The following is a 72,089-nucleotide window of genomic DNA, read 5'->3' as shown; positions in this document are numbered from 1 at the left end:
TTAACCCATAGCAAAGTGTTGCAAAAAAAACCATATTGGCAGAAGGGAATATTAAATGACCTAGGAAAGTGGAAAGACCCACTCGTTGTGCAAGTACGAACCACATAAACATTTCTGGGTTCAATTTGGTTGACATGGGGAAATACTAAACACAGCTCCTTTTAGAAGGGAAAACACTGAAGTAAAAATTATTTAAAGATGTTATTATGCGTCAAACATTCTGGGAGAATGTGTTCCGGGTCTATTCATTATGTAACAAGTTATCAGATTCAATTACTTCTCCACGTAAAGGATTGAATTTCAACACTAGGAAATCCACTGTGCCATCATTTCTCAGAAAAAATTATATTTAGTTTCTTCAAAGAATAGTCAGGGCTTAGGGGAAGGTCACTGGTGAAATTAATCCAATGAGCAAAAGGTCCAGTTTCAACTATTTGCGCCTTTTCTCTCCTAACTTGTGAAAGATGAACCAGGCCAGGGTGTGTGTGGACTCTATGGCCCAATCCTGCATATTGACCTCTGACCCCATTAGCTTCACTGGGTTCCACCCAGACATAACGGTACAGACACAGGGCCTTTCTCCATTGCAAATCACTTTTACATTTCCCTTCTCAACCGGAATGTTCTCAAGGTTCACAAATGCCATCATAAATGGCCAGTTCTCTAGTGAGACAAGGTGGGTGAGGGGATATCTTTTACTGGACCAACCTCTGATGGTGAAAGAGGCCAGCTTGTGAACATACAAAGAGTTCTTCTACAACACTGTTCAAATAACAGTTCTGTAGTGTCATCTTTGTGTGATGTGCGAATGCTGTGCTTTCATTTGACTCTCCATTTGCTCTAGTTTCTTTCACAAGGATGTATTTTCTTGGATTAAGATATCTTGCCCCAAATAACTGATCCCAAATCTCCTGAGTCTCAGTCCAGTGCCACGACCACAAAACTATCCCTCTGTGTGTTTCCAGGAGAATCTCCTTGGCAAGAAATGGTTGCACATCTAAAGTAATGTTTGTGAAAGCTTTTTTTTTTTTTTTTTTAATTATTCAGACAATTCAGCACATCAGCCTTTGGTCTCTGGTGTTTTATCATTTCACAGATCTTTTCTGTTTTAAGTACATGGCCAAATGTGGTGATTCGGACACCAACTGAGTGGTAACTGTTGACAAATTCTATAATGGTGACCACTGCGCATCATTTAATCTTGTTACTCACTGGTGTTAGCAGCATCACCAAATTGTGTGGGAAGCATTCTAGAAGAGATACTGAGTCCATAATGATCTGCGTTTGCCATGCACTACCCAATGTCAGTGATGGAGAAGCAGGTTGAAGGAACACTGCCCCTCTAATGGTGTTAACTGGTGAGCCTGACTAGCTTATCAGCAGCTACTGGTTTATTAGATGGTCCTCCAGAGACATAGGGCAGAACCCAATAATTATCAAGTTCAGTTACCAAGCAGTCTGGGCACCATTTCCTCAGGCCTCAGGCTAGCCAAAATAACAAGAAACATAAACTAGGTCATTTAACCCATTTCTTGGCATTGTGGCAGACCTTATTTCATTATTCTTTAACAGATGGCTGTCTAGCCTTGAATATCTGCATGGATGCTGGTTCACATCCTCCCTTGGCAGCTAGCTCCATTCCCTAATTTTTCTTATGAAGTTTTTCCTTTCTATTTAATTTAATTTCTCCCTTCTGTCTTGGAAACCCACTTCTAATTCTGCCCCTAAGAATGGGAGGGAATAATTGATTCCTGTCTCTTTTATAACATCTTTAACCATTTCCAGATAATTACCAGCTCAGTTTTTCTCCAGATGCACACACTCAGTTATTTTAGGCTTCACCTCACAGACCTTATGTTCCAAGGTCTTATTCTAGTCGCTTTCTCGTGAACTCTCTCCAATCTGCCTGTCTTATTTAACGGCAGACTGCAATGTCCCCACATCTCAACTGAACACTGATCAATACAAAGCCGGCAGAGCCATAACTAGGCATTTTAGTGCCCGTGGTGAGCAAGTATACTACACATGGGGATAGGTGTGTCAGCTGCACTCTCCTTCCTCCCTCCCTCCCTCCCGCCCTCCCGCCCGATTTCTGCCTTCCATCTAGCACAGAGGTTTTCACAGTTTGAAAACCGTCATCTCCTGCCAGGAGTTGGTGGATCAGAAGCTGGTGGGAGCCATCGGCCCACTCCCCACCACTTAAAAAACTCTGTGTGAAATGGAAGGCAGAAATCTGGGGGAGGGGCACATGATTCCCCCCCACCTGTCCCTGCATACCACCCCACATCTTCACCCCCGTGGCTTTGCACCCTGAACGACTGGCCTGCTCGCCCCACCCTGGTTACGGCCCTGATAGCTGGAATCAATCTGGCTCACCGGTGTGTTAGTATGGTTAAAATGAGTATTAGGATTATCAGAATGTATTTTGTGTTTAGACTTTATTGAATGCTTGTGAGTTGTTGAGTACATTAATGTCATGTGTAACATCTGTATCATATATTGTAAGGTAATATTTATGTATTTGTCTTTCGAGCTACTGTGACTGTATAAATCAACCGTCCAGGAGAGAGACTTTAATGACTGTGAAGTACTGGTTTCCAACAGAAGATGTTATGTTCTTCCCAACAAGGAAGGTCCATTGATACCAGATGGACTATTGTGAAACATTAAAGAGGACAAAGGACTTTGTTGTTCTGCTATTTCCCCTTCTTCCCTCAATGAAGAAGAGTCATGCAAGTGGATTCCTCCCATTATCTGAGTTTGCATCTCAGAGCACATAGGAAGAGGGGCTAAAGGCCTCTAAAAGGAAGGATCTCTATGCTCTTTCAACTCTGCCCGCAAGGGTTCTAGGCATACGCAAAGGTTCCAAGCTGCTTAGCTTGGTTTAGACCTAAAGGATCTTGCTTGCTATAAGAGCATCTATTACCTTCTGAAATTTCAGATTGTAACTATGTGTACTTGTTTTAACCTTGTAAATTACTCGTATTTTCTTGTCCTATTTAACAAATCCGTATGTACTTTATTACAGAATTAGCTACAAACATTGTCTTTGGTGTGTGATCTAAGGTGCAATTGATCTGGGATAAAGAAATTGGCCCTTGGAGACTGGGAGTAACCTGAATATTGCTGTGATTCCGGGTGTAAGAGACCATCTGTCACAAAAGGAGCTCACCTGGGTGGCGAGACAGATTAGAGTATCCAAGTGGACTATCTGCGACTCCATGGTCATAGAATCATAGGATCACAGAACCACAGATACTATCACCTCTTGTGACTTGCATGCTATGCCTCTGTTAATGCAACCTAAAATTGCATTTGCTTTCTTTGCAACAGCATCTCATTGCTGACTTGCGTGGAGGTTGTGATCTACCACAACACCCAGATCCTTCTCAGCAGTGCTGCTGTCAAGCCAATTATCCCCCATTCTGTTTTTCTACCCCAAGTGTAGCACCTTACATTTGTCTGTGTTGTCTGTCGCCCTGTTAAGGCTATTAAAGTGACTAAGGAGTTTGCACTTGACAATTGGTTGGTGAAATCTAAGCACAGAACTCACAACCAATTTGGGGTTTGTGCCCTGCTTCCTGACCATCTGCCCTGAGATTTGGTACCCACGATGTTGGGCCACTCGAGACAGCTTGACAGACTCCTCCCAGCAGAACCTGAGTACGTAGGCCTTGTATGGAAGAGCAGTGCAGTGCAGGGGCTGGAGGGAGGCACAGAGTTCTTTCACCGCAACCCAGAGGTGCTGCCCCCCCTCCCCCACCCTCACCCTCACAACACGGCTCGGAATTGGGCCAGTGGACACACTGCGTTTGCAGGCCAACTGGCCACACCTCTAGCACTCTTGCTGATCTCAGCATGCAGAGGGCTTTGAGGTCTCTCGGAACAGGCCCTCTGGCTTTTCTGTTCATTGGAACCATAGCAGTTCTGCCACACCGGGGGACTTTCAGAGAGAAGGCCGTGGCTGGGACGATGTAACCCTCAGGCCTGAAGGAAGGGAAGTGAGACTTGTGACTCCTGGGACTGAGTTTCTTTCACTGACCCAAGCCCAGCAGTGAAGTCGGAAGAGAATGAGGTTGCGGGAGTTATCCTGATTTTGTGGTTTCCCCCTTTGCAGCTTGCCGTGCTCTTCTTCTTCACAAAAACTAGAGGAGAGGAACGAGCGGTGCTGATGGGGCTTTTGCTGGGAAACGTAGCACAGGGAAGGGAAACAGGTGACAAACTGATAGGGGGAGTCAGAGAGGCAGTGGAACCGCTCAGTCATTCTCTTATCAGGAATGAGGAAAGGCAGGGGAAAAGGCCAAATCCCCTTGCCCCAGTCATCACTTAGTACATTAGGATGCAAGCACACTGCGGACCAGCAATACCATTCCAGGGTGGGGACAGAAACTAGCAGGGGGAAAAATAAAGTACAAACGAAGCAGCCCTCTCGCCTCATCGATCAAGGCCTGTCAGAGCAAGAAATCCTGCATGTTGATGGGAAGCTGGCATTATAAAACACAGAGATGGCAGCCATTGTGTGTCTTTTGGCCAGTCGTGGTTCTCTGCTTGCACATTCTTAGCGCAGGAGCCAATAGGCTGGAAAACAACACCCCTTATCTACCTCCTGCATAACACATTTTCAGATGGCATGTTTAGGAACTTACGATGTTCATAGTCAGCCTTGTATAATGGCAATAAACAGCATTTGGGATGGCTGAAAGCTGCAGCAGAGATGCGTTGCTTTGCATTGAACTATGTAGAGAAACTGATTTCTTGTGTCCTTGAATCCATAGGTAATACTAGAGGAGCAGGCTCTGCCATCCAAATCGATGCACCCACTTCTGGTAATGGCATTGTGTCAATTCCCCCTGGAGTTTCAGATAGTGAAATTGTTCTATACTTCCTGCTCAAAACACTACTGTAATATGATGAACTGAACTGGAAAAAGAGAGTCAGCTTTCAGGAGAGACCTAGTTTGGTGAGATACAGTTCATGGGGGCAGGCCTGTCGACTAGCAATTCTGGGCGCCAGGGCATAACCGTCCATGGTGCCCCAAAATGGGATGCTGAATAGCAGATACCATGGCCTCAACTGCCCGGGAACCTGCATGGCACATAATAAATAAGCTTGGCTCAGCAGAGGGGGGAGATCCCAAGCGGCAGGGACCTTGGGGGAAGGTGGGTGCAGGGGAAAGAAGGATACGTATCTATCCTCCCATCTGCCCAGGCCCTTTTAAATCACCAGGCCTCTGGGTAATTGCCCCCCTTTGCTCACCCGCCCCCATCGGTGGGCCTGCACAGGGGACTATGGGCAGCCTGCGCGTAAGTTCGCTCAGTGCTAAGACTCAAGGTGCTTGGGAGTGCAGGCTGGAGCAAGGCTGCTACAAAACTCCAGAGGTTCAGCATGGAAGACAGGCCTCTCAGCATGTGCAGTGAAGATCTGTTTCCTACCGCTCTGCCTGCTTGTCCCTTGTCGCTAACGAATAAGTGACCCCGTCTGAGTGGTGGGCCTGAAATGCACATATAGCGTGCAGAGCCTGCCAGGTGAAAGATTTGCTGGAATTGTAAGACATTTTCATTTTTTTTACTACGGTTTATTTGCGGGGAAATCACACATTTTCACTCAGCATTTCAAAAATGCCATCACGACATCGCTCGTGCTCTTTACAGGCATTGCCCCAAAGACCACAATAAATTCTCCCTGACTTCTCTGTGAGCCACCTACAACAAGAGATACTGGCTGCTGGGTCACTGGTGAATCATAGGTTGTAACTACAGAGATTCATTCAGATCAGACTGGTGCCAGTTCAGTGTGAAATGGATCCCCTCAGGTTAAACATTATATTTAAAAGAAGCAACGTCCTCACCGATGTTACTAGCAAATCCTGAGATTACTCTGAGCGACTGGATGTAAGGGTGGAACTTATTCTAAAAGCACAAAGAGGATTAAGTCTACCTACCCACACTGACTTTCAGTGGAAATCGGGCACCTAAATTATCCTTGCACCTTTGAAAAATCTCATTTACTTCCCACTGTTTCGTATGTTTATTTCCCTCGCACCTTCCTCTCAGTTTGGACACTGAAAATAACCTAATCAGTTTCATTTTTTCTTAATAGCGAGTTTCCGCTGCTTGCTCTCAGTACAGCTCACTGGTAAATGTACAAACCAGTGTGTCCCACTAGCGTGGGGCTGGGCATTTGCATTACAAGCACATGGGGAGATTTGTCTGTTTGGGGGCAGAGAGGGTTAAAACTGTTTCCACTGGGACTATTTGCAAACAAAAGCAATTGAAAAGAAGTTTTTACTTGTCTTAAATTCTGTAAAACCTTTAAAAAAACCAAACAACTCCCCTCCCCTAAAGTTGGGGCAACTTTGACCCAAGATTGTCCCTTTAGGATAAGCATAGTGTCAGATGATGTTGTAAACTTCCACAAAGATGTTGACCTGAACATCAACTCATAACATTAAAAACACCCTGTTAAAAAAAACAAGAAAAGGAAATCTGTAGATTAAAAATAAATTTTTAAGTAAACAGACAAAACCTAGTACACCAGGGACCTAATTTAAATCCACAAAAACGATGAGATCCAAAATGAAGATTGAAACTTCATCCTTAACTCCTTCCTGTGCTCCAGTAGCGTCACTGAAATATAATTAAAAAACCACACAGTTATAGCTCATAAGTCCTTTACCAACATTAACTAATTAATGCTCCCAGCACTCCTGTGATCTAGAAGAGTGATATTAAAGTACCACACCTGCTGGGATATCCTCGCTACTTCAGCCTGTGCTAAGCAGAGTATTTTGGCTTTCGCTCGGGATGACTCAGCTTTTGCTGTGTTTGAGTTAAACTCTTATCATAAACTAAATGTGGCGCTTGCCATCTCCTTTGCCACAGTATGATAACATTTGGTTTGACACCATTTGGGCGTTTTGCTCTGTGCTCTCTACCCTGCCAGGAAATGTCTTTATATACAATTTAAAACACTAAGATAAGGCATAAACCCTGGAGATGGAGAAGTGACTGGAAGGTGAACAAAAGAGGCACAAGAATCTGAGATGCACAAAGTCCCCTGACCCTATTACACTCTGAAACTATTTTAGGACACTGATCTGTTGTGGTGCATTCGTAACCCTGGCGTCAGGGTGGCTAGAATGAACCCATAAAATGAAGCGGTTCCATATATTATTAAATTAAATATATATATATATATATATACTTTTAAAATCCAGTTTCTTCCTCTTCCCAGCCACCCATGCCAGAAAAATGCCCTTCCTCCTCAGCATCTGCTGTTTGCCAAATGGATGCATCTCTGCTTCCCCTGGTCAGAATGGGGCTGGGGAAAGGAGGAAAAGTTTGGATACTGCAATTCATTTTAATATTCTGACAAGTCACCTGGGCGCCTCTCTTGCTCCTCATGCTGCCTTCTCCACTTATTTGTGAGGCCCTTTTAAAATGCAAGCGTGACCTTCTTCACTGATTAGTAAAGAGCAGCACATCTGAGCTGCAAAGGGAGGTCAAGGAGTGCTTCTGAAAACACGCAGGTTGGCTGCTGTTTTGGCTCAGGTGGGAGAAGGGCCAAACAGATGGCTCCATTTGGAGGGTGCTAAGGACATTCTGTGGATGAGTCGAGGGTGCGCAACGCCTCCCAGGATCAGGCTCTAAAAGAGGAAGGAGGGGGAGAACTGAAGCAGAATCTTTTGTTCTAAGAATCTCTGCGTCACACTAGGTGATTTAAAACTGCACTTTGCCCTCAGGAAAAGTCAGGGACCCAATTTCTCTGCAGGAGAAACTCCACTGACTTCAGTGGAGTTGTGCCAGCAGAGGATTCAGCCCAGGGTTGGGCGATTTTTCTTCAGCTTGGCATGGCTTACTGTTCGCTTTCCAAGCCTTAGGAACAGAGACAAATGTAACTGTTTATTTGGTTGTCTTAAAAGGGCATTTCTCCTGTGTCGGTGCACAGTGTGCTCGGCGTGTCTCCTGTCTCCCACATGGTAAATGGGACAGACTGCAGCCAGCGTGTAAGGGACTCGGATGTAGTGAAAACCCACTTGGAGTGAAGAAGAATGAAAGTCTCATGTTGCTTCGATGAACTGCAATTACCTCTGCCTAGAGCAAAGCCTCTCTGTGAAACGAATGATTAAACTATGTGGGCAAGTTATTCCCAATACCTTTCTGCTGGTTTCATTTTTCACAGCCTCCCTTTTATCCTACTGGGGGGCACATCCCACTGGCTGTCATTTCTATTGTCCCCATCTCTTAAGGCCCCAATTCAGCAAAGCACGTGTTTAACTTACTTGACGTTAATGAAGCTCTGTTGGGGCCTAATTAGCAATGCCTTGAAATGGTCAAATCCAAGAGAGAGGGGCATAGAGATTTCACTTCTGGAGCGATTTAGACTTCGTTTTAGAATTTCTGCTGGGTTTTCTTCTCTGAGGCGATAGGAGTAGGTAGCCTCCAAGTGAAATGGTGTTACCAGCAGGGAGCAGCATATTCAGCCACTGTCATCCCTTTCCTCTGATCACAGATTGTACGCCAGCAGTATGATTTCATGCAAGTTAGGCCTCATTCCGGTCACAGAGTTCCCCTTGCAGGATCAGGGCTTTCTTCTCTCTTTGACTTGAGCGGCAAATATGTTCTGCAGTCCTGTATCAATTTATGGATTATTCACAAGCCTTTCATTGCTACTATGCCACTGAGTGTTCACTGTTCACTAGTGGAGCTTTGCTATTGGACAGCTCAGCATATGTCATGCTCCCGTCTGTGTCTATGGTTCTGATTGTCAAAGGTGCTGAGCAAGGACAATTGTCACTGAGGTCCCTGGGAGCTGCTGATGACCAGCACCTCTGAAAAACAGGACACATGTCTACTTTTTAATGTACTGCGTGGAACCCAGTTGCCATGGCAATGGATGTCATAGCAATGCTTCAAATAAGTAATGATAAAGAAAAGAATGGGATATACAGCAGTCAAACGCCTCTTTTTCAAGTCAAACATAAAGCAAAATAAATGAATATACCAAAATAATAAAAAAAAAAATGGAGCCAGATTCTGATCTCAGCTACATTCAATTCCAATTGCTCTAATGTGAGCTTAGAGTAACTCTTCTGGAATTGAAAGCAGAGCAAGTGAAAGCAAAACCTCACCCATAACCAATAAATGAATATCTTAATTAAAAGTAGGATGGATTACATACCTTTAAACAGATCACAGCCAGCAAGAGTGCATGGTGTCTTTGTGCAATGTACTAAGCAGTACCGGGCACTGTGAGATATTTCTAAACATCACTTATCTTTAACCTCCTAAGGGAAGAAAGAGCATGATTCCAGGATTAGCAATGAAAATGGAGGTGCTGATAAAATATTTTGGTTGTTTGAAGAAAGACTGAGATGCAGACCAAGGCTGATGATTGAGAGGTGACTGGTCCTTTTCCCTCAGCAAATATTTTATTAAATAGCCACAAGAAAGATCATCCATGGCCTGATAGTTAAATAAGAACAGATTTTTCCAATGCCCTATTACTATTTTAAAGGGAAACTATTTAAAAGAACAGCAGTAATTCTCTGGGAGTGAAATTGATCCCTGTGAGATGAGCCAGCTTAAGACCTATGCATCACCTAAACCTTCAGAATAGGACTTTACTGGTGCACAGACATGGGGCGATTTTCCCTTTAATGAGAGCTCCACAACTTGGCAACACCAAGGATTTGAAAAACCAGCCAAGAAGAATTTAGGATCAATGCTGTGTCTCTGTCATTTGTAGGATAATTACTACTGTTTGTCAAATGCATTCAAAGGAAGGCATATGCCGTTATTTATATCAGACAGTTAATCAGTATATCGAGACGTTGACTGGATCCAAGACATTATTCTCACTGCCTCCTACTCCCAGCTGCTGCTTTTTTCACACCCCAACAGAATCCAACTGTAGATTCCCTCTTTCCCAGTTGCTGCTTCTCTCTTCTGCTGAAAGCTCAATTCCCCATTAACTTCCCATCCCCTGTTATTGCTTCCCTCCACATTTGTGATCAAGACTGGACTCCCAAATGCACCTTAATCCCAGGTTCAGGATCTCTACCAACGTTCTTAGGCCCATGCTTAAAGCAAAGCATATGCTCAAGCACTTCCCTGTCAAAGGATGGACTCAAGCACATGGCAGAATTAGGATCTGAGAGGAGGTAGGTGTAAGATGAGCGGAGGGAGTAGTGAGGAGGGCATTGAGATAAACAATGGCTTGTGATGAGGCTGGGAGTAAGTTTCTTAGATTTAAAAAAAACAAAGAAGATGGTTTTGAACTACAACCTCAAATGACTAGGAAGCCAGAGGAGGTGTCTGAAGAAGAGGGTTGAGTGATCACACTTTTCTGCATGTATGGAAGAGCAGAGGTGATACTCAGAACTTGCCCTGAGGAGACACTAGTGAAAAAAATGCAATAACAATTATTAGAGAGAAGTAAGGCATGGACAAGAGGGTGAAATCCTAGCCCCATTCAAGTCAGAAGGAGTTTTGCCATTGACTTTAGCAGAGTCAGGATTTCACCCAAAGATTTAAGCAGATGCGGGATCAGAGCAGCACCATTTACAAGTAAAGCAGCAGAGGTGGTTATAATGAAGTCTGGAGACAAAGAAAATATGGGAGGAGAAGGCAACTTAAAATCAGTGATGATACCTAGGTTCAGAGGGCAGAGGGAAACGAGGCTGGAAGGGAGGAGTTGGAGTTGTGATCAAGGATACTTCTTTTGTCCAGCAGAGACACTTCTGCCTTTGGATCATTCAGATGAAGGAAGATAAGAAATATGAGAAAAAAAGCAGAATAACCTTTCCACAGTATATAAAGGAATCAGAGAAGTCCAGCTCATTTTTCAATCCTTGATTCCTACACACCACAGCCGCCTTATTTCCCACAGTGCAGGGCTGACCTTAAAACCTTAGCTAGCTTTTTCTAAATGCAGCTCAGCTGCCTAATTCTATTTTAAAACCCCAGGTTGCTTGGTATTTTCTTTTACCAGCTTTCATCCAGCAAGAGCTTCAGACAGAGCTGCAGAAGCAACAGGGTCCCATTTAACATTCATTTTATTCTCTAAGAGTCTAAATTGCAGCCAACAAAGAGGTAGGATTGAGTTTCTGTGTAAATATGGATGATGGATGCAGAACCCACTGCCATGAAGTTCCAAACCATAGCTGGACTGGAAATCTTCAAGCAGCCTTTATTTTAGAAGAAGCTTAAAAAGAGAACATGTGTATTAAAAAGTTCGTTGCTTTCTATTTTCCTATTAGAGCTGGTTGCAAATTTCCACTGAAATTTTTTTCAATGGAAAATGGATTTTTGACAACAAGAAACCTTTGCCACTAAAAAATTATTTTTTTCTCGACATTTTTCATGGGTTGGAGGGAAATCATTTCCCTACTAGCTCCAGTTACTGTTGATCATTTGGTAGCTATTGGTGTGTTTGAGTAGGAGAGGTTTGTCTCTCACCAGCGAGGCTTCCTTGCCTGATTTTGCATGGAATCCGTTTCTTGGCATTTGACAATTATTGTGGCTCTGAATATTATTTTAGTTTTGGAAAGACAAAGGGAATTTTGGTATGTGAATTTACTAACCAAAGTTAGATTAAGCAATTAGGTCTAGCTCTCAGTATAAGGGGGCAGTGTTCAGCAACTCAGTTCTCACAATTGTATCATAAGTCTGATCATTTTTGTTGTTTTACTTAACATCCGAGCTCCTGGAGTCATGTGATTATACGTGACGCTCAACCCTTAATTTTTTAAAGACGTTCTAGCCCTCATGGTGGTGGGATAAAGCTTGAAAAGGTTGACACTCCTCTACTCTATCCCAAAAGGCTCTGAAGCTAGAAGGAAAATAATAAAAAGAATCCCACAATTATTAAATATTACAGATATCCAGAGAGATATCCAGAAGCTGTGTTACACACCAGATGTGGACCCAAGCTTAGGTGAGCCTTACTTGGCTGAGCAGGGGGATTGGAGTGAATTTGTTCCCGTCTGTACTGAGTTAGACAAGGGCACAATCTAGCCCTGATGCTCCAATTGCTAATTTAATGCAGCTCTGACCCAAACCGAAAGTTCTCAAACGTGTGTGTGCACACACCTATAGCTCCCCGCATCCCCCTCGAATTCAGTGCAAGTTCCACAGGCATCTGACCATGCAATTTGGACCTCCATGCACAACACTTTGAAAATGATAGGGTGTGTTTTCACCTTCTCTTGCATGCCACAACCAGTGGCTATTCACAGAAATTGCTCGTTCAGTTAAATGTTCCAGAAGTTGCAACATTTAGGTTCCGATCCCGTGTTCCTTACTCATGCAGAACTCCCACTGAAGGCAATGGAAGCTTTACTTGTGGCAGGGATTGGGCCGTTTGTGGCAAAATCATTTTACTTGGCTTACACTGGAAATAAATGTGTATTGTTGAATATCCTCAGCATTGAAATATAACAATGGTTTCAATATTTGAACTGAGACAGGAAACAACTATTATTATCATGAAACCAAAGTCAAGGCTCCCTAACAATATAAGACATAAATGATTAACAGGGCAAACAATTCTTTAGGCAAGAAAAGGTTATTGTTAATACAATGAAAAACCTATCACAATAATTAACCAGGGTAAAGATGTTGATTGAGATCTTTGAATTCCACTTCTTTCAGACCAGGTGTAGAATTCAGGAATGAAGCCACTGGAAGCTTTTTTTTTTGCCTCCTGGTTTTTTGATATTCACAATTTACTTGGAAACTCTTGGTTTGTTTCAATTAATGAGTTAAAACAATACTCCAATAGTACCCTGGATAGGATGAACTTAGAGGGGATATTACAGAATAACTAAATTAGACATTCAAGCAATTAGAAATATGCTGTGTTCAACAAATGAGGCTGTGACCCTTCCGTGCCTAGGGTAGCCACCTGAGAGTGCCAAGGTCAGGGAAGGCTGTGAAAAGAGAGCAGATTCTCCCAGCGCTGGTGGGTGGCACTGAAACCAGGCTTCCCAACCAGCCACAAATGGTGCTTATGAATCCCCACAGAAGCCAGTATACAAATACACACAGCCCCCTTTACTGCATTTCAGTTTCTGGCTCCCAATTAGCCACTGGGTCCAGTAAAGAGATCAGTTATTTAAACTCTATGCTGTTTACTAAAAAGGTTCCCTTTGACCCCAAAGGGTCAGCCACATCACCAGATCAATATAAGTTTGGATCTTACCTAAAAAAGCACGCTGCCAGCCAATCCTTTAGTAACTAAAACTAAAGGTTTATTGCAAAAAGAAAGAAATAAACCATAAGAGAAATGTTAAAGGATTAAAGCAATCAGATACTTACAAATGATTAAAAGTCCATATACATCAGGTTTCTAGAAGAACTGTGGAGTTTGCAGGCTTGTATAGTTCCTCTGGTGTGCACCTAGTCTATGGGTGGGTCTCAGTCCTTTGTTTCACAGCTTCAGTTCAGTTGTAGATGAGCTGATCCAGAGGTAAGTTGGTATCTGAAGCTGAATCCTGGCTGAAGACAAAATGGATTCCCCAGGCCTCTGCCTTATATACCCTCTAGTCCCAGCCATGCTGTTGGTAGAGTTTTACAGAAACTAAAATGGAGTTCAGAACCACATGGGCCAGTCCTGGTGCCTCATCAGGCATGCTGCCTGTGGAATTTTACAGAAACCAAAATGGAGTTCAGGGTCACATGGGCAAGTCCTGGTGACTCATCTGGTACCTCTCTGGTTTCTCCCCCTGATCCTCTTGCACCTGGGAATGTCTTAATGGGCCATTAAACAGGCTATTGTTCTACATCCACCTGTCTGAGTCATTACCCAGACAGGACAATACAGATATATCAAATATATCTATAACTTCCATTTCACATATCACACATGAACATAAGTATTATCATCTTACTTAGCATATTACACCCTTTCTAACAGTACCTGACATGGCATGTCTCACATGAATTATTATGATTTTGACATATTGATGTTAAACCATATGTTAAATGCCCCCCCAGTCTAACCAGCATGATAGAGGCATTGAGGGATTCAGAAACTGAATACATATTACTCATGACTTCCTTAGGAAAGATGTTCTACCTCTGATGGGGACTGCAGCAAAAAGACTTTGACTGACATGACAACCACTTGTTTTTATTTATGTATAGGATTTTCAGTGGTGTTCCTCCCTATAGTGTCTCAGCCCCTCACAATCATTATTGAATTTATTGTCACGACACCCTGGTGAAGTAGCACTATCCCTGATCTCGCAGCCTGGGAAATTAAGACAAGGTGTACCCTAAGTGACTTGCTTAGCACCACACACTAAATCTATGGCAACACTAAGTGTAGATTCCAGGTTCTGAACACCAGTCCAGTGCCCTACCCACAAGAATATCCTTGATCGATGGAAGTTTCTACTGGGATCTGTGTTATGTTGATTTTATTTTAAACCAGCAACAACCGAGTCTTTGAGACTTCACAGAGCTGGGCACTTTGGCTAGTCTTTGGCTAAAAACACTGTTAGAATCATAGAAGATTAAGGTTGGAGGGGACCTCAGGAGGTCATCTAGTCCAACACCCTGCTCAAAGCAGGTCCAACTCCAAGTAAATCATCCCAGCCAGGGCTCTGTTCCCCTATGACACAGTGAAATGATGAGTTTCTCACAAGACTGGACAATCACAAGACTAGACAAGGTCTCAAGTACAGCGGTTGCATTTAGAAGCACAACTTCTTTCTTTCTTACAATTCATACTTATAAAATGCATCTATCCGGGGTTCCTGAAGCATTTGCCGCTTTTAAAAATACAAAGGCATATACAAAAAGAAGCAAACCCTTCTGCCGCTCCACAACCATGAAAGAAAACAAAAACCAGTTCCAAAATACCAGACCTTGACACACAAATTCCAGACCTCAACGTATCCCTTCCTCTTCAAAAGCCTAGGTGAAGAGAGAAGCTTTGCAGCATGCCAGTCTACAGAACTGGAGTGCTTTGCACCAGTCTGAGGGAAGAATTCCAACATCTGAGGCCCTGTCACATCCTGGTGTGCAATGCAGACCAGTGGGCGAGTGTGTCACTGACTGCCCTATAACTCTAGGTGCCTTCAATGCTCTTCTACTGTGGTTCACAGCCTGGATCCTGGCAGCCAGCAGACAAGTATGCACTAAGTGTCTGTGTGTTCAGCAGTTCTGGCTGAATACGCTGATCCAGCAGCTTGTTTTTGCACACTGGTATCCCAGCCTTGAATACACACTCCCAGTCCAGTATGGTCCCTAAACGGCATGCTCCACAAAGTTCAGCCCTTTCCTGGACCATGCAGAGGAATAATACAGTTTGTTTGCTCCTCTACAGAGACAAAAAAACTCCACTTATCACTTTAACTGAAGTTCACCAATCACTTTAATACAAACACAGCACTGGGCTCATTTAGATTGAAAGTAAAGCAAGTCTAGTAACAAAAGGAGATAGGATTTTAAGGGGGTTCAAGTAAAAAGGATAGCATTAGAAGCAGTTACAAACCAAGAAAAGTGAAAACACTTTCTAGAGACTTAACAAAACTACAGTCTTGGTTTAAGGTAAGGTTCTTACCATATTTCCATCCAGCAAGATGGCTGACTCGCCTCCCCCACCAGGTCAGGATCTCCTTTTCCTTTGTCTTTTTAGGTGAAAAATAACTTGGGGTTCTTTGCCCCTCTCTTTCGTAATCCAGTGAACCTTTTATATGGATTCTTTTGACAATTACCCCACAGAATAAAGTGAATTCCAGCAGTGAGGAAGGTGACATGGACTCTGGAGGGGAAGGAAGTTCCATGCTGGTTTGTTCCTCCCCTTGAGATTTGCTAAAATGTAAATTGACCTGCTCCTGCCCCTCTTCCATACAAATGAGTGGCCACTTGCCATGTGATTGCCAATCAGGTCTGAGGACATCTGGCTGGAGGTATTGGTTCGTGCTTTGTCTGGTGTAGTTGGGTGAACCCAATCCCCAGACTTCTCTGGTAAACACATTTTAGTTCCCCATTTCCTTCATATGTGTATGATCTCTTGGGCATTTACCATACAGACACCATGTGAGAATATTGATTGTCAGCGTGTTACTAGTTTTCCAGTGATACGTTACACGACACATATCAGATGTAGTTTATGACATTAATGAATTGGGGTACACTGAACGGATCAGGCCAACAGAAGCTCACTAGCAGATGCCAGTGAGCCCATGCATTGGGTTGATGCTAGGGTCACAGCACCCCATGCAGTACGTGCTGCCAATGGTCCTACTCAAGCACCTCCACTGAGGGCAGTTGGGTGTGGCCTAGCATGGGGACCGAGACAGTCTCTCAAATAGGCACGTCCCAGACCATTTAGGGCCTTATGGATCAAAATCAATGCTTCAGGTTCCACCTGGAGCTCAACAGCCAACCAGCGCCCATAATACAGCACTGTTATCATGCTATCACAGCAGATATTAAAGAGCTAGGATCTGATTGGCTCTTTCACACCACTCCAGCAGTTCAAAGAGCCTTTATAATGGGCGTGGCTGTAATTTACTGTCACTTTAAGGCCCCTTTCAATTGCCAGAGCAGTGTTAAGGGGCCTTAATATAGGAATGAACCAGGCCTCGAGCAATAATATATTGGCATATTCCACACAGCGATGATACAAGGCTTCCCCAGCTTTGAATCAGGTACAAACAACTTTATATTCTTGCAACGTAAATGTCCCCCTGCCTTCCAGGGTGTTAAGAGATGGTGACATTCATGCCGTTCCCACCATACATTGAAATCTCACACGCAGCGTTAACAGGAGGTGCCTCTTGGGTACTAAGGGCTGGAGGATGGAGTTGGTGACCTCTCTGAATTGATCTTGGGCTGCTGTCTGATTAAAATAATAAAATAAAAGGGTGCAGCATTAAAAAGTCAGAGCTGCCCAAAGGTGAGCAGCCTGTTAATAGTATCATCCACCGGTGATCAGACTGCTACTAGCTAGGGCTCCGTATCATTTTCAGAAAAAAAGCATTAACACTTCCAGCAACTGGACGTAATGTAGTGATCCTCTTTGCCAAGTGCTGCTGCCTGCCTCCTTGATTCTGAGGATACATGTTTTCGTCTGTTTTCAATGCAAAAAACAAATGAATCAGTTCTCCAGCTCCTCCACCCTTCAGTCTGTGAGTATGCACACACACACACCCTGGCACAGAGAGTTTCTCACAGACAAGGGCGGGGCAATGTTGGTGGGAGACTCGTCTTTAAATGTTAGCTGCAGATCTTGGGACAGTAGCCATAAAGGAGGGAGTATGGAAAAAGAAGGGAAGGGGAAAAAAGGCCTGAGAAAGATCTGATACAAAGAGGATCGATGGGATTGCTATGCTGATCAGTTTTCATGTACCTCTTGATTCCTGCTTTCAGACAAGAATAGAAAAGAACAATGTAAATGGCACAATAAAACTCATTCCTGACATATTTCTTAATCTGATCAACCAGGAAATCTTACAAGAAAGTTGGTTTATTGTTGGGTTTTTTTCCTGATTTCTGGCATGATTTGGTCACCAAAGATCTCTCTAAACCATAGTGATAAAGCAAATATGCTCCCTATGTAGCTTAAATAAGAGACGTTTAAGGGGTGACAGGATCACAGTCTATAAGTACCTACACAGGGAACAAATATTTGATGAGGGGCTCTTCAATCTAGCAGACAAAGATATAACAAGATCCAATGGCTGAAGCTGAAACTAGACAAATTCAGACTGGAAATAAGGCACAGATTTTTGGCAGTGACGGTAACTGACCACTGGAACACTTTTGCAAAGGTCATGGAGGATTCTCCATCACTGGCAAGTTTTACATCAAGATGGGATGGTTTTCTAAAAGATCTGCTCTGGGAATTATTTTGGGGAAGTTCTCTGGCCTCTGTTACATGCAGGGTCAGACTAAATGATCACAGGGTCCCTTCCGGCCTTAGAATCTAGGAATCATAGTCCTTGAACCACATAACACAAGTTCTAATTCAAAGAGTCAAAATAGTCAATCACTCTGAGGTTTGATTCTTTCCTGATTTTCACTGACTCAGGAGCAGCTCCATCAAAGTCAATAGCATTAAACCCAGTCAAAGTGATATCAGTGCCATTGATATATTATCCAGTTGCCCTGGTTGTGTAGACCCGTGGTCGTCACTGTTTCATCTACCCTCTTAGTTACAGGACCAGATATTTAGTTGTTGTAAATGGGTGGTGCTCTGAGTTATATCCCTTTACACCCATTGAAGATTGGCCCCAGTATATTTAATGGAGGATTGGGTACAAAGAATCCATAAAAATCCTCCTGCCCTAAAAGGGGTATCCAACTCTGAAGAAAAAAATCCACTGAACTATGTCTAGTGACTCTTCAGAAAAGACACTGCCTTGTGCAGATAAGGCAGATTATTATATGGCATGGACTGTATCCTTCTGTGCTTCCCTTTGGTAAAGTAAACCTGGGACACAAGTTCAGCCCTTCTATTTATCACCAGAGAAAGTTTGTGGTTTACCTTCACCGACCAGTGTGGAAGTTGTAGTTTTCACTGACTGCGACTGGTCGGCTTTCATTTTACAGGAGAATGAACGATTGCTCTTCTGTTTGCCGTTGTCCGAGGTGATGGAAACGGCAGGGAATTCGTTTTTAATGCTGCCTATACCTGAAAGCTCTTGAAATCAACTATGCTGACTTTTTTGTGAACTCTGAATCTGAGCAATTCACCAAATGTTCCTGAACAATTTTAATTGTATCCTCTGAGGATAGGCCAAGAAACAATGGCTTTAAATTGCAGCTAGGGAGGTTTAGGTTGGACATTAGGAAAAAGATTCCACACGTCAGGCTAGTTAAGAACTTGGAACAAATTGCCTAGGGAGCTTGTGGAATCTCTGGCATTGGAGGTTTTTAAGAGCAGGTTTCCAACAACTGCCAGGAATGGTCTAGTTATTGCTTAGTCCTGCCTTGAGTGCAGGGGACTGGACTAGATGACCTACTGAGGTTTCTTCCAGTCCTACATTTCTATGATTCTATGAGGTTTTGTACACATAAATGGGAGGAGAAGGACTGTTTTCATACAAGTGCCCAAGTTCTTATGCAAACAAGTGCATTCCCTATTCTTTCTTTCTTGTTCATAATAAGTTATTCACTGTCTGTTGCTTGCTTTTCCTTATTCTCCTGCTTAAAAAGTGTCATTCCACCAGTCAAGAAGCATCAACAATTCTATGTGATTTAAGTATCAAATCATACGCCATGATAGTGAATAGCAAATAGTTGATGTGATCAGACAGCGAACATCCCATAGGTTGAAATTTGTTCAAATAACTTACTTGACTAATATCTTTGCAGAAATCAGGGTTAGTTCATGAATGATTCACAGTAAAACAAAAACAAAAAAAACTAAATTCAACGGGCCATCTTATCTAAAATAAACAAGAGCTCTGCTACATTTAATTTTCATAGATGCACACACACTTGTATCTCAGTCAACCATCTTTATTCAAATTACTGGACACCTTCTTCTACTCTCTAATATATAAACAGCAATAGACATCATGGGATTTGCAGAGCAAAAGAGAAGTTTGTATTGTGTAAAACAACTTAACTTGCTTCAGAGGAGTTAGTACATTTTGCACAAAGCTTGTGTTGAATTAAAATGGGCAATAATGCAAACCTTAGAGAAATTAGCCTGCCTGCATCCATTTTGTGGGTATGTGTCATGAGGATAGCAGTGCACATTACTATGGAATATTCTGTTGAGCACGATATTTACACGTGGTTGTGTGGGAGGCTGATAAGGTATTTCTGTGAAATAATACAAGAACCAGAAAGAAGAAAGGTAATACTGAAATACAAGTGAAACAAGAACATAACATTAGAACAATTGGCTATCGCATTCCTTTGGCAGAATTTCTGTCCAGGAACAAGAAGGGAGATTTCATTTACAAGTATCTTATACTTACCTACATGTGTTTGCGCTATATATAAAATGAGAGGCTGCTTTTTTATCCTTGATCTTTTTTAAAAGGAAAACAGAGCACCTCAGTAAGGCTTGACCCAAATTTAATTAAGTCAATGAGAGTATCCATTGGTTTCTATGATAGAAGTAGCCCCCAAAATCCCTAGAGGGTTGAGAATTTGTGTTTCAAATTTTTCTATATCGGCCATTACAAAAAGCCTACTTGACTTGAAGTTAAGACAAGTACTGTGAGAATACAAATAGTCACTCTCCTGGTTACATGTCTCATTCCAAAAAATATCACCTATAGCAGTTGCCATCATGCTGTGGTGCTGATCCAGAAGGGAAAGTACCACCAATTGAATCACCAACACCGTTTCCTGCAGCATGTTTAATTTCCTTGGATGTTTCTATCCAATATGATGCCTTGGTTTTTATTATTTGTATTATTGTAGGACCTACAGGGACCAACTGGTATCTGTGCCCCATTGTGCTAGATGCTGTATATACAGATAGAAACAGATGACAAACTGAGGCATGGAGCATGAAATCTTGGCCTCGGTGAAGTAAATGAACTCCCACAGGCTTCAGTTAGGCCAAGACTGCAGCCAGAGAGAGTAAGTGACTTGCCGAAGATCATGCAGGAAGTCTGCTACAGAGGCAAGACCTGAACCCACATCTCCTGATCTCTAGTCTACTGCCTTCACTACATGACAATCTTCCATAGCTTGAGAGCGTACAGCCTCAGGTGGTGTGATCCACACTGAGCTAATTTTCACATACCAATCAAGCTATTCAAATATAGGCTGCGATTTACAATTTGCCTTTTGAAATTCTGTCAGATACCTCATTCATCCCGACCAAGGAGGATTCAGATCTGGGGTGAATTCTTTCCATAACACAAATCAATTTATCAATAAATAGGGCTGGGACAACAAGTTCAGATGAAACACAACCCAACTCAAGTCTTCATATAAAACTTGAACGAAACCCAAACTTTTTTTAAATCCCAAAGTTTGGGCTTTTGTTGTCATTTTCCCATGTGTCTCTGTGGACTTCCCAATTTCAGCTGGGACCAGAAGTGAAAATGCCAAGACACTATGGGAGCTGATTACTAGCTTTGTTGTGTTATTTTACTTTAAAAAAATACTAAGCCATGAATTGTAGTTGGTGGACAGCTGGTGCAGCTTGTATATATGTAAACACAATGGCAACTTCCTGCCCTGTTGGCTGTCTTCACATTGTGTTTCAATCGCCTTTCTTTCCTTCTTGTCTATGTTTTAATGATATGGGAACCCAAATGAATAAGAATCTAAAATTAACTTGCCACAGGATTTAACAATGAGACACGGATGTGTAGGCAGTAAGGCACCATCTCACGGTCTGAGCAAAGAGCTGTGAACCTCAGTTCTTATCCCAACTATGGTAGAATGTGCCTGTAAGAGACCCAGTCCTAGTTCTCACCAGGAATCCGACCTGGGTGTGGTTCAGGCAGTATAATGTCTGAGCAGACTAGTGAAAGTCTGTTTATTGGAACCTTCTGAGTTGTGTCTGTGCAGGTGGCCATGTCTACACAGGAAAGTTGCAGCAGTTTAATTGGTCAGTTTTTAGTCTGATTTATTTAAATGGTGCAAACTCTTGCGTAGATGCTCAATTTTTTATTTACGTTGGATTAGTTTAAACCTTTTCCTCCACTGACTTAAGCTAAAATGCAAATGTTACTTTTAAACCAAAATAAGAATGTCCACACAGGGGATTGCACGGGTTTAACTAAACTGGTTTAAATTCACACCAACTTTCTTTTGCAGACAAGGCCCACATTAATTGTCTCTGTGTCCAATAGCAATCTGGGGATCTTACACAGGCTCTGATGCTTCTTTCCCCTCTAGCTTTAGCCAAGACAGTTAATGATGCTGTGCCTCTGTTTTACCATTTTATAAAATAAGCCTAATAATGTTTACCTCTGTGATAAGGGCGTTGTGTGGGTTAATTATTAAAGGTTTATAAAGCACTTTGAAGATAAGGAGATATAAAAGCCCTAGATTAGGAGACTTGTAATAAGAAGCACCTAGACTGCTCAGATCGGAAGAATGAATGACAGCTGTATTTCTCTAGTGGGTGAGTAAAAGACAGGCATAATTTTCTGAGAGAGAATGAACAGCTCACTAAAAATATCATACAGGGTCTTGAGTCTGATACAGTTATAACAATGGGAAAAAGGAGTAAAGGAGAATTCACCAAGGGTAGGCTGATAGTCTGATTCAGTGTTCCTTAACCAGTGGGTTATGACCTCCAGGGCTTGTGAAAGCCATTGGAGGGTTGTGAGGTGTTGAAAATGTTATTACAATGTAAAGCAAAGACAATCTCACTCCCCTACGCCTCACACCTTCCAAGTCCAATGTTCTCTGTGAACCGCTCGAAATGCACACATCAGTTACACAGGCTTTTTTAACTCTTGGGGCTGCCCTACACTGGGAATTTACATCAGCATAGCTACGTTGCTCAGGGGTGAGAAAAATCCACACACCTGAATGAAGTAATTAAGCCGACCTAACCTCCAGTGTAGACAGCACTAGGACAATGGAAGAATTATTCCATTGACCTACCTATTGCTTCTCCAGGAGATGGATTAACGGTAGCTGTTCTTCATAATCTTAGGCAATGTCTACTCTGAAGCACTGCTGCTGTAGAGTTTCAAGTGTAGACAGGTCGTTTTAGCATAAATGTAAGAGGGTTGACTTCAAATAAAGGGTCACCAACCTGAAAAGTTTGAGAAACACTGATTTAGTTGACTACCCAAGTGGGGGATAGACAGACACTCTTGAGGATCATGTATCCTCTACATTCCTAATCATTACTGGAGGTTTCTAAACTTGTCCAGTTTTTTCCCATTTGAGAGCTGTTACATGCAAATCAGAAGGTTGGTTTATAAACAGTGCTTCTTTTAGGATTTGATCCGCCACCAACCATGGAAGTCTTTCTATAGATTTCAATGGGCATTGATGCCTTCATGTCTGTGCATTTGTGTACTTGACATTTGTCCGTGTACTCAGGACCTACTACTGCATGTCAGACTTTGAATTTGTTTACTGTGCATCCTCCTAGTGTTTTGTTTTAATTGGCAACTGAGTATTATAAGGGCCTTTGTCCAGAACAGTCCAAACTACCTGTATTATGAACGGGAAATTATTAGTAATTATAGTCATGACTTGCATTGTTTAGAAACTGCCGTTCCCAGTGCGGGGTCCAAGTATTTTTGAATACATCATTAAGCTTTTCCGTTTAAGTAACATGGAACTCTGGTGCTTTATTTAGCTAGTTAGATCCACAAATAAACATTGGGCATGGCAGTGCTCAGCGTCACCACGCCTCACTTTTAGGCGCCTAGACAACCACAAAGTCTGAGTTCTGCACCTATGCTTCCTCTGCAATGAATGGGGAGAGAGAGGCACTTCAGAATGGGATTCACAAAAGCCAGCACACTAGGCAGCGCCTTGCCTAAGCTAGCCAATGGGAGATGCCAAGGAGAGGAGCGAGTCCTAAGCCCCGCCCTCCTCACAGAGCTAGGCGCCAAGCTCCAAGGAGGCACCTCCACTGTTTGGAATGTCCAGCTGCAAACACTCTCAAGTTAGGTCCCTATGCCATTTTTGCATGAGGAGAGGACGCAGCATCCTCGTAACTTTTAGCCCAGTGGTTAGGGTCCTCAGCTGGGATATGGGAGACCCCTGGTTCAAGTCCCCTCTCACATGGGTGGGGGGGAGAGAAGGGGTTTAAATAGGAGCCTGCCACTTTGCAGGTGCATGGTGGGGCAATGGAATACTCCACTATTGGGCTCTCTGATTCCCTCCTGTAGAAGCTGTTGCACTGGGAGTGAATCATTGGACCAGCGAGGGACAATCTAGAGCCCTCAGGTAGATCAGTGGCTCTCAGCTTTTCCAGGCTGCTCTATCCCTTTCCAGAGTCTGATCTGTCTTGCGTACCCCCAAGTTTCACTTCACTTAAAAACTACTTGCTTACAAAATCAGACATAAAAACACAAAAGGGTCACCGCACACTATTACTGAAAAATGGCTTGCTTTCTCATTTTTACCAGATAATTGTAAAATAAATCAATTGGAATATAAATATTAGACTTACATTTCAGTGTATAGTATGTAGAGCAATATAAACAAGCCATTGTCTGTATGAAATTTTAGTTTGTGCTAGTCCTTTTTATGTAGCCTGTTGTAAAAGTAGGCAAATATCCCAGATGAGCTGATGTATGCCCTGGAAGATCTCTATGTATCCCCCAGGGGTACAGGTACCCCTGGTTGAGAACCACTGAGCAAGAGCAGTCACCTGGGAACACCAGGCTCTGGTCCCCCTGCTCCAATGACTTTTAAAAAAGTATTTATCCACAAAGGAAGGGCTTCAACAGGAGAGACAGAGAGAGCCTCCCCACCCCCATCAGAATATCCCGCAGCCCAGTGTCAAGGGCACCCACCTGAGAGGTGGGGAGATCCCACCTCAAATCCCTTCACCTCTCCATGTGGAGGGGCGACTTGAACCAGGGATCTCCCACATCTGAGCTGAGTAGCTTAACCACGGGACTAAAAGTCATGAGGGAGGGCGTCGCCTGCTCGCCTTTTGTGTAAGGTTGCCTATCCAGTGTGCCCGTCGAGTAGGCGAGGTCCGATCACGCTTATTGGGTTGGACGCCATAGGCAAATGAGGAGAAGCAGAAAAAGCAGCCATTGCCCCACCAACACCACCACCAGACGCCTGACCCTTTTCTTCTCCATCAAGTGCTTGACCACCCCTCCAACACAGACAGAGGTGCACGGGTGGGGAGCTGGGCATGGTTCAAGGCCTCTTTCCTGCTCCGCCCCTTGCTGAACTCCGGGCCCCTGTCAAATTCACCAGCACCTGGCAACCGTCACTGACCCCGGAGCATGCCGGAAAGGCGGGGAAGGCAACCAAGTCTTCCAAAGTGGGCCAGACTCTTGAGTATTTCTCCCCCTACTTCACCCTCAGGGAAGCAGAGGGCAAAAAAAAAAATCCATTGCATGTTAAATCTTTTAACCAACAAGACAGTACAAAAACCAGCCAGGCGGTGACCCGCCAGTTTAGATGTTCTGCAGAGCCAGAATGACAGGTGCCTACAGTATTTTAGTGCAAAAATTTAGCTACTGAGCAAGTTTAGGTGCCTACAGGATTCGGGGGCATCTGAGCAGCAGTTTTGTGAATCCTAGTGGGACTTGATTCTGGGATTTAGGTGCCTAAAGGGGCAGTTAGACACCTAAGTCCTTTTGTGAATGTAGTCCATAATTTCCAAGGGGCTGGACTGGGGATTTGCAATAACTGTAAATTCTGTTGCCATGAATAAATATGTTCATAACAATAGTAATAATAATAAACAGTGCTGTAATTCATTCACGTTGATTTGCTAGCAATGAACCTTTGCAAGGAAACTCATCATGATAATGTGCCAAGATTTGCATTGGTGAAGTGGTTATTTTCCTATTTTTCCTTGTAAAAAATCTTTTATTAATAGGATTGTATTAAGAATCATTACCGACTTACAACACCCAATGTGTGTGAGGCACACTATACAACAAATAGACAAATAAAGTCCTTGACTCAAAGAGCAGAGGCCCAATGGAGTTAGGCACCTAAATATTTGTGAGAATCTGGGCTTCACAGCCTTGTTTTACATCTTCAGGGCTCGGGTGGCACTTCACATTCCATGCTGGGTAAGGGGCAGACCAGAGAACAAATTGTGACTCATGGAGTCAGAAATCCTCCTCTGCTCCCCCTTCCTTTGAGTGATGAGTAAGTTACTTCAACCCTGTTGGAGCAGTTTATCCTACATCTGTGCACCTACCCAGCTACTCTGTCCAGTCAGTCCTTGTGGATAAAGACAAACCTGCTCTTACTTCCTGCTTCTCTCTGCCCCGTTCCCCCCCAGATGCCTCTAGCAATTAATGCCTCTCTCCTTCTGACACGACATGTGCAACTTTGTAATATTTTACTCCGATATATGGTTATTAATTATTATTATTATTCAGTAGCACGTAAGGTCCCAATCAAATTCGGGGCTCCAATATGGTAGGTGTGGTACAAACTCAGCCTAAGAGACAGTCCCTTCCCCACAGAGCTTGCAATTTAAATAGGGCCTCCAAGATTAGGAGAATGGAATTATTATCATCCCCACATTACAGGGGGGGAACTGAATGATGCTATCGAAAATGAAGTTGCATCGTATTGGATGGCAGATTAAAGATCAAGAATCGTGATCAGTTAGTGTGTTAGTACAACTGATTTCATTTATTTCTAAACTGATCCAAAATCCAACCATGTTGTATTTACATAGATAATACATGGGATAATATACCAAATGTGAACGCAAGAAAGAAAAAATGTATTCCACATTTGCTTGGCTTTTTAGTTTTGTGTGCTGTACATGTACTGAACTGCCTGCAACTTTCATATCCATTTGAATCTTGTTTTGGCTACCTGATCAATGCTGTTTCATTAACATGAGAATGGATCAATAGCCATAGCGATTGATTGGCTGGGCAAATTGATAGAATGCAGAGGTACTCCAAGGCCTAATTTCTTATTTAAAGGTGATAGTCTAAGTGTAGAACGGGTATATTAGTATGTATCTGCTTACAATATATTCTGTGGTTAGTATACACAATCATCTACAACTGTGAATTACTTAGGCAATAAAAAGTGGCACAAAAATAAAACAGAAAACAGTCTTACATATTTTTGTGTTAGTTGTCGCTACATTTCCAGTGTCATTTATTTTGCCTAACATTTAAGAAAATCCTTTTCCTTTCTTTTCTTCTCCTGTTTTCTTACAAAACAGTTTAATAGTCTTTTAATATAAAACACATATATTAAAAAAATACAGGAAATGACCCCCAAAATGTGTTTAGGTTCAACAATTTATTTGTTTGTGCCCATTTAGAATATACTCATATACTGAGCATATATACTCTAATTTGAGTTAACATTGTCCCTGAATTTTCCAGTATTAGCTACTAAAACAAACTGGGTTGGGTTTATTTGCCATTTTGCTTTCAGATACACAGTTATATATGCAAGATTAAAAAAAGCAGATCAGACACAGGAATTGGCAAATCCTGTTTACACATTAGCAATTTGTTGTTCTCATTGCCATTGTTATAGTTGCTCTCCAATCTGACTTCTAGTTTTTAGTTCCCTGGAATCAGAAAATTCAGATTTTGTTTTATATCTGCTGGCTGCATCGGGGTTGTGCAGGGAGAATTAAAGACTGGAAGATGTAAACATCTCTGGCACTTGCAGATCTGATGCTTGCTGACAGCATTTACGGTGCAGTGTGTTGGGGATTGCATGCAGTCTAGCAAGCTCAGTCTTGTTCCTTATAACTAATAACCAGTTTAGATGCATTTTTTTCTAAATGATTCTTCTGAGCCAATAAATGGGCAGAATTTTTTCATGTGCTTATTATGCCTTGTATTTTATGTTAAAATTTTTTGTCTAGTAAAATCCCCATTACGGGCACAGATCATGTGTCATAGCATTCCACTGTCACAGCATTTACATGGGTCAGTTGAACATCTTTGTTATATCTGAGACATTGGGGGAACGATTCCTTTCAGTACAGTGCCATAAATCTGGGGTTTCAGAATTTTAACTTCGCCCATTAGCTCACACACAGGTGTCTAATGATTTTGGCATCAAGCCCTTTGTATTTAACAGCCAGATAGAAAAGGCTAGAGCAAAAGGGGGAAAGGAAATGGAAAACCCTAGTGAATTAAAATCCTTCCAGAAGTACTGCTTGTCTGTTTACGAAGAGTCTATAATAGTGATAACATCTTCAGAAATTGATGTGTTTCTTTCCCTGAATTCGTCTTTATTTTGGCTTCATCTCCACCCTTGTGTTAATGTCATCGCCATCCAGTTCATATTCTTCCACTTGGCCACTGGTCCACACCTTTATACGGTCAGTCAGGTCACTGCTTCTGGGAGCCAGGATGAAGTCGTAGATCAGGGCAGCAGCTGCACCTCCCAGCATCGGGCCCACCCAGAAGATCTGAAATACAACATCAAACGCAGGCGTTTCTTTCAGTGTTTTCCAATATGCTCATTCATTTTAGAGCCATTCTTGGAAACAACCTATGTTAGTCAGACATTTTCACTTTGGATTAGACCTAGAGGCAGTCGCCTGATTGATTATGCATAGGTCTGGGAGCCAGGAGCTCCGGAGTTCTAATCTTGGATCTGGTGCTCATTGGCTGCGCATTTTCGAGCAGATCACTTCGGCCAGTATTGCCAAAGTGGTTGGGTGTCTAAAGTTAGACACTTACAAGTCGAACATTACACATGGTCCTAAGCAAATGTGGTCTGATTTTCACTGAAATTATGGGACCTAAATATGCTCTGTGCCTCTGAAAATCAGTCCACATTCATTTTGGGATAAAATTTTCAAAAGTGCCTAAGACACTTAAACACCCACATCTCCTGGGATTTCAATGGGATTTAAATCACTTAGGTGGTTTTGAAAATTTTACCCTAAGTACCTGTTATGGATTTAGGTATGTGCCTTTAGCTACACAAGTTTGAAAATTTTAAAATAAACTAACTTTCCTTTTCTTGTAAATAGGAGATGGATGGCATGGTAGGCAGATTTCTACAAGTTTTCTCAACTGTGTCTTTTAGTCTTCAGTATGGAATTTATTACATGCCCCAAATGCTAAGAATAACCCCACTTGCTAATGTGTAGCATAGTGATCATTAGAGAGATGGGTGAATACTGCAGAAATTCATATTGCATGAGGATTTATGCAATCAAATTTTACTGGCATAAATATTCACTGAAAGTGATTTTCAAAGTCATGTGCAGTAGTACAAGCGGAAACCAAATTTTAATTTCTCATGCATAAGTATTCTTTTCAATAGTACTTGTACATTTATTTAATCAGGAAACAGACTATCATGTGACTTAAAATGGACACACTTAAAGACCTTATTCAAGTTCTAGACATAGTAGTAGTTCTAGTGGCATATCCTGTTTTAAGCATAGGGAACATCTCTGAAATCTGTAGTATCTCCATGAATAGTCCCACTGACTTCAAAGCAACTACTTATAGGCTTAAATGTATTCATGAGCTAAAGTGCTTTCCTGAATTGGGATTGTGACACTGTATGGTTAAAATGTGACATTGTATGATTAACATACAACCATGTATGTTATTGTTGCTACCACTGTTATATAATTGCAACAAATCTTATACGAAGTATGTCAGTATATCAATGGACAAGTTCTGATTTGCTGAGTATGATTATCCTGTTTATCATGTATCATCTTTGTATCTGAATTTATGAATATGACTTTCCATCTGGATTTCAAATGTGTTTGCTCCTGGGATAACACTTGTTTATGTCCAGGCTAGCTATTTTGTTCATGAACAGTACTAGTTGATGGCCCATCAAAGGGATATTTAGCTTTCACAATGGGCCATAAAAGGAGTTCCTTCCTGCCTGATGAGCCTTCCAGTGGATGCTTTAGCCAGTTAATAAGTAATGGCTGCTCCTATGACTCAACAAAGCATGCAAGCACATGTGACTTGGTCACGTGACCCTAGACTCCCTCTTGTTTCTGTGAATTTCCACAAGCTAAAACATGGACACCCACATGGCAGAAAGTATATAGAGCAACGTCATCATCTCCATTTTGTCTTCATTTCCTGCTTCATTATTTTGGACAGGATTTCTAACAAAGAAGCTCTGAAAAAGGACTGATGGCCCCCAGACTTTGGGGTAATTTCCAGAGACTTTTGCAAATTAAGAACTTTGCAACTCAGTTTATCATCTTTACTTTGAAACTGATATATAGATTTTATTCTCATCTGTATGTATATGATCTTTTAACCAATACTCTCTCTTTCTTTTTTAATAAATATTAGTTTAGTTAATAAGCGTTGGCTTTAAGTGTGTATTTGGGTAAGATCTGAACTATTCATTCATCTGTTTGGTAGTGTGCCCGATCCTTTGGAATTGGTAGAACTTTTTCTTACGTGTGATCGATAAAGATTTTCGTTAATCCCCATCATATATGACTTGGCTGTCTGCGTAGAGGCCAAAGGACTGGATGACTTTAAGGGAACTGTATTTTTAATCTTCTGAATAACCAGTGTCAGCAACCAAGCCAGCAACAAACAGCTTCTGATTATTCTGAATAACCAGTGAGGTTATTCAGAATAATCAGAAGCTGTTTGTTGCTGGTTATTCAGAATAATCTCACTGGTTATTCAGAATAATCAGAAGCTGTTTGTTGCTGGCTTGGTATATCTTATGGAAGAAAAACCACCAGTATTTAGGGCTTTGCTTGCCCCAATTTTTGCAGTTTTGCCCTGTTTAAGCTATCTCAGCATGGCTCCCTGGAGGCCAACGTCACAGGGGTCAAAGGCCCCAGACATTCAAAGGTATTTAGATGACTAATTCCCATTTATTTCAATGGGACTTAGGCGCATAAATATCTTGAAAGATCTAAGCCTATTTGATCCCACTGTAATTGACCAATCACAACGCACAAAACGCAGCTTGAATATCGAGTACTTGGACAGAACTCTGCAATACATCTGTTCAAAGTTAAAAGAACGTGCAAAATAAGATAAATGGGATAATATTGAATAAGGAATAAAGTTGAGGAGTTTGCGATCTGCATGCAGTTATTTTGTGGGCTGAAAAAATGCTGTGTTTACTGAATGAAATATTAAATTATTTGCTCAGCTCTGATGATAAAATATGTTTTAATGTTTGTATTTTTGTGCCGCAAAATATACTTTTATAATGCTTCTTATCCAAGGCTATTAAAATAGTAGGCATACACGAACAATGCTTAATAATTATCATGAATTTCATCTTAGGTTTTTGTCATTAAAATAAATTCTTGTGGACTGAATGATTTGAACTTACCCAGTGATTAGTGAAGTTACTAGCAACCAAAGCTGAACCCAAAGACCTGGCTGGATTAATTCCACAACCGGTGTAATCAATCTATGAGAAAGGAAGAGAACTGATATTAAGGAAACAATTCACAATGTAATGTTGCACAATGACAAAATATATGTGTCTGAAATACAGTAAATCCGTACTTGGTGATCACTTAGCAGGTTTGTGATTGACCAAATGTGATTCTAAATGGAATCATCTGTGGAGTCTTCTGGAGAATGGAATGAGAAAAATAAGAATGGAGACTTCTATGGAAGGTGGAGTAGAATTATACTTTGTGGGCCAGGGGTGAAATCTCAGCTCCACTGAAGTTAATGGGAGTTATGCCATTGACTTGAATGGGACCAAGATCTCACCTCAGGTTCACAGCTGTTGTGAATCTACATAGCTTCAATTTTAATGGAGCTATGCCAGTATCCATTTTTAAGGACCTGGCCCAGTACATCTGGATATTCTTTGGAATCATTTATTAAAACCTGAGGTTGTCTAGTTTGGATACTGTCTCTTACTGTCCTTACTGAATATTTGCATACTCCATAGGAGCCCATGCCAACTTACAAAGGTCACAAAGACATGGTTGACATCGCAATAGGTTTAACATTGAAGTTGTATGATGCAGGATATAACACATGAGAGATGACATCAGGCTAAGTTCGGGAGTGGGAGATGTTCACAAAACAATGTTGTGATGTTGCTTGTCTTCAAAAAAGCGAATTCCCTTTTTTATCTTATTTTGTTATAATTATTTTGTAAATGTAGAATATTGAGTGTTGATGACTCAAAGCAAGTCATTGCTGGAGAGGCTGTGGGGAAGGAGTGAGGTTTGGAGGAAGGGTTTGAAGGAGAAAAGGGCTGCATGGTGTACAGATCTGGGAAGATATTCCAGAAGCAGCAGGGGAGGAGTGCAGAGATGTTCATGGAAAAAGGAAAGAAATGAGTCATGGAGAGCAGCAGAGTTAATTTACTGCAGTTCTTGGTGGGCATACTGCATCTTTCACCTCTCCGGTTCTAGGCTCAATCCTTGGTGAAGCCTAAGTGATGGATGTTGCTTTTGGAAATGAAGGTATTGTTTGACCCATATCTTTAAATCTTTAAATGATTGTATAACAATGTCCCAAAGTATTGCATTAGGGAATAATGCCGTATAAGATGTAGAGTTCAGGACTGTACTTTATATTAACGTAGTATCTTTATAAGGGTGGGTTGCAAAGATGATACATTCAATCTTTAATTGGCAAAGCTGAGGAGCATTTCAGGGTGATATACCAGGAGGATAATAGATATTTAAGGGGAGGATAGGGACTGTGATTGTAGGCAAAGTGATCTTGATAGGCAGGTTGGAATGTATGGCCTTCTGGCCATGAACAGAGTAATCTAACCACTCCTAGAAAAATCCTTCCAAGTACCATTACATGGGAAATACAATGAGAGTTAAAACTTACAGCAAGAAGATGCCCTAAGGCAACAGAGAGCCCAATGGCCAGAGGTGCTGATCCCGAGACATCACTTCTTCTCCTGTCTGTGGTGGCAAGGACACACAGCACCAGCTGGAAGGTGGCAATGATTTCAATGCCCAGCCCTTGGCCTGAATTGATCCCATCTGCAAGCTGTGTGGAGACAAGAGGAATAATTTCATCTGACATTCTGAGCCACATTTAGGTGAGACTTGAGGTTAAAAGCTCATGCTGTATTAGTCCCTCAGTGAGAAACTCCAAGCCTGTCAGGCAATTTCATTCCTCGTGTTGCTTTCAATGGACCAAACAATCTAGAGTTGAAATACCAGCCGCCGTGCTCATCAAACACCCCTGGAACTGTTAATGGATGATAATATAAAACAATAAGCGCTGCCATTCACAAGTTAAAACTGAACTCCTAAAGACAGTGGCTTTTGATAACAATTAGCAAGTTTCTGCAATGAGAACATAATTTGTATGCATACGAGAGACAGAAAGAACCACACATCTGCCTTCTGTAAGTTTAAGGTTACATATATCCAGTCCATTGAACTGAGCTGTCAGTATTCAGTGTTCCTATTAATTTCTTCCCAAAATTCTTCCCTAGGCATTGTAGAGACAGATTGCACAGTGGTCTGTCATCATACAGCACCGAATGCCAAATAAATGTAAGGGGGAAAAATAAGGCAGTCTGACAGAGGTGGTGTCGTCCACTGGGTAAAGCACTGGTCTGGAAGGTAGGAAACCTGAGCTCTATTCTTGACTCTACCACTGGCTTACTGTCACATCATTTCTCTGTGCCTTTCTTTCCCCACCCTTTATCTCTCATCTGCTGAAATTGTAAGTTCCTCGGGACAAGGGCTATCTATTAATATGGGTTTGTACGATGCCTGGCACTCTGGAGGCTGCTGATCTCTGTTGGGGCCACTCTGTGCTACCTGAACAAAGAGAACCCTCGCGAGACAAAAATGCCACACAGTTGTAGGGATGGATCAGGAATGACAGGCACAGATACGGCCATCTTGCTTCCACTCCCGTAAATCAGAACTAATTATTGAAATCACCGGTGTTACATCCACACAAAGTTGGCATTCATTAGAGCAGGCCCACAATATATAGCACAACCCTGAGCAGCAAAATGAGTAGGTTTGCTTGGGGGGGAGGAGAAATTGAATTCGCTCATTTTTTGGATGATCTGTGGAAAGTTTGTGCTCAGCAAACAAGCATGGACCATGCAGAGTATAGCATTCTGTTTATACTAGTTCTGTTCATTGCTCACGAAACATAGGCCCATTTCTGATCTCAGCTACACTGGTTTAATTGAGGAGTAATTCCACTGAACTCCATGTGAAGTGACACTGTGAAATTGGAATCAGGCCAATGTAACTGAGAAACAAGCCTGCTCTGCAAAGATTAAACTCAATGTCACTGTTATCAGTAGGTTATCCTATCTGTCATAGTATCTGCGTTAAGAAGTGCAAGGCCATACATGACAATGTCATATTAAAATGATATTGTGACCCATCTGGAACAAGGAAAGTACAGGAAATCATGTTTGAAAATCTGTTCTCATGAATTTTCCAGATTAATTTCCTTAAGACAAACATTTGGATAACTTCAGAAAAGGACCCAAACTTTTGGACTCTTAACAAAATCCTTTGACTTTCACCCCTCATGAGTAACTTTCCTGTTTTTGTCTTTGCTATAAAAGAAAAGAACATTTAAACAAGTGAGTGTCTCTCCAGAGAAGCAGTAAACCAACCGGGCTGGAGCCTCAACTGGAATAAACCAGCACAACTCCATTAAAGTTAATGACGCTACATCTATTTGCACTAGTTGAGGATCTGGTTCATTAATAACACATCTTTTTTACATGTTACTCATGAAAAGAGCTGGATTGATAGACCTACAGTTAGAAGTCATCTGTCTATCCACAGAGGCTGAGTAGTGTCAATTGCAATGATGTTATTGTGTGTTGTGGACAGCCATTCTCTAGGAAGTGGACTGAGACAACCAAATATTCATCTGAATAGTAATAACATCTGGGAGCTACTAGTCTTCATAGGAATTGATGGCTCGGAGATGAAAACCTCCACTGCCCAGACATCCCTACTAAACCCTTGAGACACACAACCCCGCTCACCTATTGGTTATCACTCCATTGCATCTGCTGGTTCCCGCCGAGCAGTTCCAAAAAGGCAGTTTGTTGATCCCGTCCCACCTGACCCACCAGCCCCCCCTTTACAAAATAAATCACTTTATTTTTTGCAAATAAATGAGACTTGTGCTAGTACGTCACTCTGGGTAGGTCTACACTGCAGCTGGGTAGTGTAATTCCCAGCATGGGTAGGTGTACACGCAGGGCTGGATTTAGGGGCAGGCGACCCAAGCAACTACCTGGGGTGTCAGGATTGGGGTAGGGCGCTGGGGTGCTTTTTTTGTTGTTAGTGACAAAAAGGAAAATGGAATGTTTGAAGTTAAATGTTTCAGGTACTCCATATGTGGATTCATTTTTCACTAACCTCCTAGAATTTTCTGGACCTTTGTAGAATCTCATGGAACCTTCCAGACCTTCTGGAAAAGTTTAACAAATGGAGAGGTGGGGACACCAAAGATGTTCCTTGCCTGGATTGCCATTTGGTCTAGGGCCAGCCCTGGGTACATGCTTTAGTCCTACTGGAGCTAGCATACTAAAAATAGCCAAGTGGCCATAGGAGGACAGCCAGTGGCTCGGACTAACTCTATGAGTACAATCCAAGGATCTTGTACAGGGTTACACACAACTGTGGTCACACTGCTATTATTAGATGCTATCTTGAGCAGAGGCAGCATGTGTATGTCTACCAGAGCTGGGAATTACCCCTTCCTCGTGCAGTGGAGACCTACCCTTAGGTGTTTTTGAATATCCCACCTATATATTGAATTTGGAAGGCCAAATTTTGAAATTTAGAAGCCAGTTGCTGGTGCAGGTGCAGAGCACCTATGAAAATCAGACAATGGCACATAGGTCCCCAAATACAGCTATGGGGTCAAATTCTCTGCTGGTGTAACACCACTGAAGTCATTAATAGCTGAGCGACAACTAGGTTTTCCCTTCAAGTCAAAACAATTTTTTTTTAAATAAATTGCAACTTGAAAAACAGCTTTAATCCTTATCTGTGGGAGGCGGAAATCATATTCTTCCTCTTTCCCCCCCAACAAAAGTGGCCTCATGTTCAAAGTGTTCCTGAGGTCATTCTCCGTATTATTCAACACCTATTGATGGGCTCTGTGGAATCAAAGAAAACCTGGAAATGTCATAGGAAACCTTTTGCTTTTCCTTTTAGCATGGGTTTGTCAGATGTAATTTCATGTGGTTGGACAGGGACATACATTTTCAATGAAACAGCGAGGAGTGTGGGCCATGTTCCAAAACTCTACAAACCAGGACCAAACATTGGATGGTCTGCCCTGTTTTTAATGTGTTCTGTTGGTCATATGTCAGTAAATATGGTGTTGTGGAGGTCTGTCTGTCATCTACTAGAGAGTCACCACAGTAATATACAAAGATGGATTAAGGCTAAGTGGGGCCTTGTGCACACCACAACATGGGGTACTCCGTGTTTCCATCCCCATGTCCACATTTGCAGTGGAGACAGAAGGTAGCCCACTTTTCCCCCACAAAGTGGAGCAGGGTAACCTCTCCCCACACTTATCTCAACAGCTAGGGTGTATCTGCTGAGATGGGTAGGCTAGGCCTGCTGCAATCCTTTACCCCTTCTGAATACATAGTCCCCTTGCCAGGGTGATGCTGGTGGAACTAATCTATTAACACGCTTTTGAGATGCATGAGGCAGTTCACACCTCTCAGAGCTGTTGTATCAGGCTCTCCACAGACTCAGGCAGACATAGCTATATTGGTTACACTTGAGTCATGTTTGCAAGGTTTTCTTCACAACCATAAGGCTAAAAACTTCTCTTTTTTTAAATTAAAGCTTATTTTTTATCTAATCACCCGACTCCAGGCTCTGTGGCCCTCGGCCTGGATTGAGAATGCTCATGTCTTAATCTAAACCTAGTAGCATACAGTATTATAGTATGACAAAAATTCTCCTGGATTTAACTATCAGAATGTATGTAATCAGAAACATCATTGTTTTCATAGAAAACATAGGGTTGTGGTGTTAAATTATTCCGTTGGTCCCTCAAGTCCAGTATCCCACATCAAGCACCATCCACAACACACCTGACCAAGGTTCCGTTCCTGCAACTGGATCTTCATGGGACTTCTACAGGATCGGAGCTCAGATATGCAATGTTTTTATTAGGAAGCGTTCTTTCCTGGCCTTTGTGATGGTCAGTTTATACTCTGAAACATGAGATTTGATCACCGCTGTAGTGGGGTGAGCAGCAGCCCAGGTGTCCCCTTTAACTGTGAATCTCCTTGTGTTAGTGGTTTCAACTAAGACCCTTGACAGTTTTTGGCAGGTGAGATTCTTTTGATCTTTTTTTTTTTTTTTAAGATAATATGCTAAAAAGAAAATTAGGAAGAAAGGGGGACGGATGGTTCTGGGAAGGTGATAACAAAGTGCAGGGCCTTTCACCCATACACTTTTAATTCAAATGTAGAACTATTTGGCATTCAGCAAAAGTCAATACCACCTGCCAGCTGTTTGGTGGCTTATGTCAAAGGAGGAGGTGGCCCTGGGCCAGTGCCTAATGTCCACACAGCAGAACCCACCAGCACCAGCAGAACCCACCATCTCTAGATTGGCAGTTTCAGCAGAGAGGCCAAGGAGTGACACTGGAAGGAAATGCAACTAACCCTTTATGTTTACAGGTAGATCCTCAGAGTTGGGGTAAGCCAGATGGAGGCTTGTGTGCCATTATCTATGCGGTATCTGACAGGAAGCCTCTGGCCCGCATGGAAGCCAGGCCTACAGCCATGCTGAGTACCAAATTTTAGAGTATGCTTGTTAAAACAACGGACTCAATCTGCTAAGCGGGTGGGGAGCAGCAAAGGTTGCTCTAAGCCCCCTTTACACCTCATGTTGCTGGGCCCTGAATTGGCCTCTGGCAGAAGTTTGCTCTAACTTACAGTGACTAGAACAGTCTGATCGGGGCCCCATCCACGTCCCAGGGTGGCTCCAACACACTCTTTGGGGGTGGGGGGATTCCCCCGCGTTCAAGGAATCTTCCATTGCCTCTTTAGGCAGCTTTAAGGTCACTCGGTGCCATTCCAGCAGCACAAATTGACCTTTCTGGGGACCAGGATTATTCTCAATATACATACAGTATAATTTTAGTAATTGCAGCTTTTTGACACCAGAGTTATACAGTGACAGTGATGGCCTCCCACTGAGGTCCTCTTGATTTTCTGATGGAGTGATTTCCCAGGGAAAGGGCAGTGTTTCTCAGACACAGCACAGCTACCTCTTCCCAGAATAACCTTCATCTGTTCAAGCTCGCGATGGCCCATTTCCACCATGGCATTGTTGAACACCCTGAGCTTCGTTACTGGAGCATTGTTATGCATTGCTCAGGGACACCACTCCTCTCCCTTTCTGGGGTTATTCTTAGCTATATAATACTGATAACCATTCATTTACTCCATGGCTGTGTGGGAGCGTGTGGTCTCTAAGTAAATCAGTCTTGGCATCAGCATGCAGAACTACAGGCAGCTCTGCCACTGCACACCCTTGACTTAATGTCCAGAAACGTTTGTTTATTTTTGCAGATCTATTTTAATGGACACTTGGGATTACATCACCCACAGTTCAGCTCGCAAGGTCCATATCAAGTCTTGGTAAAGGCCAGCAGGTGATGTAATCTGATGGGATGGTTAAGCAGTCTGCAAAATAGTGATAGTTGGAGCTGGGTACAGTGAGCAGAATTCCCTCTCTGTGCAGTCATGGGAAATGTATGGCAACCACATTGCAAATAACTATTAGAGGTGACAAAATGCTTCGCTCTTTGATTTGTCCGTGAGTGGAGCTATTGGAACTGCCTTCCTGCCATTGCTCTTGACTGAAATGTTTAGTTGTCCCATTCCCCACACTTTGAGCAGGAATGTGGGCAATTCATGGCATGTTTTCTTTCCTTTTGTTTTATCCGAGCAGGATATTTGTTACTAGTCTGACTTCAAAACAGAAAAAGGGAACAGGAAATTAAACTGGCCCAAGGTAACCCTGACTATGTAGTTTTCTGAGTGCTTCATATTTTTTGCATTAGGAACAAAAGTACAGCAAGTGAAAACATGGTTCCAGTTACACGGACAAGGCAATAGAAAGGCCATTATCGTTGGTAACCCGAGGTGGTTTTGTCATGTGGAATATGTCCCATATCATCCAGCACCCTTCTAGCTACGTAACATATTTTCTAGGGTTCAATTCATTTTTATGTAACAGGAGATTGATTAGTTTCTCATCATTCCATAAAAATATGGAACTTTTTGCAAATATGTAAGTCTTCCTTGCATAGAAGGCATATTAATCTTCTCTGTATCTTGCAAACACTTCTCTACATGCCACACTGATGTATTTTTTACTAGAGTGAAAATTAAGCAGTATGGAAAGTAGAATTTAATTGATAATTACCTTCAGTTACTTTTAGCATCATTAAATTCTAGAAATTACAGGTGGAAAAGATCTGTTAGATCTTCCCTTAGCAGTACTGGAATTTTTCATACAGTATGATTTATCTAGTCTGGTTTTAATGAATTGGATTTTCATCACTTCCTCTTGGGAATCTATTGCATAGTTTCATAGAGGTTAAAGCTAGAATGTGCCATGAGATCATGCTGTCTGACCTCCTGTGTATCACAGGTAATTAATTTTTATCCAGATACCCCTATATTAAGCCCAAAGGCTCTAGTTAAGCCAAAGCATTGTAGTCCTAAAAGACTAAACTGTGTGCTGCAATTTAATTTCCTGTTCTCCCATCTCCACTGCTTGTTATTCCCCCTAGACCATCCTAAACAATTATTCTCCCTTCCTCCACTAACAGGTATTGTGTATTCATGCATTAACCCTTAAGAACCCCACGTATGCCATAGCTTGCAAAATAACACTAAAGGACTGGGAGAGGTAAAAGTTTCTTCCATTGTGCGGGGCTCACTAAAATCCTTAATTCCCCCATACTTTATTTTAGTATTTTTTTAGATTGTAAATGTATGTGTGCACTGAACCTAGCATCTTTGGGGCAGTACTGTAATACTGCTACTATTAATAATAATAGTATCTCTGCCCTACAATGAATTCATTCTTTAGTATGTTCAGTTCAAAATTCTTCTGTTAACTAGCACTAGACTTCCCCATGTTTGCAACCACAGACATTAGCTCACCCATTCCATCTTCCTGCCAGTGCAGGGAAAAAGAACAGTTTCTGCTGCTTTCTCCATCCCAGTTTGAAATAACCCAAGTGATGCATCTTTCCTCACTTCTCTCAGGCTTAGATATAGTTATATATCTAACTATCCGAAAGTATTCCCTACTATTTAGCAAAACACTGCCTTCCTTAACCTTACCTTATTCTTTCTAATGACAAGTCTTTGTACAACCTTAAATGATTCATCTCCCTCCTTTTTATTCATACCCTATAAATATCAATACACTGTTAATGACTAACACGGATTAACGTCTAGCCAAACTACAGTGCATATGTATCTATAAGACTCTATGACTCTCATCTCAGAAATCAATATCTGCAATCCCCCACACAACCATTTCTGTTTCTCTACTCCAAAGTCCCTCCGTTTTTTTCTTGAGACAGGATAATTTTCCTCAGACTGGCTCGTCTGTTTTCTCCATTAACTCAAGCACCTATGTCCTGCCTACCAAAATTCACTCTTCAGTTCCAATTGGATATGGACAGCATCACTTCCTGTCCTAGACTGTACCTAGTGTTTCTATGCACTGTGGAACTCTGGCAGTATTTTATCCCACTGGTGGTTACAGTTCAGTGGTGGGCCAAAACAATCCCTCTATGTCAAACTGCTATTTTTTAAAGAACTTTCAGATACTTCAGGATTAAAGCACTTAAGTCAATGGGACTGTTCCCATGACTGAAGATAAGGATGTGCTTAAGTGCTTTCTTGGGTCAGGATTAAAACGCACTATGGCCCAGATCCAGCAAAGCACTTAAGTATGTGCCTAATTTCTATCCTATTGAAGTCAATGGGATTTACTCGCATGTTTAAAATTACACATGCTTGAGTGCTTTGTCAAATCAAGGTCTAGAAACAGAGTTATTATAAAGTTATTCAGATTATGATGAAGTTGTCCTTTACCTAACTTTTAAAGGCTTTGACTATTCATGTTTAGCTTTGTTTGTTACACAACAGGTAAAGCAGTGAGCATTCTCCATGAGTTGAGTATTTAATTATGTTAAATCCCAAGTAACTGGGTAATTTAGTAATAATAACATGTTCATAATTGTGCTTCTGTATGGCCTTTTGGGAAGAGCTCAAACCACTTGACAAGCATTAATTAATTTAGAGCATCCCTGTGAGACAGGAGCTATTACACCCATTAATTAGCTGGTTTTGGTTTATATAGTGCAATTTGTCACACATCGCTGGGTAAAATGAGACATAGAGAGGCTTGAGTGTTTTTTATCTAAGGCCACACAACAGGGGCATGCTCCAAAACCCATTGAAGTCAATGAAAATGTCTTTGGAAAGACTCCTTTGGGCTTAGGATCAGGCTGTCAAACAGTGATAGAACCTGCAGGAGAATCTGGGGACATAATTTTCTGTCCTCTTCCAGACCCTCCCTCCCACAAATATAGATGAGAGAATTCTAGATGCCAGTCCATGCAGTTCTCTAAGCCCAACAGACATCTTCCATTCTTTGGACAGTAGACATCCTCAGATAATAAGACCAAAACACCATCCTCTTCACTGCATGGTAAGAAACTAGTCGTTCCTTTTATGTTACAGGACCTGGTGTACTATACAGAAAAGAATGATGGCTTCATTTATATTAAACCAAAGTAGATAAATCTAACATATGTGGCCAGTGACGGCAGTAAATGTCAATATATCTACAGGGATTTCATTAAACATTGCCAGCGGGAGGCAAAGCATTTGCTGAAGAGTCTCCTTTACACTTTATCTTTGGGTATTCTCTGTGGGAAAGTTTCCTTGGGAAACGATTTTTTATTTTGCTGTTTGGGAATAAACTAGGAGAGGTTGTTTTTTTTTTTTTTACTGAATAAAAACTGAATAAACAAATCCTTTTTGGAAGCACATTTGGAGCACTTAATTATACAGATAAACTATTTGTTACCTCTTTCATTAGCAGTTAGGGGGGAGATTGACTTGTAGTAGAATTGGGTGCCTAACTGCTCTTTGTCCCTGTGACTATGTCCTCCTGTATTTAGACACTGGAATAATTCTCTGGCTTTGTACAGTGTGGTCACTTGCTGATTGCCTTGAAATAGCATTAGTTGTATATTTCTAAACCCAAACTCCAATGAAACTGTGAAATCCTCCTTGGAATTAAGGGGATATTCAGGGACTTCATAAGCCTGATGTTGTATATACATTTAAACTCCCCTTTCTCCAGGTAAAATTTAGCCATTATTATTATTATTTAAAATAGGCTTCTGGAGTGAAGGCAGCAACTCCTATTCTCTCATTTCTCTGCCCTGATATTCAAAAAAGAATCAACATCAGAGAAAGGGCTAAGGGGCTAAATCTGTCTCCATTACCTCCAGGTGGTCCCTGCTTACTCTATTCAGGTTCTTATATGGCCCTCATCACCATATATTATATTTACATTCTTCAGAAGGGGTTCAGGGAGAGAACATGGGAGTGAGAGCAAATAACAGCAGTAATAAGGGAGCTACGCACTAGTCGGGAGGGCCCAAGGATCTAGGAAAGACTGGCTGTCTGAGGTGTAACCCAGTGATTCAGGGGGCATAGTTTTTTTCTTGGTGGAACCTAGGATGCAGAAGGATTTCTAGGTCTCATCCCTTAACCCATGAGGTGGATTAGTGACCACTGCCTCTTTAGGGAAGAATAACTTGTAGAGTTCTCAGCAGACATTTTTTCCCTCCCAGTCACTTTATTTGTCTATTTATTTTCCCTTCCAGAAGAAACGACAGGCCCTGCATATTTGGCTTAATGAAATTATCTTCTTTACTAAACTCAAACTTCATGATCTTCAGTGTAGCTGTATCCATTTGCCATCCGCTCTGAATTCGGTTCTGAATTTCAATGTCATTATTTATTTTTCATTCAGATTTTCTTTTTAAAACAGGCTCAGCTCCCATTCCCACTTGTGTAAATCCAGAGGGGATCCACGGAGTTCTTGTTGTTATATTATTATTCCTATTTGTATTGTGACAACATCTAGGAGCCTTCATCATAGACCCAGGCCCCCACTGTGCTAGGTGCTGTAAAAACACAGAACAAAAACTATGAAAACAGAAAGGCAATCTCTGCCCCAGAGAACTTGCAATCAAAATATAAGACAAGAGACAACAGATAGAGACAGACCAACAGAGGAGCAAAAGGAAACAATGAGACCATTTGGATGTACAAAATAAATGTCATCTATCAAAAATGAAATTGGCATCACGATACCTATTTTCTTAAATCCTTGCCCGAAGGATTCCTGAAATAGCTAAGTAATATCACTTTTACATTTTGAATTTTAATCAGCCTTTGTCTGTTAGTGCGGCCTCTTGTTTATCTATTGTTTCCAGTTAAACTAGAGAGTGGGAAAGCAAACACTCATTTACTATAAATCACTGTGAAAAAAGCAGGAAACTTCTAGATGGGAACAGGAAATTTTCTAGAGCTGTTTTTTCCTCCTTTAAAATTTGTGAAGTAATTTAGTGCTCAGGGGGCAAAGGGTTGTCAGATTTGTCTTTATAAACTCTGAAGAAGAGAAGAATGAGGGGGGATTTGATAGCAGCCATCAACTATTTGCAGGGGGCGCTAGGCAGTTCTCAGTGATGGCAGATGACAGAACAAGGAGCAATGGTCTCAAGTTGCAGTGGAGGAGGTCTAGGCTGGATATTAGGAAAAACGTTTATCAAAAGGGGTTCCCAAATACATATGTTGGGTATGACTCGCCCATCGCAGAGAGCACAGGACATTTCTAGGGTGGGAGGAAGCAGCTATGCTGCATCAGAAACACTAATCAATCATTTTTATGTGAGGATGGAAAGAATAACTTCTCCAAGTGAAACTGCATCAGCACTCTAAAGAGGTAACATAGCCAGGAAATTAGTGTTAACTCTCCTGTTCTTCCAAAATTAACTATATGAATTTACCCCAGGGCATCAGTTGTATGTCTCATCCAAAAGATGGATCTTCTCTCACTATGCAAACAAGTTACTAACATAGCAACACCACTGCAGTTTTCAAATAACTGATTTTTTTGTGCTCTGTATCTTATCAAAGTCACCCATCTCCCTAGCCGAATGCTGTTAGCTACTACTCTGCTAGGAAGTTCAGCTCATAGACTGAAATAGGATAATAAGGATAATTCTACAGTTCTCTTCATCCCCCAAAAAATCTCAAAGAGGTCTACAAGTATATACTGTATTCAGGGATCATTTTGCCCACCACTAAATGCAGCCACCTCTGAAGTGCAATACAGCAGCTATAGCGTGTGCTTAATAGTACAGAACATAACTATACAAGAGGCTAGGCCACAGGAGAAGAGGAATAGTGTGTTTAATTGAAACCACAAAAGGAATTTAGGTAGGCATAATGTAATTACTTATGTTGAAATTTGACCAGGGTGCAAGGATTTAACTCTTAGTCTTGTAAAGAGTGCCATGCCCTCTATAATGACTATAAGAAGTCAAGGCCTCAGATTTATATCTCATCTGTCCAGTGGCACCTCTAGGAGTACAATACTCCATAACACTAAGCTGGCTCAGAAGAAAAAATGCTGCCTACTCAATCACCATCATCTACTTTCTAAAACACTGGGGTTTTCTTTGGAAGTCCCACCATGCAACTCCTGACCCAATCTGATTTTGTTTAGTTTAAGATTGGACGAGATCACAGTCTGAGGGTGTGGATCTTAATGAAAGAGAGAAACAGGAAAAACTGAATCCCCATATCAAAGCATAGGAATCCTACTCCCATACACGGAAGCCACTCCCAGAACATTGGTCTGGTCTTTCTGAAATCTGTGATTAGAGTTGTGTAAATAATTAATTTTTTGGTTTGGTGACAGAGCCAAAAAAAAATTCAGGTCCACCTAAAACAATTTTTCAGTGAACAAAATATTTGACAAAAGTTTGACCCAAAACCAAAACATTTCATTTCATTTTCAAGGATTTTTTTTTTAAACTTTTAAAGTCACTTTAAATTGAAAAATTAAAACGATTCATTTAGAAAATGTCAAAACGACTGTCAGCCTGAGAAAATCAGTACTGGTGTTGAAAAACACCTAGAGACCACTGCTTGTTCTCTGAGAGTTACCTGCATTTAGCACATGTGAATGGATTTGTGTTGCAGTGGCAAAGTTCTGGGCACAGAAGTGATATGAATAGAGTGGTTACAGACAAGCACTATTCGTGCTGTGGTGAAGAACTAATGGTGTGGTGAGGCACCCTCCTTCCTCTTTTGGCCAAGACTTTTGAGTCATCTCCAAACCTGGTTAACCCGAAGATACAAAACCAGTTTGCATCCCAGCTTGTCCATTTTTGCTTCTGCCCTGCTGATCCATCTATGGAACATGGCCTACTTGACTATGGATGTGGCAGCGGGACTATCCATTAGAGAGAAAATCCAAAGCCTGCTCGAGGGACAACACCCAGTGAAAACCATACAACGTGACATCTTTATTAGGGCGCTCTCTTAAAAGGCTGCTCCAAAATGTCTCCAAACGTACTGAACCCAGTTCTGTTCTGGCTTTGTTAGAAAGACTCCACCTTCATGTAACCAATTTCTATCAATCCACTGTATGCTTCCTTGAAACAGAGTTGATTGGATTTATTGTTCTTGTTTTTCCTCCTCTATCTGGACTAATCTCTTATATGCATGTTTATTTTCCTTGCCTTAAATTCTTTTTCATTTATTTTAAGGCAGAGTTATGACTAGGTCCCCAAACTTGAAGAAAGTTCTTTTAGAACAAGCAAACAGCTTGCTTGTGAAGCTTAGGAGTGGGCTCTCAACAGCTTTAATAACTTTACAAAGTCAGTAAATTATAAATTCACAAAACAGTGCCTACCTTTTTCACGATCGTATCATTTCAGCAATAGGTGAAATTGACCTAAAATGTATTTAACATATTTTACTGCAATCTGATATAAGTGTTGAGATAATCATTGATGAGCAGCAAATATCTTTGCTATAACAGTTACCTTACCACTTATCAGTTGCCTCTTGCCTGCTTTTCATTAACTTAAGCATGTTGGTGACCATTAATAGCCTGTTTAGTAACTAAGTTACACTTTAACAATCCATACCTTACAGATCTGTCTCAAATATAGAATTACCAGCTTTATTCAAAAGCCAGTGGCTTGGATTTTTCTGCTCTTACCATTCTACCATGTGAAAACTTGTATGGGGTAAGAATCTGAAATTATCCAAAAATAGATGATGAAAAATAACACCGTCTCTGAACAGCAAACAGGTATCTTTCCTGTGTTAACACTGTAAAGACTGCAAGAGAAAGCCAGATTTTTAGAATTGCACACACCCAACTTGTCTCTTATCATCTTTCAGCATTTAGTGTCTGATTCAAATAAATGTATTTTCTTTTATTTCAATTGCTTTTGAATCAGGCCCTTTTAATGTAATCATTATGCTGGTTATCTTAGCATCATATAGTAAGTAAAAGTAACCCCTTTAAAGGAGTTCCATACCTTTCCCTTCCCCCGCCACCGTCTTTCTCTCTATCCCTGTATCTCTCTTGGTATGGTTTGTTATAGTTGCTGTCATTTTGCTTAGGTTGCTTGGATTTCTCTTTTCGGATTGGTTTGCTGTTGGGAGGCAGTGAGGGACATAAGTACCATGATGCATACAAGCAGGTCTGCGACTGCATGTGCACAGCGGGTTCCCTAACCATTCACACTGATCATGTACAAATGTGGCTGCCCGTTTTGTTTTGTTTTGTTTTGTTTTTTTTGGGGGGGGGGGAGATGAACCTAAAAGCCCCTTCTTTTTTTCCACACATTCAGATTAATGTGCCTTCTCATTCCCATTGAAAGCACAAGCAGCTGAAGCAATAATGTGACCTCTGTCCTTTCCCTATCATACTCCAGTTAAAGGGAGTGGCACTGTACCCAGGCAAATCTATCTTGCTTCTGCTTATCTTCTGTTTAAGGACAGAGCCACCATGCTCTGAGGCATGACATATGTTTTTTCCATGTGCCCTCTCATGACAGGTTCTGAAAACCTTTCAGTCAGGGCAGCTGCTGTGTTGTTTTCTCCTGTACTGAATGTAGCCACCCAGCCAATCTGGGCTTGCCAGTGGGAAGTGAATAAACTTGTTTTCCTCTCTATTTCTCTCACAGGGAAAACAACAGCTGCTGCTCTCCCCATCTCCAAGGAGATCCCCCCACCACTACTCGAGCCAGAACAGTTAGACTTGAAAGAAAAATAATTTCTTCTTGAATATTTGGCAGGGAAGACCATTGATACCCATACTCTGGATGATACTCAGGAGTCACCTTAGACAGCTTCATTAACTGCCTGATAAAGGTGCTGACCAGAGTCCTGGACAAATTCCAACCTGGGGACATGGTCACATATGGTCCTAGAGCTGTAAAATAACATTTTTTCCCAGCAGGGGATTCTCTTCCCCTAAAAGCACAAATGCCATTGAATTCCACTGAGTTCCTGTAAAGACAAAGAGGCTTCCTTCCTGCAGGGTAGGTAGAATTTTGACAGTTCCAGGGGTAAAATCTGACTCCCATTGAAGCCAATGGCAAAACTAGCATTGACTTCAATCCGACTCGGATTCCACCCTGGGACTTCACATATACAATTAGATTTATTGCAAACATTGGCTGGCTGAGAGGGCAATACGATTACAATACTGGCTCATCAGAGGAAAAATATAGTCCCTGATTTTGTGGAATATTGCCTAAAGGCTGAGGACCACATTCCCAAGTGGAGGGAACATTTTCTTTCAAAGGATGGTTCTTTTCTTTCCACTGCCAGACTATATTTGCTTTATTAACCCTGTAGGTTTTTCTCCCTGCCTTCTTGTCATTCCAGCCCAATCTTCCCTATCTTTCCCCCTACCTCCCAGACCTTTTTCTTTGAGGTTCCCATCTCCTAGCTCCCCTGCCTGTGCAGTCAGGATAGGCAGTGTGTATAGCATCCTCGGAACTTGTGGGGTAGTCCAAGGAACAAAAGGAGTGTGTTTAGCATCAGGTACCCACTCTACAATAGGACGCTGTGATTTAGGGAGAATCAGTGCACGAGGGTTTTGTGATTGGCAAGCTTGCAGACGTAGAAATCCAAATGTCAACACTCCGTAAAACAGACCACCCACATTTAATGGCAGCTGACAGTTAGATGTTTGCAGGACACCTCTTTGGTTACATCGTGTCCCATGTGCTTCTCTCTTGCATGGTGTTCCCTCTGGCACTGGTTTCAGAGGGAAAAAGTACATAGCATTTTTAGACCCTGATCCAAAGCCTATTGAAGTCAATGGAAAGGCTCTCATTGACTCCCATAGGCTTTGTGTCTGGCCCATAATTATTATCAAAATTTGGATGGGTGGATAGATGGATCATCAAATCCTCTGTATCCACAGAGTCCAGAGAAGTAAACAAATGGAGCATGAAGACCAATGATACCCACTGGTTACTGCTATTTTTCTCATAATTTGCATTGTAACTGCCTACGATGCCACAGCATGTTAAACCACATCACATTATTTGTTCATTTAATACTCTTTGACTTGTTTTCTTTATTTGTTTGTTTTCTCTTGCCTATAAAGGGGTTACCTGTAGCAAAGGGGACATTCTGATCAAAACCTTAGCTTGCAAATATTCCCCATGAATTAAACTGGGTGTTGAATATTAATGTCAACAAACTGCAACCTTGAATTCTTTATAGGGGAGGGAACATCCTGAAGATTTGAAATAAGTGCACTTTACAGAATCAGGTGGAGTAACTAGCCATAAGGGAAAGCCCAGTTTGAATATTCCTATAGGTAGCACTAACAAGATGTCCATGGCTATGTGACTGACATTGAAAATAGGCTCATTTTAAGCCAAACAAATGCTTAAAGATAAGTGTATCGATTTAGTTGCCACTCTGGTTAGATGCCAGCATTTTAAGGTGGAATGGTTGCACTGAAATGATCTGAGCAGCTTTAATGAAATTACTGTCCACAGTTGTACAGCCACAAACATCTGGTTGTAAAAGTATTGAGACCAGGGTTCCTATTTTAGACAGTTGCATCACCTTCTCTTGGACAGTGCAATTCAGAATTCAACATTTCCATAAGTCTATTTAACAAACAAACAAAAACATAAGAAGTTGTGGCTGTGACTCAGTGTCAGAGAGAAATTCAGCTCTCAGTGTAATGCAACAGGCACATTTCATTGTAGAGCTTTGATCACAGGATTTCCTTTGTGACAGATCTCTCTCTCTCTCTCTCTCTCTCTCTCTGTTTACCTAGGTACCTTATTCTTACACAGCATCCATCCAGGGGCTATCTGAGCCCCTAATTAGGTAGCCTAACAGAGTAACCTGCAAAGAATAAAAATATATATCCGTCTATGCACATTAAATGACATCACCAGAACAAGACACGTAGATTAAGTTTTTCAAAGTCACCTAAGAGACTTGGACGCCCAATTGCCAATAATTTTAATGGGCATTGGGTAATCTAGATCCTTCAGGCAACTTTGAATATCTCAGCCTTGACATACAAAAGACACAAAAGACAAACACAGACACAATGTGATTCCAGTAACCACCAACATATGACCTGGTTTCAGGAAAAAGAGGACCTTCTCTTTGATCTCTGTCTTATAGAAGATGTTTCATATACATATTTATTTCTATATCCTAAGCCTACATTAGGAGCTCTAAATCCTAAAGCCTTCAAGGCAAAGGCTCCCGTTGACTTCAGTGGTCTTTGGATTAAGCCCTACGTTAAACACAATTTCTTTCATTATGACTGGCTGCCTCAATCACCACACCCCAGACTGCCCTCCTCCGTAGGTGATTGGTCTTACATTAAAACTTCTGCTTGAAAGTGGAAAAGGAAAGTTTATCTGCTTACCGCATTGAGCCCAAGAGAGTTGTTCGGAAGAGATGAAGTGACTCCAGAAAGAATCGCCGTGGCTACCACAGCCCCTAGGCACTGCGCCACAATGTACATGAAAGCCTTAAAGAGACTGATCTGGCAGCTCAACAGAAGACCCAGGGTCACAGCTGGGTTCAGGTGGGCACCGCTGATGTGTCCCACGCTTTGGGCCATGGTGGCAATAGCTATCCCAAAGGCCAGAGAGACCTTCACGTTGTCTTGAGTGGCTGTTGCTGTTTTGTTGCCGACTACAGGAAAATTGTAGCCCAGCGCTGAGCCGATGCTGATAAAAATAAAGAGGCTCATAGCTAAGAACTCAGCCACTACTGCCCTCCAAAACATTTTCTTTTTGAATTCACTAGCCATGTTTTCTCTCTCTCTTGCCCTCCCTCCCTTCCCCTGCTTGATATTTTTCTTTTGAGGTCTGAGGAGAAAGCTGAAGAAAAAACAGAGTTCTTGGATTATTTATAGGGCTTTGGGTGGTCTGTAGGAGGAAAGGGGTGTTACACAAAAGGAGGAAAGAATATCTACATAGATGCTGACTGTTAGATTGATGTAAGGCACCACATGCGTGCCAAAGTTTTTTCTTCTTTTTTTTTTCCTCTCTTCCCCTCCCCTCAGAGACTCTGATCTCTGCTGCCTTTTTTAGAGGCTTTTTAAAATCCTTATGAAAGAGTGCTGAGGAGTGCCTCAGGAATTTTACCGTCACTCGGTTACCCTCTATATGGTCATTCAGCATGCAAACTGGGCTGAAAGGTTCTACAGGATTTCTTTCTCTCTTTGGACTCAACCAAAAAACAAGGTATCTGTGCAGGCTTCTGTTTTAATTGGTCTCAATTTCAGCGGAGGCTGGTGGTGACAACTGAAAGTGGGTAAAATGAAACTGACAGCTAAAGTGTTCTCCAGAGACTGTAAAGATCATATTGTATTCCATTTTAAACCAAGCAGGCAGTGTCAATTTGTAAAGATTCTAGGGTTAGTTTTAGATGCTGGGGTTTTATATATATTAGGGATAGATTCTTATTTCCAGCTGCCCCAGTGTCAATGTGGAATAACTCCACTGAAGTAATTAGGAAGCTTTATACATAAGTAATTATGGTCAGAAACAATTCTATTGCAGACAGTGGAATTATTCTGGTTTTCATTGGTGTAACTGAGATCAGACTCTAGCCCAAAATGTGTGTGTGTGTATTGTTGCACTTGTCACTTATGTGCACGTACTATATATATATATATATATATAGTACAGGCACACACACACACACACACACACACACACATATACACTTGCAAATAGCCTACATTCTATTCACCCTTTTTATTATGTTCTTGTAAAACCTCTTCATAACTTCATGAGGGAGCTGCCACCCCACCACCATTTTTTTGACATTTCATTTATATTGTTTCTTTTTTTTTTTTTTTCCTTCCACGTAGACTGTTAGGGACTCTCAAACACTTCCCCTGTGGACACCGCTATTAGCAGGAAATAAGCCATTCTGTAATCTATTAGCCCCAGTCCTGCAGTGAAAGTAGTACACAAACTTTTCTTTATCCCTCCTCGTCCAGAGAGCAGCTGTCCTGACTGTCAACAGGGAGACTGGCTTCTATTGCTGCAGATAAACCGTCCTGGCCAGAGAGGGAGATGAAAACGACATGCTTTATTTTGCATACAAAATTTATCTTCCGGTGGTGCCAAAACATCTTTAAGTATAAAAGGTCTAAGTGCCTTGGCTGTTACCGCATTAAGACCCGTGTAATTACATTGGTTTAACTCCCTGCGTTATCTGATCTATGTGCACCTTAAACTCTGACAATTCGTTGTTCTCTAAGTCAAAGTCTCCTCATTTTTCAAATACTGGCTTCAAAGTTCTTATTTAAGCTGATCCAGATTTGGGGAGTGAGGGAACATTTCTTAAAGCTTGAATACATTTAAAATCAGCCTGATTTTTTTCTTCTTCTTAAAAAAGAAGGAAAAGCTTACTGCTAATATTACATATTACTGTTAACTTCTAAATTATACCAACACTCCATTTGAGACTTTTGAACTGGTACAGCATGTACTATGTATATGAAATAAAAAAGAGAAAAAACATGTCTGACAGATACACACACAGATAACATTATACAGTCAAGGAGATTTTTATAAAGATGTTCAGCTCTTTTAAATCTTATTTTGTGTAAAATGCTGAAGATTTTTTTAAAATCAAAATCCAGACGCTAAACTCTGTGCAGTCTATTGTCCTTCTGTTCAGCACATGTTCTTGGTTTTCTTTATGACAGGCTTTATTTCATAGTATTATATAACATGCTTATACAATATACCTACACCAGTGAAACAAAACAAAAACAAATCAAAGAAACAGGGACAAATTAATCCTTGATATCATCTCTCTGATCGCAATAAGGGTTAATAGAAAGAAAGAAAGAAGAAAGTCAGCAAAGAACAAAGATAACAGAAGTCAAATTAAGCCACCACATGCAACAAGAGCAATACAGTACAGAAAATAAATTCAGCATTAGTTACAACTTAAACAGTGGACTTTCTCACGTACAGAACCTATCTGACAAAGTGCATCTCAACCCTCTTTAAAGTTAGTTATTGCCTCATTGTTTCCTTGGGCTCCCCACATGTCTACTTTTATCCACCTACCTCTTGTCTTTTATTTAGATTGTAAGCTCTTTGAGCCTGTTTTTGTTCTGTGTTCGTACAATGCTTAGCACTGTGGCCAATAACTGGAGTTCCTACATGCTATCGCAGTGCAAATAAATAAAATATTCATAATAATATAATACAGAGTTAGAGGACCAAATCCGGTAGCAGTCAGAGACAGATTTTATGCACTACAAGCAGGGGCAGAAATCTATATTTTTGATGATACCTCTGGAATATTATGATCTACCATACAAAGCTATGCTCCTATTTTATCTGCCTCAAATCCCACATGCATAAAAGTCAGAGAGCTTAAGGCTAGAAGGGACCAGCACGTCAGCCTGACTTCCTGTACACAATAGGCCACTAAACCTCATCCACCACCCCTGCAGCAACCTGAATCAGATCAAAGTATTACAACCTCAAAAGACTAATCTGTTGTGTGCCACAAGCAGAGAACAGAAAGGACTGAGGTGCACTGATGCCCAAGGCCCCTGGAATGGCAGGGAATTGATTTGCTGAGATATACACAGATCATCCTAGCAAGCAACCCCATGCCTCATGCGAAATGATTAATGCGGTAGCGTGTTACAGCGCACGAGGGATCTTTCGGTGCGCACCAGCAGGGCCTGCACAGACCAATTAATGCCAACACGTTAGTGTGCTTTGGAAATCACAGCCCATAGTGTGCATTACTCCTCCACGTAGACAAACTCCCAGAAAACAAACTAGTTCATTTGCTTCATGCCAGAGTCCGTTCTACTATCTACTATCCCTAATTGCTCAGATTTCCATGCCACTTGAAGGAGAAACATGAAACTGGGCTCTCATTTGAAATTTGCTTTCTGCTGTCAAAGCGAACGTTGCTGCTCAATTTTCCACTTATGTGAAGGGAGTGTCAAAATCAAAGGGGGGAAATGCACATGGTCCCTGAGGCCCCGGTGATCAATGTGAAAGGCTAAGCTTGGTTCAGCAAGCTACAGTTATTCTTTACAAGGATCAGAATGGTCCCGTGACCTTACCAGCCCAATATTTGCATGGGTGTCGCAGTGTGACTGGCCTGTCAATGGGAGATAGCACATTTAACTCACCTCCCCAGATGGAGGTGGAGAGAATGAGCAATATCACGGCAGCTCATGTGGCTACAACTGGCCTCCAGGGTGTAGATAAGAGAATCCTGTATAAAGTCAGAGAGAGAGAAGGGAGAGTCCAGATAGGAAGCCCTGGAAGTGGCTGTTTGATAGAGAGCAAATCTGCTAGTGGAAAGTGTCAGCGGGGACAAGACTAATAACCCTACACCAAGGGAAGTGGCTGGGAGTGATTCTGTTTCCTTGTGAACTTTGTTAATAAACCCAGATCCCAGGAAGGGGTGTTTCTTGACAAATGAATGCCTATGTTTAAATTACTGGGGAGCTCAAGAACGAGAAACTGAGGCAGTGAGTAGCCCTTCCCCCGAAGCCAGACCTCGAAGATGGTGCTGCTACAGTGATTAATTGGCAATTGCTCCGGCGATTTTACTACACAAAACTTTGGAGTCACTGGCAACCCTTCCCCTCTGTCCAAAGTCAGTGGCAGCAGAGCTGGGCCTTCAGCATGCGAGTTCACTATGTGCTTTTTATATAAATCCAAGCTGTGCTTCGGAGTGGATGCTTCGGCCCAGATTCTGCTCTGTTACATCGGTGTTTAGCTAGAGTAAATCCCCTGATTTCAGTGTTACCAGTGACTGAAATCAGGTGGCTAGCCCTTTATTGGCTTTGTTGCTTTCTAGCTAGCAGGCATCCCCCTCCTACCTATTAACATAGCAAATATAGGCAATAATTAACTCCATTTATACATGCCCAGCAAGTTCTGCACAAGAGAGGTCCGTGGGCCTTTATTGTCATATTATTACACACAGAAAGCCTAATCTTTCCTACACCTTCTTGTTCATTCTACCTGGGTGCTACCGAAGAGGGTATTAAATGCTCAGGGGAGACAGTTACCATGATTCCCAAGAAGAACAATTGCAGGGACTTTCCTGCTCAGCTCCTGATGCCCAGGATGGAGCATATCCAGTACACACAGACTTTTAAGTGTTTAGCTGCCAGACTCTCTCTACTGAACAGATGCAAACTGTGATTTTTCAAAGGCTTATAGCTTAGCCAGATTTGGGTGTTTTTTCACAGGGATGGCAAAAGGCATATCAGTGAATTAGGGAGCTGATCCACCCCCCTGCCAAATGTCAAGTCACTGCTCCAAAGCATAGAGATGTAGAGATCCTATGTGAAACAGCTGTGAGATTTTTATTAAAGATGGGCAAAATGATGTAGAATCATAGGGACCACAGGGGTCATCTGGTCTAACCCTCTGCCAAAATGCAGGGCCATCCAGGACAAGTGGCTATCCAGCCTCCTTTTGAAAACCTCCTGTGAAAAAGCTTCCGCAACCTCCCTAGGCAACCTGGTCCACTGTCCTACTGTTCTTACAGTTAGGAAGTTTTTCCTGAGATTTAATCTAAATGTGCTGTGCTGTAGTTTGAACCCATTGCATCTTGTCCTGCCTTCTATGGACAAAGAGAACAACTTTTCTCCATCTTTTTTATGGCAGCCTTTCAAGTATCTGAAGACTGCTATCATATCCCCTCCTTAATCTCCTCTTTTCCAAACTAAACATACCCTGTTCCTTCAGCCTTTGCTCATCTGGCTTGCATTCCATCCCTTGGATCATCTTTGTCTCTCACCTCTGGATGCTTTCCAGTTTCTCTACATTTTTTCTATACATCAGTGACCAAAATTGGATACAGTATTCCAGCTGAGGCCTAACCAGCACCAAATATCACCTCCCAAGACTTGAATGCTATGCCTCTATTAATGTAACTGTAGCCGGGAGAGGTAGTCTCCCTCTGAGAGGAACCCAGAGGGAGAGCCAAACCCACCCTGGTTGTTAGAGCCCAGAAGGAGATTACCTGTCTGGAAGCAGGTGGGTGGGCCCAGGCCTTTAGAAGCCACATGGACACCACCTGACCGGAAGCAGGGGGGCGGAGCCAGGCCTTTAAAACCCCCGGCCTGTGAGCTCAGTCAGGTGGGGATGGCTGAGGGAGAAGGATGTCTCTCCCTGTAAGGCTCCCAGCTAGAACCTGGCTAGAGGCCCACACTGATAGGGACTGGCTGGGCCTACTCATGGCTTGGGGACTGGCAGAGGGCCTATCTGAGTCACCTGCTGCCTAGGAGATGGAGGAGGGCCTATCTGAGCCACCTGCTGCCTGGGTGCTGGAGGAAGGCTGCCCTGAGCAGTACTGAGCCTGGGACCTGGAGAACTTACTAGCCCTGCCTGCAGCCTGGGGGCCGGAGGACCTGGTGGAGCTGCCCTCTTTGGAGGAACCCATGGAGCTGCCAGAGCTGCTGCCCATTGATGAAGAGGGCCTGGTGGGACTACCACACCCCAGTGACCTGGAGGACTCAGGTACCTGGGGGTACAGGGAGGAAAAAGCCCAGGGACAGCCATAGACAGTGGCTGAGTCAGGGGCAACCCTGTTGGTGTGTTGTGGCAGGAGCCCTGCCAACTCAGTGACAAGTGCCTTTTCCACTGCTAGGGCCCTGGGCTGGGACGCAGTGGAGATGGGTGGGCCTGTATCCCCCTCCTCCCTTCCCTAGCCACCCTAGGAGAGCCTCACCCTCCATACCACTCCAGAGAGTGGACCTGCTTGTTTGCCCACCCTGCCTAAGGGCCGGTTGCCAGACTGCCTGTTTGCCTGCCCTGCCAAGGGCCGGGGTGAAATACTAGGCTGCTTCCCGGCAGGGGATAGCCAAGAGAGGTGGTCCCCCTCTGAGAAGGACCCAGAGGGAGAACCCTGGATGCTGCCCCCCCTCACAAGGGCACGTCCACAGTAACCTAAAATTGCATTTGCTTTTTTTGCAACAGCATCACATTGCTGACTTACATTGAGGTTGTGATCCATCAAAACTCCCAGATCCGTCTCAGCAGTACTGCTGCCAAGCCAGGTTTCCTCCATTCTGTATTTATGCATTTGTTCTTTTTTTTTTCCTAAGTGCAGTACCTTACTTTTGTCTTTTTTGAATTGCATTTTGTTGTCTATAGCTGAATTCTGCAATTTATCAAGATCCCTCTGAATTTGAGCTGTATCCTCCAAAGCATTGGCAACCCCCACAGCTTTGTGTCTTCTGCAAACTTCATCAGCATGCTCACTGTACCTACATCCAGATCATTAATAAGATGTTAAACAACACCAGACCCAGAACCGATCCCTGTGGAATCTCACTTGAGACATCCCTCCAATCTGACATCATTCCATCAATAGTTAGAAAATAGACATTTTTCCCTAGTCTTGTTCTTGGATATGGCTGAACCATTTCAACATTCTCAAAGTAATGCACATTGGTTACCACTCAAGAAAGAGATCTTGGAGTCATTGTGGATAGTTCTCTGAAAACGTCCACTCAATGTGCAGAGACAGTTAAAAAAACTAACAGAATGTGAATCCTTAGGAAAGGGATAGATGATAAGACAGAAAATATCATATTGCCTCTTTATAAATCCATGATATGCCCACATAATGAATACTGCATGCAGATCTGGTTATCCCCATTTTTAAAAAGGTATATTGGACTTGGAAAAGGTACAGAAAAGGGCAACTAAAATGATTAGGGGTATGGAAAAGTTTTCATATGAGGAGAGATTAATAAGACTTGGACTTTTCAGTTTGGAAAAGAGACGACTAAGGGGGGATATGATAGAGGTCTATAAAATCATGACACGTGTGGAGAAAGTAAATAAGGCATGTTATTTACTCCTCATAACAGAAAAAACTAGGGGTGATCAAATGAAATTAATAGGCAGCAGGTTTAAAATGAACAAAAGGAAGTGTTTCTTCACACAATGCACAGTCGACCTGTGGAACTCCTTGCCAGAGGATGTTGTAAAGGCCAAGACTATAAAAGGATTCAAAAAAGAGCTAAATAAGTTCATGGCAGATGGGTCCATCAATGGCTATTAGCCAGGATAGGCAGGGATTGCTGTTTGCCAGAAGCTGGGAATGGGAGATGAGATGGATCACTCGATGATTACCTGTTCTATTCATTCCCTCTGAATAGCACTGGCCACTGTCAGAAGACAGGATACTGGGCTAGATGGACCATTGGTTTGACCCAGTATGGCCATTCTTATGTTCTTCTTTTTGCTGAAACTTCTCCCCCTCCCCTCCCAAAAAAAAACTCTGCCTGAGGCAGACACCCAGAATGGAGCATTGCAGACCAAACGGTTAAAGTTGGCAAAGTCTGAGAATGAGGTATTATGCCAGGCAATCCTAACCATAGGTGGTGCTAATAGTTCTGCTTATAATAATTTTTTGTTAGCATTGGCACTGGCTAGTGCTATATATGGAGGCATAAAAGACATGGTCTCTGCCTCAGTGAGATTACAGTCATAATGGGAAAACTGTAGAGGACAGGGGCAGTCTAGAGGTTGCCAATGTTCACCAGGGGTAGTAGTTTTTGTGATGTGAACATCTGGACAGAGAGCATCTGCATATAGACCTCTGGACAGTCATTTGCAAACAACAGTTTCTGAGTAATAAAAAAACAGAACTGAAGCAGAGAATACACATTGGGCCAAATTGCGTGTAGCTGTAAGGGGGTGAAACTCAACTGAAATTGACATAGCTGAGCCTTTTTACATCAGTGGAGAATCTGAGCCAATAAACGGCCAGAATGATTGCATAATAGATTGCTCCCCACACGGCATCTGATGGACTTAAAGCCAAATTCACTGGGGGATTGTAGCAGAGACTTTGGTTCTGGTTTGCTTTGCAAGTTGTATCTCTGCAGTCCTGGAAATATGGCCACAGCGTATATCCTGGTGAAGTATAAAATACAGTCAGACACAATAACACGGAAAATGTCTTAGTCCAAAATGTCTTCTCATGACTAGCCTGACATAGCCACGGGAATCCTGATGTAGCAGCAGCTAAGAGCTGCAAAGCAGGGCTGTAACATAGCCGGAAGTACTATATGAGCCCTTCATTTTTCTCCTCATGTGACATGAAATAGCAGGTGTTGTTGTCTTCAGACTGATACAGAGATGGCAATCGCACAAGAGCCTTGTGAATCAGTCCACACTAGGCATGGACACTGACTTGCACCCTCAGTCAAGAGCCACCTTCACTGGCCCTGTGGCATTTCTCTTGGACCCTCAAACCCAGGAAGGGGCTGGTGCTGGAACTGGTATTGGCCATGAGATCTTCAGCACTCAGCCAGCTCTCCTGACAGACACCTCTCCAGCCGAGGGAGTGGAGCAGATTGCAGCAGAGAAAGGGCACAGCTGCACCTGGATATCTGTCCTTTGTCTGGGGGCAGATCCCTGCCTCCAGTCAGGAAAATCCAGGAAGTGGAAGAGCCCAGAGAAGAAATGAGATCCACAAATGCACCCCCCCCCCCCTGCTTCTTGCAGTGAGGAAAGTGGATCCCATGAATTGCTGCCTGTCTGTAGACTACAGGGAACTGACAGGAACGCCAACATCCTGACCAATATCCATTGGTACATCAGCTGCCAGGATTAACAAAACAAACGGTGGCAGGCTTCAGTGGTAAGCAATCCTGGTGAGAGACAGAGAGTGGGAACAAGAAACTCGTAGCATCATCCATGAGAAAAGTTAGGAAACAGCCTGATTCTTCTCCCCAATATTATTTATTATTCATATTATGGTAGCACCTAGGAGTCCCAATCATGGTCCAAGACCCCTCTGTGCTAGGTGCTGTACAAACAGAACAAAAAGACAGTCCCTGAATGTAAGTATATTATTTATACAGAGATATCTTCTGAAGCATTCCGCTTCTCTGGCAATCGAAAATACCAGCATTCTAAGGGTTAAATGCTTTTTTTTTTTTAAAGCCATTGTATTTTGCAACAGTTATCCTTGTGAATTTCCTGTTTGTAGTGTATTGTTGGAAGTCTGACCAATTTCTCCAGTATATTGTGCTGTGTAAGATGACACTACTCTACCAGGAATGCCAGGCATGATGCACCAGTGACCACACTAATGAAACCCTAGTTTGTAACAAACCTGGGAAGTGAATAAGCCATTGTTATTTTCTTTAGAAGAGTTTTAAATAGGGATTAATTTTTTTTACTCACGCCACCCACTAACAGATGAAGGGCCAGTCCTCGCCCATTGTAAATCCTCAATATCTCCATTGAGGTCATTAGAGCTATGCTGATTTGTACAGGTTTTGTCACCCAGATTTCACATGACCCTGACTTGGAGCACCTATTTGCAGCAGCCTCAGTGCGAAACTCTAGCACTGTCCAAGAGGTCAATTGGATCTCATCTGCCTGGAGTTTCTTTCTCAGGACAGCGAGTTTCTTCTAAAATGTAAGTTATTGGTTGATGCTGGAATTCATACTGATATCAAAATAAAATCGATGCCACAAGATTACCATTGCCTCGGTTTCCATTTTCCCCTCCAGCTTCTGTGTGGTGATAGAATGAGGCAGCGTTCTTTGAAGCATCAATTTGACACGTCAGGTACATGGACATTTTGACCCACCAACTTAATCCATGCAGCAGTAATGAGGCAGTTAAATGGTAAAAGAAAACAAATCATCCCTGTGCAGTGATTTTTTATGCAGTGTGGACAGTTGTAATAACTGGGCCTACAAATTTACCCTCATTGTGAGCTCAACTGTACAAAGTAAGTGAAAGCTCATAAGATGTCGCAATAACCTACAATAACAAATGTAGATGGAAAAAGGTGCAAAAGCGTGACAAAAAGAGTGAATTAGTCCAAACAAAAAGGCCTCCTGATATAAGTCAAGGAGTGTGTGAAGATCAAACTTGGTGAACAAGAGAAAAGTGTGGAACCAGAAATCAGTGAACCAGCACTAGTCTGTCAGAAACTAGGCCTAATTGATGGAGAAAATAATTAAAGGACAGGCTTTTTCACCTATCACTCCTATTTGGGGTCCTTAAAGAAAGATACTTCAGGGAGAAAAATTGACGACTGGACTGAGGTTCACCATCATGGCTGCCCATCCCAACATCTCCTGTGATCCTAGGCCTTCGTCAGCCTAATCCTGATAAGATGACCTGGCCATACTGGGCCAGAGTGAGGCAGCTAAAAGCAATGCCCTGAACAACCCAATGCTGGTGCAAGGTTGCCAAACCTCAGAGTGGCTGATAAGACCTTGTGTTGTGCCATGGCTCTTCAGCAATGAGATTGCCAGTGAGAGTCAACACCAAAGACAGAAGTTGCATTGTCTATCTGTGCTGTTATTTCCTTTCCCTGTGTGTGTGTGTGTGTGTCTTCTAGACAATGGGATCAGACTTTAAACAACAACAGCAACAATGACAACTCCAGCCTATCTTATGTAACTTCTTTTCTTTTCCCCCCCCCCCAAAAAAGGATAGGTATTGCCATCTTCGGTACCATCTAAATCAGTAGTTCTCAACCCACGGGCCACTTGTGGCCCAATCAACACACAGCTGCAGCACCCATTTGACATCCTCAGGGCCATACTGGTAGTCTATATATTGTGTGGATGCAGCCCACATCACATAGCAGCCAACAATGGTAAAGAGGTTGAGAACCACTGATCTAAATGACTGTCAAACAAGGGTTCCTTTCCTTCTAAAAACACTCTACAGCTACAGGGAAAGGGAAGTTGTTAAAATGAAAGTCTTATGTAATAGGTTACATTTCAAATGCTTTCATTGTTTTCCCTTCTTTTCTGTATCTTTACTACAAATGTTAAAAAGGTGTGTTTGCCATGGTAATAAGCAGGCGGAAGTGTCTGTATATCAAACCCCGAACCTTGTTTAAAATTGGACAGTGACTAGGTTACGTTAACTCCTTTTACGCTTTGCACCCATTTATTCCATCTAAATTAACACACCAGGGCCCAATCTTCAGCTGGCATTAATCAGCATAGCTCCACTAAGGGCTATGGAGTTGTTGATTTACACCAGCTACAGCTTTGTATCCTTAGGTAGAGTAATGGCACATTTCTGACCACTCTTAAATCATGCTCTTGTACTCATCTGTGGTTTGAAAGACTAGTAAAACCTCGTCATATTTCCCGTGGAACTGGGGGGGGGGGGGGGTGAGGGGAAATGGTAACAGGGCGAGCCAGCACTGCACTCTCCGGATGTGACAAAGGCATATATTGAGACTAAGCATCGGTTACTGTCTTGTGGGTATGCGGCAATTGCCTGGTTGAATCAGTTTCCTGGCAACTGCACATCAATAGCAAACAGTATGCTTAGCCACAGGATTAACCAACACACGAATGCACGTGCATGCACACACACATCTGATGCACTGGGTGGACCTGATTGTTCCATCAGTTGCACAAGCAAGGATGAATGCAACCCAAAGGTGCTTGTATTTGGACGAAGACAGGCAAGAAATATCTGTGATTGCCTTTGGTTCCAAGGATGCAGGCTGAGCTGCACACCGGCAAGCATGCCTGGCCACAGAAAAACGGGATATGGCCATCTGCCAAAAGTCTTCCACCCTGTGATTTCCTTAAATTGTGCCTATGTGCAACAGTACACTGAGGGTTCAGATGCCATGGTGATGACTGTACTAGAACAGGCTTGATTAGATTACAGTAAGACAAGCATCTTGTAACGCAGATCTGCATGGAGCCGTGTGGCTCCAAGTAACACATCAGCACAGAGGATTTGTGCAGGAGATGCCAGCTGCAGATTCTCAGTAGCACATTCCTTTAGGACAAGTGGCAGGGAAATGTAGTGATCTCCAAGGGAAAAGGGTGGAGTGGGTAGGGATAATAAAGAATGTGAAGTAATGATAAGGATGAGAGACCTATAGTGTGGTTAATGTTGCCTTTGGGCAGAGGTCAGAATGGGACTAAAGAGGTAGTCCTACTATCCCAAGCTCTGCCCACAAAATAAACTCCACCCACCCGGCGCACCACTCAGAGTGGACGGTGCAGATGTCCAAAACATGACCACATGTGCTCTCTGGGCTCTTTGGGCTCTGAATATATGCACGAGGATCTGAATACCCACATGGGCTCTGCTGGGATCTTTAGGTCGGCCTCCCCTTGATAGGGCTTGTCACACTCGCTGGATTGTGCGGGGGAGGGGGGGGTCTTTTATTATATTTAACATCAATATGTCAAAATCATAATAATTCATATGAGATATGCCATGTCAGGTACTGTTAGAAAGGCTATAATGTGCTAAGTAAGATGATGATGTTTATGTTCATGTGTTATGTGTAATGGAAGTTATGGATATGGTTGATATATCTATATTTCAAATTGTGCTGTGTCTGGGCGACACCCCAGACAGGATGGCTGCAGAACAAGCGCCTGTTTAATGGTCCATTAAGGAAACTCACAGGTACAATGGGCCTGGGGGAGAAGCCAGGGATATACCTGATGAGTCACCAGTCACTTGTGTGACCCTGGACTCCATCTTATTCCTGTAAAATTCCACAAGCAGCATGGCAAAGACCAAAGGACATAAAAGGCAGTTGCCCGAGATCCATTTTGTCTTTAGTCTTTGTCTTTAGTCTGTCTTCAGTCTTCACCTACCTCTGGATCAACTCATCTACAACAGAACTGAACTGAAGCTGTGAAACAAAGGACTGAGACCCATCCAGGTATGTGTACCAGAGGGAATATACAAGTCTGCAAACACCACAATTCTACTGATATATATGGACTTTCAAATCAATTGTATGTATCTGATTGCTTTAATCCTTTAACATTTCTCTTATAGTTTGTTTTTCTTTTTATAATAAACCTTTAGTTTTATCTACTAAAGGATTGGCTGGCAGCGTGGTATTGTGGGTAAGATCTAAACTTACATTGATCTGGTACTGTGGGGTCAGTAAAAACATTTTTTGTAAAGAGCACAGAGTTTTAAATAACTGGTCTCTTTACTGGACCTAGTGGCTGATTGGGAGACAGAGACTGAAATGCAGTAAAGGGGGCTGTGTATATTTTTATTTAGCTTCTTGATAATCAGTGTGGGGAATCAGAAGCAGTGTTTGTGGCTGGTTGGGAAGTCTGACTTCAGTGTCACCCACCAGTGTTGGGAGAATCTGCTCTCCTTTTGCAGTCTGCCCTGACCTTGGCATTTTCAGGTGGCTACCCTAGTCATGGATGGGTCACAGGACTCATATGTCCAGTTGGGCTTCTTGATCTTGGTTCCCCCATGGGTGTTCAGATGTGCAGCTGGACTCTGCTGGGCTCCTTAAGTTTGTCTGTCTTAACTGGGCAGGTGAGAAAAAAGTGGCAGTTCACACTGAAGTTCACTCACTTTTTCTCTCTCAGAGTAGGTTGTGGAGATGTTCATGACACCATCTCCTCTCTCCTTTCCGCTGTGTTTAGATGGGCAGTGAAATAGTGGAAACCATGTGGATATTAAAGTATTGTGATTGAGTCTCTGAGCTAGCCCTCACTGAGATAAATGAAGCAGTTCACACCTCTCAGAGCTATTGTTTCAGGGTTCTGCATTACTTACATTTGGTGCATGTCTTCAGGGCCATCGCCACAGCCAAGTGAGGTAGAGATTGCCTTTTTGTTTTGTTTTCTTTTTAAACAAAAGCGGAAATACTGTAGAACAAGAAGGCAGCATGAATGAGGCGCTGATGTGCTGCACCCATGCTTACTGGCTGACTCTGAGCCCTTCTGAGATACCACTCTGTTAGGCTACATGGACAACTTTTATTTGTTATTTATTATTTCTATTAAAATGGAATCCCCAACCAAGAGCAGGCTGTACAAATGGAATCCCCAACCAAGATAAGAGCTGTACAAATGCATAATACGGAAAAGCTTTGCCTGAAGGAGCTTGCAATCTAAATGGATACAACAGACAAAGGGTGGAAGATTTTGTTCTGATTTTACAACCTGGGAACCGGGTACAGAGAGATTAATTGACTTGCCAAGTACCACACGGTGAGTATACAGCAGAGCTGGGAACTGAACTCAGCCCTGTTGAGTTCTAGTTAGAACATAACATAAGAACGGCCATACTGGGTCGGACCAATGGTCCATCCAGCCCAGTATTCTATCTTCTGATAGTGGCCAATGCTAGGTGCTTCAGAGGAAATACAGGTAATACAGGGTATTCATTTAAATTGAGCCTCTATTATGGTGTCTTTAAAAAGTTTCCATACAGGGATTTCACTTTTGGTACTGTACATTTTTATTTCTGTTTAACTAACTTCCTTGTTTGTGTGTAGTTCCCCTTTCTGAAAATAAATGCTACCATGTTGGGCTGCTTTGGTGTTTCCTCCCTCCACAGGAATGTTAAATTTTATTATGTTATGGTCACTCTTACCAAGCAGTTCAGCTATATTCACGTCTTGGACCATGTCCTGTGCTCCTTAGGAGTAAATCAAGAATTGCCTCTCCTCTTGTGGTTCCCAGGCTAGCTGCTCCAAGAAGCAGTCATTTAAGGTGTCAAGAAATTTTATCTCTGCATCCCATATTGAGGTGACATGTACTCAGTCACTATGGGGATAGTTGAAATCCCCTATTATTATTGAGTGTTTTATTTATAGACTCTCTAATCTCCCTGAGCATTTCACAGTCACTATCACCATCCTGGTCAGATGGTCAGTAATATATCTCTACTGCCATATTCTTATTATTGAAGCATGGAATTACTATCCATAGAGATTCTATGGCACAGTTTAGTTCATTTAAGATTTTTATTTCATTTGACTCTATGCTTTCTTTCACATATAGTGCCACTCCCCCACCACTACGACCTATTCTGTCCTAATATATTTTGTACACTGGTATTACTGTGTCCCATTGATTAGCCTCATTCCACCAAATTTCTGTGATGCCTATTATATCAATATCCTCATATAATATGAGGTACTCAAGTTCACCCATCTTAATATTTGGATTTCTAGCATTTGTATATAAGCATGTAAAAAACTTGTCATTTTTTTAGCTGTCTGCCATTATGTGATGTAATTGAATGGGACTCTTTTTCATTTAACTATTTCTTATCAATTCCTTCCCATATTTTATCCTGTTCCATCCTCTCCTCTTTACTAGGATATAGAGAATCTCCATTAATAGATCCTCCCCTAACGGACATCTCTGTCAGAACCATGAGCTCCTCCACACGTCAGCTTTCCCCCAGCCCTTGGTTTAAAAACTGCTCTACAACCAACCTTTTTAAATTTACATGCCAGCAATCCAGTTACATTTTGGTTTAGATGGAGCCCATCCTTCCTCCCATTTTCCCAAAAGATTCCCCACAGTTCCTAATCAATCTAAAGCCCTCCTCCCTACACCCTCGTCTCATCCACACATTGAGACGCTGCAGTTCTGCCTGTTTAACTGGCCCTGTGCATGGAACTGGATGCATTTAAGAGAATGCTACATGGAGGTCCTGGACTTCAATCTCTTACCTACCAGCTTAAATTTGGCCTCCTGCCCTCTCTCCTATCCTTCCCTATGTCATTGATACCTACATGTACAACAACCAGCGGCTCCTCCCCATCAGTATACATAAGTCTGTCTAGATGTCTTGAGAGATCCATAACCTTTGCACCTGGCAGGCAAGGCACCATGTGGCTCTCCCAGTCAGCACAAACCCAGCTAGCTACGTTTCCAATGATCAAGTCTTCCATTACTGTTGTTTCCTGTCTTTTTCTAATAACTGGAGTTCCCTCACCCGGAGAGCTATCCTCCATGCAAGAGGATACCAGGACATCATCTGGAAGGAGAGTGTCAACTATGGAATAATTTCCCTCAGCTCCAGTTTGATGTTCTCCTTCCCTGAAACTTTCTTCCTCCTCAACAGTACAGAGGCTGTCAGCCTGGGGGGTGGGACTGTTCTACTGTGTCCTGGAAAGTCTCATCTATGCACCTCTTTGTCTCCCTTAGCTCCTCCAGTTCAGCCACCCTAGTCTCCAAAGCCTGTATGCGATGTCTGAGGTCCAGGCATTCCTTGCACCAAATGCACACATATACACCACCCACCCATATCAGCTAATCATACATGTTGCATTGGGTGCAATAAACTGGATGACCCCCCACTCGGTTGCTGGACTTCTGCCTGCATTTTCTTTTTACTCCTGCAGCTCTTTCTTTTATTGTTGTGTTTTTTAACAGGCGGGGGGTGTTATTGTCTTTAGTTTACAGAACGTTAATGAAGTGTATCTTACCCCCCCACTCTCCCATGCCCCCTCTAAACTCCCTTACAAAACTCCCCTGTTAGCTGCCCCTGGTTGCTTAGGAGTGGGCTTTTTAAACCCTGGTTCTCCCAGTGTAGTCCCGCCCCCTGATTAAGGGTTGATGGGTGCTAAAGGGCTTGGGGATCAACGCCTCACTAAGAAGTTCAGTGCTGTAAAATTGAGACCTTTCTTCTCAAGGCAGAGGTTAAAGGATTGGGCATGGTACAGCCATCACACAGCACCACACACACCATCAATTCCTTGTGGCCCCTTCAATGACCTCCTGCAGCCTGCGCACGGTCATGATTGCCCAGGTTCAGCAGATGTTTTTGTGCTCCGCTGTCTCATCATGCTGTCTATGCCCTGGTCTGCCTGGTTTTCATCTTGCCGGGGCAGCACTTTTGTGAACAGCAACAATCCCAGTCATGGGTGTTTGTGGCCCTGGCAGACCTTCCCCACAGTGCTCGTGCGCTGTGTGAGAGGAGCTCCGCTGGGAGAAGCGCTGTACACTGCCATTTGGGTCACCTTCATTCACTTTGAACACAATCCTGGAAGAGGCTGAGCACCCTCAATTTCCTTCAACTTCCATGGGAACATCCAGCACGTTGCATGATTGGGTCCTTTGTGCCCATTCTTACAGTTCCCCACATCCCTTTTCCACACTCATCCCTCACTCTGCCTCTTCCTCTGCTGCCTCAGATAGCTCCTCCTCTCTCTCCATTCCCTTCATGTCTTCAGAGTCCTATTCATTAGAAGCCAATAGCACATTCCAGGAGCGAGAGGTGCACTTTAATATTGTTTTTCTGTGTCTCTAAATGAGAATGTGATGATACCAGTAAAGCCAGCAGCATGGGAGCCAATTCATTAAAAGTGCAATAAACACTGTAACCAACTCCCCATCCCTCGATGACATTGATCGACACAAACTTTTTAGAGGTCATTGCAGCTTGAGATGCCATAGAAAGACATCCTTTTGGGAGGCGATCAATTACTCGTACAGCTTCAAGCAGTGGGGACACCACTTTAATTCCCCGGGGATGGGGCTGTTTGTCAAATCACAAGTTACTATAGTTCTTCACCCCCACAGAAAGAGCAACATGTAGAACCACAGGAGCTATAACAAGACCTTGCCAAAGTGAAAAGATTCACCTGGGCTGTTGCAGAGTCAGCCTGAGATGCACGACTTACAAAAATCACATCATTGTATTAGATCCCGACTTTCCCTCAGGGTAATAGAGCTGAGAGCCAGGAAAAAAAAAAGTTTCAGTCTTTCCCGTATTATCTCATTTGCTCACTTTGCAGCCTGCTCTCTCACCAAACTGGGTGACAAAATGGCAGATGAAATTCAGTGCTGATAAATGCAAAGTAATGCACAATGGAAAAAATAATCCCAACTATACATACAAAATGGTGGGGTCTAAATTAGCTGTTATCACTCAAGAAAGAGATCTTGGAATGATACTGGATAGTTCCCTGAAAACATCCACTCAATGTGCAGCAGCAGCCAAAAAAGCTAACGAATGCTGGGAACCATTAGGAAAGGGATAGATAATAAGACAGAAAATATCATAATGCCACTCTAGAAATCCATGGTACGCCCACACCTTGAATACTGGTGTAGTTCTGGTAGCCTCATCTCAAAAATATTTATAATAGAATTGGAAAAGGTGCAGAGAAGGGTAACAAAAATGGTTGAGGGTATGGAACAGCTTCCATATGAGGAGAGGTTAAAAAGACTGGGACTTAACTTAAAAGAGAGATGACTAAGGAGGGATATGACAGATGTCTATAAAATCATGAATATTGTGGAGAAAGTGAATAGGGGAATGTTATTTACCACTTCACATAAGATGATTACTAGGCATCACCTGATGTATTTAATATGCAGCAGGTTTAAAACAAACACAAGGAAGAACTTCTTCACACAGTGCACAGTCAACCTGCAGAATTCACTGCCAGGGGATATTGTGAAGGCCAAAAGTGTAAGTTGGCTCAGAATAGAATTAGAAAAGTTTATTGAGGATAGGTCCATCACTGCCTATTAGCCAAGATGGTCAGGGATACCACCTCATGCTCCAGGTGTCCCTAAACCTCCAACTGCCAGAAGCTGGGACTGGACAACAGGGGATGGGTTACTCTAAAATTGTGTCCATTCCTGATGAAGCATCTGGCACCAGCCACTGTCAGAAGACAGTATACTGCTCTAGATAAGTCATTGGTCTAACCCAGTATGGATGTTCTATGTTCTCTGTTCTGTCTCAACCTCACCAGTAAGAAAGGGTTCCCTTTACAGTCCCTTCCATTTTTCCATCTCTCCCTCATCTCAACGAGGAGGTATGATGTAAGTCAGCAGGGCACATAGGTGAGTCCCCTATAAGGGCCATGATGTAACCCACACTGACACTAGTAAAGAGGTTCCCCTTGACCTAAATCCAGGGCTTTTAGTATAAAGTAGGTCTACATTTAAACACTGCACCGCTGTAGTGCTTCAGTGAAGACGCTACCTACACCAACAGGAGGACTTGGAAACAAATACCTTAAAAAAGGCAAATCCATTCAGAAAAACAAGCCTAGGCAGAGGCAATCTGAGCTAAAATCAGCCTACAGCAATACAAGATGACCTAAAATATCAATAGCTATTGACATGTAGACTGAGTTAAAGAAGCAGCTGGTGGGATAAGTAGAGGAGAGGGAGGCAGGAAATTGTGGAACCTAGGCCCTGCCACTGACTCACTATGTGGCATGTAAGTCAAAGGACAGTGGACAATATGTGGGGGTGATTTAAATGAGAGGGCACCAAAAGGAGTTTCCTGTTCAAATGGTGTGGGAAAATCTGAACAATGAAGCAGAAAAATCACTGATGACAGGAGGGGGCTTTAGGATAAAAATCAGCCTCAGAACTGACTCCTTCCTGACCCCATTAGCCACACCCCTGACAAGATTATGACCACGTGTAACAGGCCACAGGACCAGAGAGCAAAGCAGGAAGGATGTGTAAATAAGGCTTGCTCCTCTTGGCATAAATGAAGAGACTGCAATTGGCTTCCATGAGGGATGCATTAGGCCCGTAACAGACAGTATCATTGAACCCGCACCCTACTTTCATGACTAGTGAGGAAAATCTCAGTGACTCCCCTCTGCTGGCCTGTGTGGAGGGGAGCGAAGGTCTCCAGTGGCGGGGGTAGTAGAGCAGCATGGGGACAGAAGGCAAAGGAAAATAATACGCCTCCTCCTCCCATGGCTCGGAGAGATGTAGCCCGCACAACCTCCTCATTCTCTGAGGGGAAAGAAGGAGTTGGAAGAGGTGGGTGTACAGCCATTGAGGAGGGGCTTCAGGGTCTGGTCCTGTAAACCCGTGTCCTACTATAGCTAAGTCAGTCGTTTGAGATGCAACTGATCGTCCAAGGGTAAACTGTGCTCTGCAAACGCTCCAAAATAATGGCGTCTGTCCCAGTAATTAATATGCCTCACAATAATGCCTGGATTGTCAGTGGGAAGAGAAGATGAAGTGCTGCTGGATGATGGACTGTATTTGGAAAGATGATCCAGGTAATAGGATTTACTGGACTTGAACAAACTCTACCAGATACCTCAAAGAAGAGGGTCAGGTGTCTGAAAGCAAATATTGGCTCAGCCTGCTTCTCAGATTCCTCAGTCGGCTGTAGCATGCATCCCCAAGCTGCAAACTGCAGGGATAGATTATTATGATAATTATTATAGAACATTTCTCTTAGCATACTGCTGAGGCAGGGTCATGGCCTTGTTGTGCTGTGCATTACATAAATGCAGATCAAGACATGGGCCCAGATCTTCAAAAGTATTTAGGCACCTAATTCATGGTGATTAGGCACCTAAACAGTTTGGGTGATGATCTGGGCCACAATCTCTGCTTCAGAGAGCTTCACCGTCTAAAAGACCCAAGAGGAGACAGAGGGATGAGGATGGAAAAATAACACACAAGCAAATGTATGTGGTGATGACTGGCACAGCTGAGCTAGTTATTTGATTTTGTTGCTGTTGATGTTGGGATAGGAAATGGGTGAGGGGGAAATGGCAGGAATGGAGGGGGAGTTGATACAAGAAAGGAGGTTAGAAAGGAAACAAGGGAAAGAAAAACCATCAGAACTTGCCACCTGCTTAGTCACTCATCGGCGTCAGGGTTTTGGTTGGGTGTATTATCGATGGGGGTCTGAGCTGCAAACATTTATTGCGTTTACTTTCACCTGGTGTTTTCATCATCCTAAGGGCTACTTGCAGAGCCCTCTACATGTGCCGAGAGATCCATGCTGGAAAGGGGGAAGAGAATGCAGGTTCAAGATAGAACCACTGGCACAGATTACCAAGGGTAAATTAATGGTCCAGCACATGGAGTTCTCAAATCAAGATGGAGTGAGTTTCTAAGAGCTATATTTAGCTTACCCACAAGTTATATGGCTTTAGGCAGGAATCACTGAGTGACATTCTATGGCCTGTGTAGAGCAGGCAGTCAGCCTAGATGACCGTAGTAGTCTCTTCTGGCCTTAAAATGTATGAAACAAAGACAGATTAACAGAGTGCCAACTGATTAAAATAATGTGCATGGTCAGGCTGGACAGCTGAAGGCACAGTTTGGTCTAAATCTCACAGCCAGCACTTACACATTTATACTACCCATTCCTACATTCTCAAGATCTTTGACGGGAGAAGCAGGGTAATATCTCCACTAGGATAAAAGGTTCTTGAACATTTCCCCCAGTGTATTTTGCACACATCTTTCCCATCAATATTAGGTGTGGAAGCCTTACACTATAGCACTTATTTTTCCAGTTTACAGTGGCCAACACAAGAAAAAACATGTTATTTAGTTATGGCTTGGTAACTTTGTCCCTCTTATGCTAAATCAGGGCTGTGTACGTTGCACAGTAGACAAAGCTCAGGTCTATACAACGCCAAAGGGCAAACACCAATGTTTGGGATTCCTGTAAACCAGGTAACTCTGCCTGTGGGAAATGGGAAGGATAATAAAGGAAAGTAGCAAACTCAGGAGTGACCTTGCCCAGCTAACGAAAGTGTGCAGTGATTCCAGTGGCAGGGAATATTAAGGTAGCAACTTTTACGGCAGTGGAACTGACAGCATCATGTCAATGACATATTATGTCTTTTTTCTATGAAACTCAGCCACTTACTCATCCAGTAATGGCAGAGGGTGTAATTCAGCCCTGTTCAGGGACCCCACCCAAGGCCTATGCATTATTTAAGTCCCCCCTAAGTCCTATTTGGGGTCTCAAGTGGGATTTCAGTGGTGTGTAGGTTTGTGCTGGCCCTCTGTACATTTGTGGGTGAATTCCAGCCTGACAGAACCTGCAGAGTTTAAAGTCTACACCCTAATGCTGGTAGGATTTGCACAATCATCTTCATTGTTGATAATGGGGGGCTATCTACATAGGGCTGAGATTCATGCTCATTTACTGTGTATGGAGGACTAACACCCTGTATATTATTTTTACTTGGCTATACCTTTTAAAGGTTCAGTGCTGGCAAATTACATATAGAAAAGGAGCCCATTGAGGGACCCATTAATGTCAATCTGATATGATTTCATGACATGGGATATGTTTCCTAGAAAGGAACAGAGTACACAGCTGGCATCTGGTGGAAAGGACTAAGAGTACAGCAATTGTGTGTGA

The 72,089-nt window shown here is 42.5% G+C and overlaps 1 protein-coding gene and 1 non-coding gene across 2 annotated transcripts; both read right to left on the bottom strand.

Moving 5' to 3' along the window:
• Positions 1 to 26,225: 26,225 nt before the first annotated feature.
• AQP1 (aquaporin 1 (Colton blood group)) lies at positions 26,226 to 50,014 on the bottom strand. The gene is made up of 4 exons (XM_067530401.1): positions 49,582 to 50,014; positions 32,372 to 32,536; positions 30,894 to 30,974; positions 26,226 to 28,008 (listed from the first exon to the last, which is right to left on the bottom strand). The coding sequence occupies exons 1-4, from the start codon at positions 49,969 to 49,971 to the stop codon at positions 27,829 to 27,831; spliced, it is 816 nt and encodes a 271-aa protein (XP_067386502.1). The 5' UTR covers positions 49,972 to 50,014; the 3' UTR covers positions 26,226 to 27,828.
• On the bottom strand, positions 38,798 to 38,902 carry LOC137141571 (U6 spliceosomal RNA). Its single transcript, XR_010916671.1, has one exon. It is a non-coding gene; the product is annotated as a U6 spliceosomal RNA (small nuclear RNA).
• Positions 50,015 to 72,089: the final 22,075 nt, after the last annotated feature.

Source organism: Emydura macquarii, unplaced genomic scaffold, assembly GCF_026122565.2.
Source record: "Emydura macquarii macquarii isolate MOO-44397 ecotype Brisbane River unplaced genomic scaffold, CSIRO-AGI_Emac_v2 contig_3080, whole genome shotgun sequence".
Lineage (NCBI taxonomy): Eukaryota > Metazoa > Chordata > Testudines > Chelidae > Emydura > Emydura macquarii.
This window is presented reverse-complemented; position numbering and strand designations above follow the sequence as displayed.

Excerpts from the sequence above, each read along its gene's own strand:
- AQP1 (XM_067530401.1), bottom strand. The coding sequence starts at position 49,971 with ATGGCTAGTGAATTCAAAAAGAAAATGTTTTGGAGGGCAGTAGTGGCT. Across the intron at positions 30,975-32,371 it reads CCTTAGGGCATCTTCTTGCT|ATTGATTACACCGGTTGTGG; the intron begins GTAAGTTTTAAC and ends CCTTTCTCATAG. Across the intron at positions 28,009-30,893 it reads GTAACTTCACTAATCACTGG|ATCTTCTGGGTGGGCCCGAT; the intron begins GTAAGTTCAAAT and ends GTTGTATTTCAG.